Here is a 72,089-nt window from a genome sequence, read left to right as displayed (position 1 = left end):
TTCTGAGTATTGCCATTCCTAAGCACTTGCTCATATCAATGGATTATTTGTGATACTTACCCTGACGTCAACATTCTTCTTTTCCTCATCCATTGGGGATTTAAAATCCAGCTGTAACTATAGTTTCTTCTGTAATTAAACATGTGTCTAAATGTGGTGGCAAACCACATTCTCTTTAAAAAGTAAACTGCTCAAATTACTTCACGCTTCTTACAGCACAAATTTGTACACTAGCAGTTGCTGCTTCTCTAAGTGGCTTATATTCATCTGAGTGCTTTATAAAATTCATAGGTGGATCAAATTGAGACTTGCTCAGATGTTATTTTACAGAATTCAATTTACTACATTATTATGCATGTGAATTCCCTTGCCTTGTTAGAACTAATAGATGAAAAATTAGTTTCTGCTGCTTTTAATCCTTTTTTGCCCCCAACCATTCTGAAAGACATCTGCCATCTTACTTATATTATGGCTTCCTCAGTCAGCTAAGTATAAATGATCATGACTGTGAGATCGCTAAGGATCACCATTGCTAATTTTATTACTAATTAAATTACATTGACTTTTCTGAAATGTAGACATTTGGAAGTAACACAGATTGATTAATGTAGTAAGAGAGTACTGAAGGAGGGGAGTGGGTGGAAATAACTGCAGTGATCTTGCTGTCAGCTCACTAGGGAAGCTCTCTGTTTAGTGAGAGTACTCCTCTTTAAAAATATGCAGCTTTTGTAGAAAATGAACCCTTAGAATTGTTTGTATAGTTACACAAACAATTTAAATTATTACTAATGAAAGCTGAACTCCCACACTGACCTGAAAGATTACCTATTGTATGTGGAGTCTGTCTGAAAAGAACTTTGAGGGAGATGAAGTAGAAGTCAAACACTAAAGTAAACTTAATTAAGGTACAATAAAGTCCAGTATTTACTTTCTGTGATTGAAAGAGATGAAATTATCTAAATATATTTAATTAGTTGTGAAAGGTCAGGGTCCTTACATGATAATTTGAGACTTATTCTCTTTTTTCTCGTCAGGGAACTTGGAGATATTGCTCAATATAAGTTATATATTTATTTAATGTAGTTGTTGAACTACAGAATGTTTATAATTGGCAGCAAATTTAGAAGGAGAATATGTTTAATTTGCCATCCTAAAAGAACTTTCAAATAGTTATTAATTTGTATTTCGTTTTTGTGTATGTGAACAAAATATGATCATTTCTTCCCAACTGTTTCGGTTTGTTTTCAGTATTTTGTAAATGCAAAATTGCAAGTACCATTTCTTTATCTCGTGGACTTAGTATATAATAACTACACTGTTTGAAGGAGGTGTTGGATGTGTATTTTGAGGGAGTGCTTTTCAGGAGGTTGGTTTTTTTTCATTTCAGTTTACATCAGCTAATAATATGTTTCCTGATTCAAACTTTCTACCAAATACAGCTGGTAGAAATTTGCTTCAAATCATGCTTCTCTTTACACTTGGAGACACTGGCTTGGTGTTCAAACAGTTTTTGCTTCCTTAGTCTCCATTCCTCCTTCAGAAACAGGAAAACAAATGCACTTTTGTCAGAGTAATAGAAATTGTTTTTAATAGAAGTAGCAACAAATGACAGATTATGTCTTTTACATCTTTCATTTAATGGTAGGCAAGTGAATAACTGAGAAGTTATAAAGTTCTCTATACTGCATTTTAAAGCTTCTTTTTCTCCCCCTGAGACTCTCCATTCTGGATGTGCAGTGTCTAGTGTCTTGAAGCTTGATGGCTCATCAGCCACATATGCAACGTGTCTTATATTAAACAACAAAACAAAATCCAGCATTAAGAAAAATACAACAAAAAACAACAAACTTATATGGAAAAGATTGTTAGTAAAGTTTAGTAAATTTTTCTGCAGTAGGTTATAAGAATTACTCAGGATTTATGAGATATTCCACTCCAATCCTGTCATTCACATCCAAGATGGCACATTTTTTTCTAAAAGTCAATTCTATTTTAGCTTGGTCTTAACGTGTTGGAGGAGGTAATCATTATTCACCAAGAAGGAATGACTGAAGGAGCATGAATTGGGGAAGAAATGTTTACTCTTTTTCTTGAAATTTTAACAGCTGTTTGGAAGAATTTTTTTCCATTTTAATGAGAGAAAGATGTATCTCGCTTACCAGTTATTTTAAAAATTCTGCCCTTCACTTTTTCTCCTTTTCCAAACTGTCATTGATCAGCTATCCTTACATCACAGGGTGTTGTTTTAATCAGTGAGAACACTCTTGAGAACCTGGAATATCACTGGGCAACGAGTTCCATCCCAAAGCTACGTACTCAGTGAGACTACATTTAAGGAAGATCATAAGACAAGATTCAAATGGGAAAATCTTCCAAGGTCACAAAAATGAATCTCTATCTCTCTTGAGTTGAAAACATGTAAAAACTGGTTCTAGCTGCAATATACATATTGATGACTGCGCAAAAAGTGTGCCAGCTATTTATAACATACTGTAAATGACTTAGACTGTCTCTGGACAATGTCTTTCCTAATAAATAATGTACAATAATATTATCAATCTTAGTTGGTTCTTTCTCCTTTTCCCTAGTTTCCTTCTCTTTGAACTGAACTTCTGAACTTGTTTGATTTTTTCAGCTACAATGGCAGTAGCAGAAATTTCAAGACCTGTTTTTACAATGTTATCAAAATAAGCATTGAGGTACAAGGTATGAGTCACTATGAGATACTGAAGTAATCACTGTGCTATAAACTTAGCATGTGGGAGCAGTAGAGATTATGAATGTATGTGAAACATCAGTTGAAGCTTTTATGACACTCAAAACATCTCATCTTGTGTGTGTTCTTTGATGTTTGCTAGTGGGTGAGTTCACACTAAGGTCTTGCTATGATTCTTTTAAAATTGAACACAAATCTGACAGAAAACTGCTCTTTGTTCACACTGCTTATGGAAGTACTTGTTTAACAGTATGCTTCCTTCATGATTAGTTGGCTTAATACTCTCATAAAACCTTTATACCGTATGTCTGTTCTGGAAGCTTAAGGACTTAAACCTCCTATTCCATTCTGGAGGCTACAATCAGGTACAGATTTTCTAAGGATTCAGCTGGGACTGAGCTCTCATGCATACTTTTTTGTCAGTACAGTTATAATTGTATAAATGTGGAGCATTGCCTTTAGTCTTCTTTCTGACTTGCTCTGAAAATTTTTTATCCAAATTGCATTTACAGTTCCTGTGTAATTACTGCACTGATCCCACAGGAAGTTCTGTGAATAGTATGAGTGCAAAGGAGAATATTGTCCATTAACAGGACAACTGTAATTGAAGTAATGTAAATTATTCCAATACATAGCTCTTCTACAGGCAACTGTAGATTTTTTATGTTCAAGCTGATCGGTGCATCTTTTCCTTTCTTCAGATTATAAAAAGACTTTTAGCTATTTCTTCTGCCATGTTCTCATTGCAGGATTTCAAAGAAAAGAGAAAATGTTAAAAGTGCTTTTGATCAGTAAATTATAGTCAAAGATCTAGGAAAGAGGCCTGGAAGAGATCTTCTGAATTGGAAAACAGTCATTTATTGCATAGTAATTATGTCATACAACATGTGAGTAAAGTTGTCTTTCAAAATTATTTTGGTTTGTTGCTGCCATCAATCGATAGGAACTTAAAAATAAGTCTCCTGAGGTTTGTAAAGCTTTAAAACAAACTTCAGAATGTCCTTATTAGTAGACTAATTTATTCAGGTTCTGCAGTTCAGTCCTGTAAGTCTGCAGGTTTACTGATAATAAATCTGTTTAATTTCTTTCGGAAAAGCAAACTGAATTTTTGAGAAACAATCTCTTCATAGTATGCCTTCTCAGCCCTCTAATTGTCTTTCTAGCCTGTTCTTCCTAATTTTATACTTTGGGTAAGAGGTAGTAAATCTTCCTAAACCTTTTGTAGTATTCACAAGAAAAAAGTGGTGTTTGATGGCTAAGAATGAGTAGATCTATGTTACAAGGATCTTAGCTCTCAACATGGTAGAATGACAAGTTTCAGTTCTGCCAAGATGCAACTATCATTACATTTTTTGCAAATTTAAATAATTGATATACTATTCATGACAAAATATTTTCTAATTAAGTAATGTTAAAAAAGCTTAACATGAGCCAGCAGTGTGCCCTTACAGTTTGGAAAGCAAATGGTATCCTGGACTCCATCAGAAGAGGGGTGGCCAGCAGAGACAGGGAGATGATTGTCCCCCTCTACTCTGCTCTTGTGAGGCCCCATCTGGAATACTGTGTCCAGGCCTGGCGCCCCCAGTACAAGAAAGACAGAGAGCTGTTGGCGAGGGTCCAGAGGAGAGTCACAAAGATGATCAGGGGGCTGGAGCACCTTCCCTACAAAGAAAGGCTGAGGGAGCTGGGCTTGTTCAGGCTGTGGGGTGACTTAATTGCAGCCCTTCAGTACTTAAAGGCAGCCTATAAACAGGAGGGGAATCAGCTCTTTGAAAGGGTAGATAACAGCAGGACAAGGGGAAATGATTTTAAGTTTAAGTGAGGGAGGGAAGATTTAGGTTGGATGTCAGGGGCAAATTCTTTACTGTGAGAGTGGTGAGGTGCTAGAACAGGCTGCCCAGAGAGGTTGTGGATGCTCTGTCCCTAGAGGTGTTCAAGGCCAGACTGGATGGGGCCCTGGGCAGCCAGGTCTAATATTAAATGTGGAGGTTGGTGGCCCTGCATGTGGTGGGTGGGGGGGGTTGAAGATTTGTGATCCTTGAGGTCCCTTCCAACCCTGGCCATTATGTGATTCTGTGATATTCCTGTGACTACTATGTATGCTGGGTTATGCCCTTAAGCATTACTTGTCTCTCTGTTAGTATAATGTGAGAGTGTTGCAAATTTCCTATAATGCTTTATCAGAAAGATATAATGAAACTTACTTAAAAGAACTAACAATAGAATAAAGCTGTATTTTATGTGCATAAATGCAAAGCAGTGAAAAAGGAAAATCAGAGAAATCTTGGACTGTTAGATTCTACTACTTAAACAGAAGTCAGACAAGTTAAATATTATTGTTTCTTTTGCAATTTAGTGATTACTGCTTTTTTTTTCCTGCTTCATTTTGTGTCTTCCTTCATACACACAGGAGCAAGACGGCAGTGAGTTTCACACTACGAAGAGGAATTTTGATGCATCTCCCTCAAAGATCCTATCCAGTACAGATGAACACTGAGTGAAAAAAGAAAGTGAAAGATCACAGAGAAGTTCTTAGAGAACAGCTGTGAAGTCCTGAATTAAGATAGAGAAGAAGCACTTTTAAAGTTCATAATACACTGCAGCTTTGTTGTTAGGGTGTTGAACCTCCAGATACCTTCTGTGGCTTTCTCTGAATCCACAAAGAATGCTTTATAATCAGTAATGTGTGCTATAAGGAGCTTTCAAGTGGACCTATGTGGTAGGTAGAGGATTCCTGTTGAATCACTCGATAGGAAATCTGCCAGAGATTACCCCTCTTGTAACAGGAGCAGTGAACTGGAACATGTACAGCTATTTGCAGTGAAGTAAAAACCTGTTAGCTGATGCTGTAGGTCTGGCTGTAACCTTTGGACTCCTGCCATCATCAGAATATAAACTCATCACACTCTTGACTACATTGCAGCTTCTGGATACACATAGACAACCTTGTTTTATTATGGAGCTGAAAAACCTATCTTTAGCAGCCTAGTTTACCATCCTTTGGAAGTTTGCTTGTTTTAATGAATAGGTATATTTCTAACATCAGTAGCAGTTTTGTTTAAGTAAATAGATATAGAGCTGTTCATCTTTATTTTCTTATTTAATAGCTGGGATTTTTCTATTGCACTTCAGTTTCTTGTTACTGCCTATAGACTTCTTGAGAACAAGGCCTTTTTATTCCTTAGTGTTTGCTAAGAAATTTTCAGTAGTTTTAAGCATTTAGAAACTCCAGAGAGATAAGTATATGAAGCTAAATTTGAGCAGTCTTTGAGTACATCATGAATAGCTTCTTGATATAAATTCCCTAAAGTGTGAGGGTAAAGGTTACATAAAATTTTACTGAGGAAAACCTTTATTGTTCAGGGAACTATGAAATCTTACTTGCTATTCTTATGTTGTGAGCATGCTTCCATACCCTGTGGCTTTCCAGTTTGCTTGGGTAGGCTCTAAATCAAGAAATCTATTAAAATATTAAAAATTATGAATTATGAATTGATGTTCATTTCAGTACGATAAAAGAACTTTCTGCTATTTATCTACATTAAGATGCAATCAAAGCTTAAAACTTTTCAATGCTTTGGTGTCATTTAACCCTGAAATAAGTCCCATTTGACAAAGAAGTCACAATGTCCATGACTTTTGGGAAATGTAATATTTTGCTATGATTGCTAATCTTTGGCAGCTTATCGCTCTCTCTGGCAAAAGTATCCCAGTATCCTTTCTGTATAACAAACAGCACAAAGCCTTCACGCTGAAATGCCAATCAGCTCATTGCTCTTGGGCCTGCATAAGTTTGAATGGCAAGTAAATGTATTGCTTTGTTTTTGTATTTAAAACTTTAATGTGAACTGAAATAATAAAAAATATTTGGTATGTTCTAATGTGATGAACAAATCTTTCAAATTTTTTCTAAACCTAGCAAATACTGTATCAGATTTTTTTTTTTTTACCTTTATCCAGAAGAGTTGGTTTATTTTTTACAGAACTAGTTTTATTTGCTCATTCCTGTTCTTGCATAGAATTGCAGTCACTTTTTCATGCACTTACCTACATACTATTTTTTTCATCCTTGTACTGAACACGTTGTTTGTCTAATAGTCTGGGCAGGATGAACTGGGAGAAAGCAGAGGACAAAGGTCACCAACTATGGAGGGTCTCATAATGTCTCTTTCTTCAGTAATTTTCATTTAGCTTGGTTTTCTTTATTTTCTTATGTGTCTTTTGTACCTTCAGACAGATGGCAGCGATCGTGGTATTTTTACTCTTTCATTCTATCTCTCTTCTTTGAATGTCATTATGGAAGTTTGTCCATTTTCTCAAAGGACTTTCCATATTGAGATGTAGTTTATCTGTTACTTTCCTGCTTAGAGTCTTGAATTTTTATGTAGATGTGTGCTATGATGTCTGACGATCTAGGGGCTGTTGACACCTACCATTTCTTCATTTCTTATTCATGCTATTTCTTCTAGTATTGTCATGCACATATCTCTAGTTATACATAATTTATATCTTTCTTAATTTTTTTTCCCTCACAGGTATCTACAGACAAATGCATTTTTTATGATTAGAAAATCTAGATATGAAAAATATTGACTTGATTGATCTCAGTATAGCTGTTCTTATGCTAAGCAATCTGGACTTTTTCACTGTGAAAGGATTTTCTGTGCCACTTGGTTATATATTTTGAGACTGGTTCTCCATGAGATATATAACAAAATAAAGATCAATGAATCTCAATCTTTTCTCTGTGATAGCTGGGAATGCAAAAAGGTGCCTCTCAAAACCTTCCTTGTTTACTTAATTTCACATGGTGGTATCAAATATGGCTGTCCATGGACTTAAAAATCATTATGGTAATAACTTTCAATAGGATTGCTTTTTCTTTCTAAATTGTAGACTCTATCAAAAGCTGCTGTGCAAGTATTTGAGGACTGACTAGGTTCTAATAGTTCATTTTGTATGAAGTTTTTTCATAGCAGTATCTCATTTTACAATTGTGAGTAGTAGCCCAAAAGGTTATGTTATTTTGTCAACAAAACTTGATGGAAGATCACTTATTTTTATGAAAACAGATTTTAAATTATCATTGCTAAAAAGTTTCTGCTCATTGACAGGATTCAAAACCATTTCAGTGCTGACAAAGAATTTGGCACAGAGCTAGAACTAAATGCCAATTAGTGGTGGTAGCATGCTGAAAGTGTTCCTTGGTAGGTCTTCTTGGGCAGAAGAGGATAGAGAGAACAAATCTATTGTGCTTTTCATCCCAATGTCTGGATAAAATTGTCAGCTTAGAAGTTCATCCAGTTGCATTTATGTACTCTGCACAAAGAAATGTGATCATTGTGTAATCATAATGCCATTGTGGCTGTCTATCCTCAAAATAATTATGATCAAATGTGCAGTTTCGGTGCACAAGAGGAGATGTGGAGTTCACAGAGCCTTTTAATACTTTCCAAACTGGTGGAAAGCACAAGAAAACATGCTAAAATTATCATCAGAGATGCCCAAAAGTATAGATGACTGATTCTGGTCACCATCTCTTTTGACTTTCAAATGTAAAGAGGAAGCAAGAGAATGCCCATATGAGAAAAGTAGAAAGTACTCAAGAAGAAACATTGTCCAAGACTAAGTGGTCTACATTAATAACAACTTAACTCACAGACTGTGTAATGCTTTACATTTTGCATTAATTGGTGTTTATCTGCCTACCTATTAATCACATCTATCAAGTCTGACTATCTTTGTTCTGGAATTGCTATTTGTGTTAATGGGGAATCAAAACACCTACTGTCTGGAAGCATACAAAAATAACACCAATATTAAGGCTGTGTGGTTGAGTTTCAGGCTCTGTGCAAAGACCTTTTCATGTAGATGTATGTGCAGGCTCAATTTATCTAAACACAAAGGCCATTTATATTTTCTTTTAAAGCTCTTACCATTCCATTGGCTAAACATTTCATACTCAATCTTGTAATGGAACTTTTAAGCTACCTTTAATCTCTGTGGAGGAAGTATGTACAACCATGATCTTCTTTATCACTGTGTCTATTAGTGCAGCCAAACTAGCATCTTAAGTTGCAAACTATGCAACAGATGTGAGAGTTTACTGTGAGGGACTTTTGTCCCTTTTCCTTTAAGTGGTGGACAGAGCTAGTTATTGTTCCTCAGAGATAAAGGGGATTCTTTCTAACTTGCAAAGGCACTATGGTAATAACTGCTTCAGAACCCATTCCTAATCTTCTCAGTATGTCCAGAAGAATAAATTCCAATTCCTCTGCTTGCAATATCTAATGCAAATAAGAAATTCAACGAAGACTAGTTCTGGGGTCTAACTATCCAGGTGAATAGCTTTATGCAAAAAGTCACTGGGCTCTGGGATGCCTAGAAGGAGCCTGCAGTGTGTGCTGGCAGCAATAAAGACCAGGAGCATACAGTTTCAGACTAGGTACAAGAGAATCCAATCCATGAGTCGATTGAAAAGAGAGTTTTACAGTGTCTGTCCTTGTAGGATTTCAGGACTAAAGGTTGGGAAACAGGGTTTGAGCTCAGAATTGACTCTGCTTTGGTCTGAAGGTCGAACTAGAGACCTGTGGTCTTTTTAAATTTGAATTATACTGTGATCCTTCCAATTCAATAAAACATTTCATGAAAAAACAACCCTCTTTCAGTTCTGGTGAGTTGTATGCAGTTCTTTTTGGTAATTATTTCAAATTCTGTCATTTTAACTTAAATGTCTAACTATTTGAATATTTCAATATGGATAAATATTTCTTGTTCTGCCAGATTTAATGATAATCCTTTGGAATAGCAAAAGTGAAGGGAACTTAAGTTACATCACAGTCTTGGCATTGTGTAAATAGGATTGGATCTATAGAGTGAAGAAGGCGTTCTTGAGAATCTGACATCATTCAAGACTAATTTCAGGAGTTCTAATTTGGCCAGTTTGGTGTGATCCTATGGATCGAATGTCTTTCAGTGCTTTTAGCATGTTAGATGAGCTTTTGGTTCAGTTTCATCTGAAAGGAATGCAGTCTAAGTGCTTAGCAACTACACTGCAGTGTGGACAGAAATGTTGTGAGGACAATGAACAAGTTCCTTTCAAAAGTATCCTCCTGATCAGAGCTAAAGTGTTAATATGTAATTAGTCATAGTTCTTTCTACCTGCACAGGAGATAAATGTGCAATATGTTTTGATCACTCAGTTCAGCAGATAGTAAAATAGACTGATTCTGTTTCAGGAATATCTTGTGAGAAACCAGAATTTCAAGTAAAAACCGATTAAGTAATGTCATACGGTACTAGGAATGTTAATATTCAATAGTTGACATGTCCTAGCAGATTACATTAGTGCTTAAGAGGTACAGTAGACTTAAGAGGTACAGTAAGCTTCTTAAAGGAATGCAATCCAATAGTAAGAAACATGAATAGATTTGTTGCATCTCTGTTCTGGAATTCCAGCATAACCCGCAAAATCAGAGCTCATAGGATTTACGCTGGCTTCTGCCACTGTAAGCCTTGGTGCCAACTATGATATAAATCTGGTGGGAAAGATGTCCTCAGTGGATTGCCTTTACTACTTGAAGTTAAATTCCTTCAGAGAATAAGGAATTACATTGGTATCTAGCATTTGTTCAGTTAAATAGTGCACATCCACTGTTCCTACTTGTGCAATGTAGGTAGCACTTAAGGTCAAATAGTAAATATTTCTGGTACAAAAAAGGAGATAAAATCTTCAATGCAGTGAATGCCACATAATTCCACACAAGATTTAGAAGATCTTATTAGATTAAAATATTTAAAAGGAATCCCCTTTCCACAATGAAGTATCCCTTAATTCAGTCAGCATAATAATTTTCTAAGAAATCCAAATGAAAAGTCATTCCCAGTCACTGTAGAGAAATTACACCTTAGTTTTGAAAGATCAATGCAAATTTCTTCATGTTGCCATTTAGTTTTAATCAGAGCATACTCATATCAAAAATGTTAATTAGAATGTAGATTTCTACTCAAACTTGCTTAGAAGGAAAATACATCAATAAAAATAATGGCATGGATAAATGAACAGGTCAATTAAAAAAGCCATTTTATTTAAATGATGAGTATTCTGAAAGCATCTTTGCTGAAGGCAAAGCATTTAATATATTTAAATTTACCTTCCAGGCCCAGAAGAAAACTGTACTCTGGAGAAAATGAAGATGTCTGAAATATATTTAGGTGTGATGAAATAAACACGTTGGACATGTTGCAGTGTGTAAGGGTTTTTGATGATGTCCATCTAATCTGAGATACTTTACTATGGTGCAGTGAAAGTATTCATGACATGAAGGGAAGTGGCACAGGCTTCTGACTTCAGTGGATTTATATCACGTACGGATCTGATGCAGATGCTAGCATGCTTTGAATATCTTTAAGAAACAAGGTACTTGAAGCAGGTAAGAAATCATCAATCTAGGAAACTACTTCATTTATGTGATGATCAATGTTTGTATGGGAACTTCTGAATCATGTCCTGAATCTCTGATTGACCACCTGATGCAAGCAATGAGTCAGCCACAGGAGCACAGGTGAAGGCAATTCACCTGTGCTACCGGAAAGGATAGAGCCTGGCTGCTCCTCTCCTAGACCTATTTAAGAGCTGATGCTAGTGGGGAAGGACCTCTTCCTAGAGATCACTCCTTGTGGAGAGTATTGTCAGCCTATAACATTGGTAAGTATTTTTTATTTGTTATCTTCCTGTTGCAGTAATCTTAGCCTAGCTTTCCTGGATATTTCTTAACTATAACATCTGTATGTTCATTGATTATACACTGCTCTTACACTGTGAATCTGTGTCTTTATTTTGTACCTGGCTGACATGCAAGGTGGTGCTTCCTCAGTTTTCTGCTTGTGCATCCCTTTGATGTAACTGTTGTGCTGATGCAATTTCCTGTGGTATGAATCGGATTAGGGGACTGATCCTGATAGAAATACAGAAGGAAACAGTGGGCCTTTTTTTCCTTTATTTTCTACTTAGTTGGATAATGTCCTAATCTGACAATGGATCTGCTTGTGCTCTTCAGTGTTCTGCACCAGTGGGATAGTGTGCTATGGCCCAGAAGTTATTGGAGGTAGGGATTTGAAGCATGATAGTGCCTCAGATGTGTAATATGCTGATGTTAAACATCACTTTAAGAATAAACTGTGATTTATTTTTTTTCCTCTCACATATATTTTATGAATAATTTCTTCTATTACTGTCACTATTGTTTACTAGCACACTTAAAACACAGTTGTTTAACCTAAGTAACTTAAGTAGTACATAAACACTTGTACCTGGTATAAAGGATCTTTGAGGTATTCTCTTTCAATAAGAATGGTTATGTCCCGCCAGTTGTATTCAGAAGATATGTGTCAGTCATAAACTAAGGAAGTTTATATTCATGAAGCTGGTAGCACTGTGGGTTCTTATTTTTGTCTAGCTTTTTCCATTCTTGTATCATATGGCTACTTATATCCATTCAGTACTTCAGAATATTTTTGTTACTGTCATCTGATAAATACAACTTTTTCAAGAAGTGCTCTGAGGAGTACAGATGAGTACTTGAAAGAAGGAATATGAGTGTATTGTTAGTTACTTTTATCATGACTTCTATCAAAGGGATAACTCCCTTGTGTTTTTCCTGGCCTCTCGTGGCTCATCATCTTGGAGCTTCTAAATAATACAGAGTTATGTGCTGAAACTACTTTTGCATTAAAGCACTGAGGCAAACAACATAATTGATTTTAGTCTTGATACATTTCTGAACAGAGCTACATGACTTGGTTGCCCGCTGTAGCATGAGATTGGGTCTGAATACTGGAGAAATATTTTCTGGTCCTGTGAACAAAGAGGAAACCTTGTAAAGTATTTGATGGAAGAGAGACAGGGATATGTGCTCTGCAGACAAGAGTCACCTCTCACAAACAGAGTGATGGCAGATAAAGGCATTACGCTTCTTAATTTTATTGAAATTATTGTTTCTGAGAATCTCAGTTTCTGGCATCAAAGAAAAAAAAGACTTTTTCCTAATTCTGGGTTGTTTTTATAATATATTAATTTCTGGATAAATCTTGAGGTAATTGTCTTTGAACTGTCATGGCAATATTTTACTATAGTTGAGTTTCTGTTCACAGACTGATATGTCAAAGATTAATTCCAACTTTATTTTAAAAATCAAGGAGTCATTTATAGAGGAGTTAATATGTAGATGATACATCAGTGAATGGTTTTCTCTTTCACATCTAAGAAAACCGTAGCCTTAAGCACTCATAAAAATAGGTGAGCTACATTCTGATAATCTGTTAGTTCTCTGCTCAGTGGTTCATGGTACTTCTCTACATAAATGTGTGTGCTCAGGTCAGTGCAAATTCCCTTGATATTTTTGGAAACATCAGGTGTAAGAGCTATTATCTGCAAGAGGTGCTGGTGATGACATGACCGAGTAAACTGTTGTACTTATCAATTAGATCATTCAGATCAGAATTTCACAAACATTTGCAGAGAACAGTTAACAGATTATAAATGTTTTTGCAGATTCCAAAAGCTTTTGTAAGTCACTCCTCTTAATGACATTATTAGTTTGTGGACTTGTTTTCTTCAATGAATTATGATTGCTTGGGGAATGCAAATGTCTAATACTGCTACTTAGGTCTTTCCTTAGGCTTAGGTAACAATAGTGCCAGTGAAATTTTTTTTGAGTAAGAAAGTTATAGAATCATAAAATCACCAAGGTTGGAAAAGGCCTACAAGATCACCTAGTCCAGAGTGTCCACCAATCACTGATATTTCCCCGCTAAACTGCGTATCAGTACAACATGTAGACAGTTCTTGAACACTTTTAGGGATGGTGACTTCACCAGCTCCCTAGGAAGACTGTTCCAATGCCTGACCATGATGTCAGATAAGAAATTTTTCCTAACATCCGACTTGGACCTCTCCTGGCACAGCTTAAGACTTTTCCCTCTAGTACTATTGCTAGGAGAAGTGACCCCACCTCGCCACAATCCCCTTTCATATGGTTATAGAGAACATAAAAGTCTCCCCTGAGCCTCCACTTCTCCAGACTAAGTAACCCCAGCTTCCTCATAAGGCCTGTGCTCCAGACTCCTCACTAGTTTCATTGCCCTTCTCTGGGCATGCTCCTGGTCCTTGATGTCTTTCTTGTAGTAGGGAGCCCAAAACTGAACACAATGCTTGAGGTGTGGCCTCATCAAAGCTGAGTACAGGGGGATGATCAACACCCTACCCCTGCTGGCTGCACAGTTTCTAATATAAACCAGGATGCCATTGGCCTTCTTGGCCACCTGCTGAGCTGAGCATTGACCGACACCAGCACGTCAATTTCTTCCACACAGCTTTCCAGCCATTCTATCCAAATCCCATAGTGTTGCTGGGGTTATCATGGCAGAAGTGCAAAATCTAGCACTTAATCTTACTGAACTTATTCCATTAAAAGACCTAGCCGATTCGTTGAGTAGTTAGTTCAGATGTTCAGAGGATAGCAAATACAGACTGACTCACTCTTACTCTTGAGCATCTCATAGCTGTAGAAGGTCAAGACAATCACTTGTGATGTGTGTAGACCATTTAATATTAAATGGCTTTTCCCCGGGCGTAGTGTTATTTGGTTTGAAAATAAATTTATCCAAATTTCATGATATGCTACTAAATGGGAAGAACAAAGCATGTGCAGTTACAGGGGGAGGGAGAACTTGGCTTCTCATCATTTTGAGGATGGATACAATGTATGTAATTTTGTTCAATATGGTAGTTGCATAACAAAAACATTCTAGACAAAAAAAAAACAACAATCGCTGTATTTAGGTACCATACCTGCTTCCTGTCAAACTGAAATTCATTGAGTCCTGTTCTCATTCAAATTTCTGAAATTCATGCTTTTTTCAAAGAGAATTGATTCAGATGTGAAGAAAATAACACACACCAGAATCTTTTTTGAAGTTCTGGCAAAACTGGAAAAAATTCTTTTAAAGTCTAATAATGTTTTGCTAGAATAATATGTTATCTTTCTGATCAAAATGATGCCAACAACAAAATGTGCTTAAAGAATTGGATTTTACTGGAATGTTCTTATTTCATACTTTATAATGTGGGTTATTAAACCATATAATGTATCAGATATTTCACACTACTAATCATTTGCATTGCCTCGATAAGAAAGAGTTCATGACTATGAATAAAAATTGCATCAAAATTATTGTGGTCTCATAAATTAGTCTACAAAGGTAATGAAAGAAGTAGCGGAGAGGTTTTCTATGAAAGTAGTTAAACACAGAGGTATTGAATGTAGCTTGGATGGCTCTTTTCTTCCCATCAATATCTTTCAGGGAAATTTTCATGGAATTGTATTGTAGCTTTAAGCTGCAGTAAGGCAGCTGATAATTTCATCCAGACACTGGAAAGCTAATTCAGTGCTTAAAAAAAAACATTCCTATTGTTGTGGCTTGCATCATGTAATTATTTGAAAACTTGTTATTTGTCTTTTCAATGCAATTAACTTCTGTTTTCACACTAATCACCTAATCTTGTGGTGATTCTAGTCTAGAGGTGGTGTATAATGCAACATGCTGTTAAGACTTCCTCAGGTGGATTAGGCTAAAAAAAAAAAAAAGCAGTAACATCTTCTGCTTAACAGGCATTTAGAGTGGTGGAGGGAGAAGGGTAGAGGTGTCTTGAGAGTCTTTGCAGTGTAGTAATCAAGGAGCACAATAAAATGAATGGATTTTGAAGTAGGTGCTCTACTGAAATTGTATAGGATTCCCTCCTCATTTTTAGATCTGCAGCACTGGGGGAAGCTTATGATCTTCATCATTGGAGTCAGTATGATTTTAAAATGGGGGTCTTGCATACATGTGGCATATTGTCAAGTCAGGCAACATCTTTTTGTGGAAGAAATCATTGTTGAAGTCTTACTCCTGCACTCCCCTTCTCCCAGGAAAACAATGTTTAGGTGGGGAAGGATGGGCTAGTAAGGTCAAGGTACCTGTATGGGAGTATGTTTTGATATGAGACTTTTGTACATGTAGTCTTCTGTAACAACATTTCAGCTGGTTCAGCTATTTTATCGTCTTCATACCTTTATCTAGTTTTATAGGCTCTGTCACACACCTCATAGGAAAGAAAATAAAAATGGAGTAAGTTGCATCCAAGGGCTTCAACTCACTTCACGTTTTGCTGCACATTTGTGATGTACGTATCAGTGTATTATCTAAGCAGGTATTTAGATAGGATTATCCAGCCAGAATTTTTGGAAATCCAGTTAGCATGACATCTAGACACATATTCTGTCTCAGTAAATGTAAATTTGTATTGCGGCTTATTCAATTAATGACTCATTTTTAAAGCTTTTTGAAGTCTAAATCAGTGTATCAATAACAAATATATTGTTGACTGTGTTGCATTAGCAGTTACACAGAAGGCAGAACAGACTACATCCAGAACGTTGCTAAAATCACACAATAGATATTTATACAGATATTGAAGCAGTTTAGGTACAAAGACCTCTGAGTACTCAGTTTCTCTGGGAGGATACATAATTATTTCACTACAATGGAAATGTATGAGGTTTAATGTTTTTAATGTGTATTTTTATTAATATAATGGAATATGTAAAGATAGGTGTCATTTATTATTTCTTTTATGAAAGCTAATCATTTGGTTGAGCTGTTGCATACTGCCTACTTATTGTGAAACTGGAAGGGGATGTATTATGCATTAAAGGCACAACAAAACAAAATCAAAGAATAGCTGAATTGAGCATATGATATGCCTAGTGAGATAAAGGCAGTTTATGCTGACTGTAACTTACATTTTGACTGGTGCAGATACAGAATTCAAGTACTTAACAAGAGTTAAGCTTCTCTAGAAGCATATGCTTTTCTAGATTTCTCTGTGAATATGTTTGTACACAGAGCAAATATGCAGAACATGCATGCTTTTTTCTTTTGTGGATGTCCTCCTAATATGAAGATAAAAATCAAGCCATATTTAAAGTATTTTCATCTTCCACCATAGTCTTTTAAGAAACAAAGAAATAATTTAGATGCACAAATAATAATAAAAAAGTTAGATTTTTTTCCATATGTTGAAGAAAGAATGAAAAAAATGCGACATCCAAATGTATGGGAATATGTTGAATCACAGCCTGAACCTCTGATCATCTGAGGTAAGCACTGAGTCAGCCTCAGGAGCACAAGTTAAGGTAACTCACCTGTGTGACTGGAAGGGGTGAAGCCTAGCTTCACCTCTCCTAGACCCCATTTAAGGGCTGACTGCTACTGAGGAAGGTTCTCTTCCTGGAGATTGCTCCCTTTAGAATTTGCCTGTGAGCCCAGGATATGGGTGAGCACTTTCATTTATTTTTTATTATCCCTTTCCATTGTTATAATCTTTCTAGCTATATGATCTGTAGATACCAGCCTAACCACACCACTCTGTATTTGTTGATTATACACTGAGTTACAGCCTTTCCCTAGGACTTTATACTTCTTGGGTTAAAACTGACTGAATAACATCTGACTAAATAGCACTTGTCTGGTAGTAATACCAGTGATATAAAAAGTGAGTTTCAATAGAGAAAGTGTTGTCTTATTGCAGTATTGGTGTAGGGAACCTGCTTTGGCAGGGGGGTTGGACTCGAGGGTCTCTGGAGGTCCCTTCCAACCCCTACAATTCTGTGATTCTGTAACAAGTATCTTTATGCTCACACTGCTGTAAAGGTTTCACCAATGTTATACATGTTTCACATGTTACCAATGTATTTTCTATGAAAAATTGAGTGACACAACAAAAGACAAAAGAAAGCTTTATTCCCACTCTTTTAAAGCAAACTACAGATTGTACCAATACTAAGAGGAGGAGAGGGCTTTAAGGTCATGTAGTCAAAAATGGAACAAGATGGGGAGATGCTACGGTGAGTTTGGCTTGAAGATTTGTATCACTTCCTATTGAAAGTCTTGAAACTCATTCCTCCACTGAAATAGTATTAAAATGCTTTTTTTCTGCTACTGTTTTAAGGCTAGACATTTCTGGATATGACTTTTAAGATAATGCAGTAACTATTCTGCATTCCAATTTTTGTCTTAAATTGTTGTTTCTCTCCATATTCCAGCTATGCTCTGGGAAGAAAATGTCACAAACCAAAGTGTTTCTTTTGGATTTTGTACAAATACACTTGGGTTTTTTTGTGTTTAGTTACTCTATTTACTTCTAAAACTACTTGCTCCTGGGTGCCCTTAGGATGCATTCTTGAGATTTGGTGAGAATTCCCTTCCTGCTTTCTTTGGATTTAGTAATATCTGCTTCAGGCAAATGTAACATTGAAGGATCTGAATCTTTTTCTTTCAACTGAATGTCGCTACTGTATGATTGGTACCAGCTCAAATGTCTGTGAACTAGATGCTTGTAAAGGAATAGTAACTGAAGGCCATGCTAAGGTGGCTCGAGTTCATACAAATCTCTTTGTCTTTGAAGTAAAGTTTATGAAGTGCTCAACAGAAGCTGACTCTATGTCAGCAAACTGGTACTGGGTGGTGTTTTGATTATATGGCTGTTTCTTCAAATCATTTATCCAATGATAAATGGGCTGTCTGTTCTTTACCAGATATGTTCATTATCTTGATCTGATGAGATTTTTACTGTGACAAGTGCTGTCAGCAAGCCCCAATTTCTGGACTGTACCATGAGCTTGAGTGAAGGAAGATCTGCTTGTCCTTGACCAGACTGAGCTTGGGGTGTCATAAACTGCCAGTTATGTAAATTACTACATTTGATGCTTTGAACAGTTGAGAAAATGAGTAAGAGCATGAAAAAGCACAGGAAGAATGTGATCTATCTCCTTTCTAGGCTTTTACAGTCTGGGTGCTTGGAGATAAGTTCATCTTGTGTTTGGTCTCAAGAAGATAGTAAAAGTTTTGGTAACATAGGAAACTTCACCAGTTTCTCCCTGCGGCTTTCAGTCATGACTCTTTCAAAGTCGATCCCTAATGTTCCCAGTATGCTTCAAATGCTTAAGCTGTTCTCTGAGACTGTGATAATTTAGGGAAAGTCAGTTAAATTCCTGTGGTCTCCAGAACGTCAGTGTCTTTTACATAACCAAGCAAACAAGCAAGATAGAAACAGCTGTTTCTATTCACTCAATTATGAAAAGCATGTGAATATTACTTCAAATTCTTTTTTCAGAATTTATTTTCATTTGAGAAGTCTCTAGAAAAGTTTGCTTTCTCTTTTTTAATTTTTCACAAATTTGTCTACCAGGCAATGTCTAAGTATGTATTATGCAGTTCAGTGTTGTCTAAAAATACCAAAGCTCTTTCTGAAGAAATATAACCAAGGGGACGATTGTTTATTTGCATGAATACTCATTAGGACAGTGCATTTCTCCTTCTGAGCAGATGATGATAATGTTGGAATTAAACTAGAAGTATGCAAAACTCATTACAGGCTTGTTAACACATCTCTTCTGTTGCATTGAAGTGTAAGAAGTTCATGTGCCAGTATCCCAATTACATATATATACATATTTTTGCAGAAGATATAAATTTTTTCAGACTTCCAGTTAGCATGCACAGCTAAGGTTTATTCTGTGGAGAGAATTAAATTATCTCCTGTGAGGATGACAATTTGATTTTTTTTTTTTCCTTTCTCTTTTTCTCACTCCTTTTTCTTTTTTTTTTTTTTTTTTTTAACTAGAGGGTATATGAGAACTTTGCTAGAGCTACTCTTGATTTTATGTTTTCTGCAGTTTAGATGAAAAATGACATAAGGTACACAGATGTGATTTAGTCTTCTCTTTACTCTTGGCACAGGGGACTGCTGTTGATGTGCCAGCAGTGTCAGGTCTGTCCAACTGGCTAATGATTTAGTATTCTATCCACTTTTATGAAAATGTAAGATTAACGAATGCAGAAATCGATATATTTTGGGCACCTAGATCTCCTTTTCTAAAAAGGTATGACCATTTTAATGAATATCCTAAAAGAATATGAGAAAATCCTTAGGAGCATTAGCCTCTGAAGCTTTTTAACAGCTGCATAAAATACCAGAACATTTCTATAACTAATGACTAAAAGAAAGATAAAAACAATTCAGACAACACTTATGGAACCCATGAGACCTTATCTATAGCTTGCCCAAGGTTATTTGCTCTGAAACTTATATTTATAGCTATGATGGGTCCCAGGTTGGCAAATCTGTTTGCTAGAACTTTTAATTCTGTAGCACAAGCAAATTTATATCTTTTCTCTGTGGGACAGAAGCTGTTGACAAAGACTTTTTTTGTGCATGCGTCCAAAGTGCATACAGGGGAAAAAAGAAACAGTAATTTTTGATCACTGAGATGCCAAAGTAGGAGAAGGAATTAATTTGATTTTGTGGTGTTTTATTTTACTTTTTTATATAGGAAAAAAAGAATATTAAGGAATTAAAGAAGTGATTAAGAGTTTAAGAAACATTTAGCATTCCATGGGAAAACTACTGGAAAATCTGTCTTGCCCCTCATCCCAAATGAGTTTTATTTTGGGGTATTTAAGGATTGTTGAGTTGTCAAGTTGCCTCTTCCTCCTACACACACTCCTACTTCAAATTTTCTCAATACTTTATATCTTTTGATAAGGGAAATGGGCAAATAAGAAGAAAGATCAAGTGTCTGTAAGCACATTAAAAAGTACTTTTTTGAGAGAGCAGATCATAGAATCATAGTATTGCTCAGATTGGAAAAGACAAAGTCCATCCACAACCTAACCATACTACCCTAACAACCCTCTGCTAAATCATGTCCATGAGCACCACATCCAAACACTTTTTAAATGCATGCAGGGATGGTGCCTTAATCACCTCCCTGTTCCAGTGCTTAACAATGCTTTCTATAAAAAAAATTTCCTGACATCCAACCTAGACTTACCCTGGTGCAACTAAAGTCTGTTTCTCCATGTCCTGTCACCTGTAACCAGTGAGAACAACCCATCTCTTGCTTTCCAATGGACGATTAAATTGGATTACACTCCCAAGAGGCAATTTCTTGGAACTACAAAAGTAGATGCTTAAAAACAAGTTGCAAAGTTTCTCTTCACTCTCACAGTTCTGTCTTTTCACAGGCACCATTGTCATTAAATTTGCACTCTATAATCGGTTACAAGGGAGTTCCAGCTAGTTCTATTGGAAGGCCCAACACAGTTTGAGTGCTGAAATAACTTACCATCAAAGTGAATGCTTCCCTTCTGATCTTCTGCTTCAACTTGAACAATTTGTTTCCAGATCTTTCCTCCCTTGTACATCGTGGAATATCTTGCTATTTATTCCAGGACTAGATTTTGTTAGATTAAACAAGGCAAGGTCATCTTGGTCTCCTTTTTGAACAGCTTACTATGACACTTTGGTATTTGTGAGACAATTTTCCATTTAAATAACTTAGGGAATTTTTTTTTTTCAGGAAAGAAAATATGGTTAAAAAAATACATTGCACATTCCATGATTCAACATGGAATCAACAGATTTATTTGCAAATGTGAAAATTCAGCTTCAGAGATAAGAGCATTGTTTATTTTACATCAAAGCACTAAGAATAACGGTGATGAATGCTTACTAAGTTAATACTTGTAAGGGTGGTATTCCTAGAGGTTTTTGCTGAAGCTTGGCAGAAGAGATCAAAATTGATACTTGAGAATGTCATTATGTGTCTCAAAGCATTAGATTTAATTTTTGATTTCTTCATATTACATGTCAATAATGAGAAATTATACAGCTGAATAACATGATTAAATTATTTTTTTGAGAAGAATTAATTTGATAAACTTTTGCAATATAATGGGGCTTCTCTCTGTGTATACTCCCTCTACACTGGTCTTACTGTCCCTTTTTTCTTTATAAAGAGGGTGTTGTTCATTAATTTCTCCCAAAATTTGTTTCTAAAAATTGCATTTTCTGGTCTGCTTTGTTGGCTGGATTTTCCACCTCGTAATATTGCAGCTGTGCACAGTTTGTTTCCTTGCTGAAATCTGAGGTTTTCTTGACAGCCCTTAGGATCTTTAAACCTGTCATTTTTAAATGTATTGCTGTCTATTTCAGCTCTGCATCTGGCAGATTGCCAGAGCAGACGGGGTCACATTTTGAAGTGAAAAATCTTAGAAGACTCAGCATTGTAACTCAAGCCTTTATTTCAAAACTAAGTGACTAAACCTACAGCAGCCCCTCTTCCTCAATATGTTATTCCCAGTAGTCAACCCTATTTTCAAGGCAGACTCATCTTCTTGAAAGATACTGTGAGGAGGATCCTGGGCTGAGGCAGTTAAGTCCCAAGAAGACATTTGGAAGCAAATAGCTCACTCAGAGTTACAGTTGCACTCTAAAAAGTATTCTGGTGCTATAGAATTATAAGATTGTGCTTGTGTGAAAGACAGGAGGAAATATGAATTTCCTTTACTACCTCTCCCTGATTCCCAAGTCACAGAGTAGAAGAGTGAGGACAATAACTGGCAGTTCTGCTTATGTATCTATTTTATTTTTTTTCTGCTCCAAGTAGTGTGAAACCTAGTAAAACCTTTTATTCTGCTTATGAAAGCAGAGCAATCATACAGCTGCAGAGCATCACTAAACATTGTATCATTATGTCCTGCCACGTTATTACTCAAACAGGCATGTAGTGATAAAGTAAAGCAAACAAAGAAAAATAACCATATGTTCTGCTTTCTTTCCTCAAATCCTGAGTTGCTGATGAATGCCGTTTTCATAACTACTTCCATGCCTGATTGCACAAAAGAGAGGAAATATGTGAACACATAATTTCTTCATCTTTTCATTAGTTTCTTTGCAACTATCAGTTCCAAAATATATTTAAGAAAAAAATCAGAAATGGATCCCAACAGTTTCTGTGATATTATTTAACTTTCTGCTCATGTTCATGAGCCTTCTCCTCTGGCTGGTGCCTTTTTCTCTGTCCTGCAAAGTATGAGGAGAATGCCAACAAGATGTCTGAAAGCCATTCCTAGACAGCTGAGACAAGTCTGAACACTAATGTTGATAATTTCAAAATGTGAAGCTTAAAATGCTTGATAGAAACTCAAATGATCAGATTAAAATAGAAGAAAACTAGATTTGGATCTCTTTCTTTGTGTTCGTTACTTTCTGAAGTCTCTTGTCTCAGAACAGCAATATTGCCAGTATTTTGTGTTTGAGTTTCTTCTGTCTCTTCCCACTTGTAGATCATTATCTATGGTTGTTCAACACTGCAATTTCAGATTCTTGAAAAAATTAATGCAGTCATTATTCATTACAAAATTTGTCCATCTTTGAATCCAGCAAATTATTATGCTTTGTTCATTTATCACATCACTTTTTTCAGTCCAGATCTGTGTGCCCTTCAACTAACCTTTTCTGCTTGCCAGGTCCCTAAGAGAGGTGACACTCAGAAGTGCCTGTACACTTTACTCAATGAGTTTTGGGTACAACAAAAAAAAAAAAGGAGAAAAGAGAAGATCCTCATTTTTTTTTTTTTCCCCAAGCAGGAAAGAAAGAAGAACAGAGATCAAAAGATATTTGTGCATAGAATGTCTAAGGAAGCAGGGATAGGCTAATGTAGCAGCAATTTTTGTAAGCAGCAAGGAGATTATATCCTGACTAACTACCTGAAAATGTTATATTGAAAGCATTCCCATTTTATGCACCTCTGCTCTCTGTGTGATCCTGATTGATCCTGAGCTTAAGATAAGACTACAAGACTGTGATATGAATGAATAAAAATGATATTCTTCCCCCTGAGAGAACTCTGAAATACTTCAATGCAGTGCTATAGAAAAACAGGATATCAGTCTTCAAAGATCTTTTTCTTTCCCAAAACAGATGCTTTTGTATGGACAATTATTATTATTTTTTTTGGAAATATGATTTCCCATATGCCAGTATTACATTTTTCCTATGTGAACAGATGACCCTTCTGTGAATGGAAAAAACATAGCTGATGAAGTTAGCAGTGTTTATTTTTCAAGACTGGAAATTACTTGTAAACACTATATTCATTTGTTTTCTTTCTCTTATTGCAAAAATGTGGTTTCTGGAAAGGCTGATGAGGCTTAATACTTCTTTCAGCACATTAATGGGCATTTTTAAGTAAGATGACAGTCTAATTAAATAATTTGATAAGTAGTTAGCATGTAAAAGTCAAATTTCAAATTTTCAGTCTATTTACAGTGTTTGGTATGTAGCTCAATATACTTCATCCCATGAATTTTTGAATAGCTCAGAGTCCAATTATCAATCTTAACTAAGCAGAACAACTGCTTTAGTGACTTTCCATGTGGCAATTTATGTTAATTTATAGATTCACATGCTGTAAGACTAAACCTTTACACGGGAGGTATTGTAACTCATAATGATGCGTGGAATACAGGGCATGCGTTCCAGTCCCAAGGAAAAAGAGTAACAGATTGCTGTGTTAGCAATGAAGAGGAAGTGAGCTTAGTTTTATAAACAAATTAGCTCACCCATGCCTTCATGCCATTAAAATCCCCCATTAGTTAAAATTACAGGTTATGTTTCTATCTCACTCACTTAGAGAAGGGAAATACTCTGGCATGGATAACAGCCTTTGCTGTTTGGAATGCTAATTACTCTGCATATATAGATAAATGCTTATCAGCTGGAGTGCTGAGGCCCCTATCCTTTTACTTGTCTATTAGCAGATGTGTTGGGTGTGTATTTCTTACACCTGTGGCTAGAAGGGTATCAGCATAGAACTTCCTCCTTGTGCTGAGGGAAGGGGTAGGAGCAATGGTTACTTAGGAATGTGCCTGTCTACATAATCTAGTTTACCTTGAAGGCAAGTATGCTGAAAGAAATATCACTGCCGTTATTTTACAAGTGTACTACCTCGGGAAAGCCAGATTCCTTTTTATTCAGGAGGACAGTACATCAATCATCTTTTGTTTTACCTGTCAGTGCTAAATGGTGTTTCAGCCCTGCACAAACTGGAATCTAAAAGCAGTATAAAAATTTCCACTAAGAACTAGTAACCTAGAGAAAGATTTACAGACTAGAGAAAGGAGAGGCAGGAAGATCTCTGCATGCTTCTGTGTATCACTTTCTTAGTAATGAAAAGAAGTCCACCAAAAAAACCCCAAACCACCGCTAGTGGTGGCTTCAAATAAAACAAACATTTTAATTAATCTAGAGGCAGCACTGAATGATATTAAAGAATATACTTATGTTGCTACTTACTATTTCCTTTACCCAAGGGTACAATATCTCTGCTTTTCACAAATCTCTCCCTGCCAGAAAGCAGACACTACATCTCCTTCACTGTTGGGAAAGGATGACACTTTTATTTATTTATTTATTTATTCCTGTTGGTGAAGGAGAGAGCAGGAAGAAATAACGTGGGACTGGATGAGAGGGGGACACTCACTTGCAGGAATATTGCCACTCACTTGCAGGAATATTGCGCCCATGGTATTCGTTGCTGTTCTGGGATAGCAAAGCTGTTCCTCCTCTGGCACAGCCATGTCTGGCAGAGCTGCTGCTCTCAATGTCTCCCTCATTCCCCTTGCTGTCTGCCACACTCTCTGCCTTCTGGCATCCTAGCATATTTGCTCCCTTCTCTCATGGAGCCAGAGAAATAGACTTAGGAACGCTTATTAATTTGATGCTTTTGGTAAAACACTTTTTTTTTTTTTTTTTTTTTTTTTTTTTTTTTAGAATCAAAGCCTTATATCTTTGAAAAATTCTGTCCAAAAATTTTTGCTGATGAAACTTATTGAATTTCCACTAAGTTAAATAAGAACAGAGTTCATCTTCAAGAACATTGCCAATTTAACTTTGATCAGAGGTTCTTCAATACAAAGCAAGGAATGCAGGAGATCCCTGAATTCTGTTCCTTGTGTTTTCTTGTTATCTCACCTGAAGTAGATTGAATTCACTCTACTGCACAGATGTATGAGACCTTTTATATTCAAAATAAACAAACATTTTACTGTTTTACCAAGATGAATGGTGTGACATTCCCTCAAATTAAGCACCACTAGTGTTGCAGGACAGTCGTGCTCTAAATCGTGCCTTTACTTTCAGTGACATCACTGCCAAACAAGTGAAAATATTCAGTATGAGTAAAGGTAGCAGAGTCTGGTATATGTAAGAAGAGTAGTGAAGACTGAAGATGATACAAACTTTTATTAAATTATATTACATGAGGAGAGAAGGCTAAGGGGAGATCTTATTACATCAACAGCTACCTAATGGAAAGGTAGAGAAGATGGGGTCTGGTTTCCCCAGCAGCCACAGCAGAAGGTGAGCAGCAACAGGCACAGCCTGGGGCGCAAGGTATTCCAAGTCCATACAAGAAAAATAATTCACTGAAAAGCTGGTCAAACATGGGCATAGGTTGCCCTGGTTGCTTAAGGCATCTTCATCAAAGCAGTCAAAGCTCAGCTGGGCAGAGACATGATCTAATTGGAATATAATTGAGTGGGACAATGAACTACATGATCTCTAAAGGTCTTTTCTGGCTTGTGTGATTCTGTGGCTGACCACCAGTGTGTATCAAACGGTGCAGAAAATACTGTATGTTGCACAGAATTTTCTAGAGCTTTTTTGATGTTTTTTTTTTGAAGGGAGGGTAAGAATTAGATGCTTAATGCATAGCCAGAGAACATGTCCTTTATTCAGTAGGATTTTCCAGTTAAAACTGTGTACGGTATTTCAAGGACTAGTCAGGAGAAAGATGAAAATGTGCTGAGAAGTATGGCAGCAGTTTTTCTATCAAACATCCTTAAGATTAGACTTTGGGAGTATGCAGCTCAGTTCCTAAGTATTCAGTAAGGAAAAAAGAATTCATTATTAAATGTGGTTAGTTTAATTTCCTTTCAAGTATCACATTAGCTAACATGCTAACACTTTGGATGGTTGGTTTTTTTGGTTGTTTGTTCAGTTTGTTTTTTAGTTCAGGTTATACAGAAATTTAGCTCGAAAAACTGTGGAACAGCACAGCCTCCTGAAACCTGGCATACAGGATCTCTCTTCGTGAAGTCCAATAACAAAAAAAAATGAGCTGCTGTCACTTAACTAAATTAAAGATTCCTTACTGCGTCATCTTAAAAGCAAAGTTCAATTACATAAGTACTGAATATTAGGTGCCTTCTATTTTTGGAAGGAATACAGCAGAAAATTCAGGAAAAACTGTTGATTGACAAGATTGTATGCTAACTAATAATTGGTAATTCTTTCTTGAGGACCTTGGTTTGATACCTTCTAAATACATAAAATATTATAAGAAGTAGATTGTTAGAGAAGAATAGAATTTTCCCCACACTGAAATTGTTACTTTTATCAAAATCTATGTTTAGTTGATAAATGGATGTTTCACATTTAAGTTGGAATATCAGAATTAAGATTTTAGTGGAACTTGGTAAGAAAATTCCTTATTAGTCAATGGAAATATCCTGCCACTTCGTAGGTTATAGAATATTCTTTATTAATAAGTGTATTTTGTTAATTCTTCCTCATGTTGAGTTCTTTTTCTTCAGGATTTCATCAGATAGAAGAGACAGGTAACTATGCTACAGAGACCAAACCACAGTTTATGTAGGACAAATTACTTATTGGCTGACATCAGTCATATGTCCACTGAACTCAATAAAAATGTAACTTCTGAAGGAAGATATTGCTGTTGGGAAGGGAAGGTTATACCTAAAAAAAAATTATAAGAACTCGATCATTCCTCATACCTTAGAAGATATAAAAATTGGCATTCTTGTCTTCTGTTTTATGGCTATATCAATCTCTTTTCCATTTCAAAATATTTTGGATTAGATGTTTGTTTAATTTTTGGTGTATATAGAATTTTAAACACTGGGAAGATTTGGCTTTGGCTGAGAATTTCCCGTAGGATTAGCATATATATTTAAGTAGGAAAGGACTTTGTATCCATGCTTAACATACAAGAATCTTAAAAAAAATGCTCACTTTATTATAATAAAGTATCTTGTTGCTCATTCAAATGAGTAAATTAATGTTATATATACATATATTTGTATTTTCATAATACATCTTACCCAGGCATTTTAGCGAAGGTGCATGTTTTTCAAATCTCAACATTGCTAAAAAGAGAGATTAACTTGTTCTTATTCTGCTGTATTTGTTGAAAGAACTAATTAAAATTAATAGAATCTTGATCTTCTGAACTGTGCTAAGTTCAACAACAACAACAACAAAAAAACACAAATTCTTTGACTTGTTATTTGAATTCTTTACTTATATTTTCCTTTATGATGTTTCATTTTCCTTTTATGTCTTGTTGCATTGGAATATGTTGATGTGAACAATTTAAAACAAAATGACATGTCAAACAGAATTTTCATCCGAAAACAGTATTTTGGAAACTCGTGCTTTTAATTAGATAATTGTGGAGATTTTGTCCCGTAACATATATCAAAAATATACGTCTTAGTGTAGGTATCCTACTGAGATCTACTTTTTATCCTCAGAAATAACAATTCTTAGGCCTGGGAAGGCAGTGAAGACAAACTTGGATAGACTGGAAAGTTTGAAATCGTTACCTGAAAACGTGCCTTCAGGGGCAACACTTCTGATAACAAAAGCCCGAATCAGAAGTTATTAACGAAGAGAGAGAAAATTAGTGATCACATGAATGACTGAAGATTGATCTTGTAAATGAAGAATAACAGAAGACTGACTCTTGCTTTCCTAGTGGAATAGCATCTGAATGGCCTAGTTTGCAACTCCAGAATGGGGCATTCTCAGAGACTTCTGTAGAGCAGCAGGCTAAAATCCTGTTTTAGCAATTTCCAGAGTGCTTCCCACTTCCAAGTCATGTTTGAGAGACAGACAAATACAGCCTGAATGCACGGGTGAGAAAATTGTATAGAGATGTATAAATTGTGCGAAATGAGAACAACATATGGAATAGTGGGAAACTGCCAGAAAAGCATGTGTTGCATCCTACCAGTGTTGCACATTAATGCATGTACTGTTACTCTCTTACAACGACTGAAATTATTTTTCATTCTCAAGGAACTGCTGTGTTGTGGGTTTTTTTTTTTTTTTTGGAACTACATTTGACTTTGCAAATGAAAAAAAAAAAAATTAATGGCTTGCCCATGAATGAAAATTAAAAAGCTTTTAAAACATTTTTTCCTCTTCTAATGTAAATTATTTTCAACACTTGGAAACTGCCCCATGTTGACATATCTGAATGTTTTCAGATATAGTATTAGAAAATGTTCTAAAATCTAAGGAATTTCAATGCATGTTTTTCAAATAGTTTCCTGCATAGGTCTGTCAGTTAATCCACAGGCAGAATAAATTACGGATTTCTTGAAATGCTTAACTGCATAGCAATTACTTTCAATATTATTGACAGTATAGACCACCTTTCTGAAGAGAAACCAAATTCAAAATCAACTAAATAATATTTGAGTCTGAACACTTTTTTCAATAATTGCTTTTCCATAGATATATCAATTTCAGCTTAAAATTCTGTATTGTTATGTTTCAGTCTTGAAAATAGCTTGATTGCATGGAGATTGAAGGAAGATATTAACAGATTATCAGATACTGTATACCATCAGTAGTCTCTGATAAGATACACTATAAATTGTACTGGAGGGTTTCGTAAGCACTTCTATATGTAGCTTATTTTTTGGCCACATGGTCTGAGAAAAACCACCATCATGAATGGTAGATTAATGTTGTTAATGTTTAAAGTGAAGAAATTAAGAAAAAATACATTTAAAAGAAATTGGAAATACCTTCACAGACAGATTATTTGTGCTGGGCACCCCTGGCAAAGGGTATCTCAAAAGAAACTGTATATGGGTTTGAAAACTAGACATTTTCCCTTACATCTGACATAAATATTACTTTCTAAAAATTAAGCTTCTATGTTTGTCCTGTGCACAGTTAAACATAGGCCTTAAAAACATTTTTAAATAGAAGACTGTTCCTTCTTAACTCCATATTTGTTTCTTCCTTTATAAGTTTTCTTTTTACTAAATAAAGCACACTTATTCAGTGTTTTCTTATAAGCTGAGTGCCTCTCTCTTTTGGCATTTAAACCATTATGCTATACATTTTCAGAGTCTTCATTAGCACAGAATTGACAGAAGTAGTTCTCTTGTTCTTAAACATGTTGTTCTTGATAGTACGTAACACAATAGCTTTAGCATTTTGCAGCTTGTACTTATGATCCACAATTCTCCTAGGTCCTTTTTCTGACAAGTTTCTGCTTAGCCAATAATTTTCTTTGCCTATTTTATTTTCCCTTCTGAAATCCATGACTTCCACTTGGATTTTCATATTGCTTGTTGTTCAATTTCTAGTTTGTCAAGGTCATTCTGAACCTTTTCATCAAAATATTTGCAGTCTTATCTACACTGCTGTGTGTCAATTTTGCTATACGCATTTTCTGTTTTCTCATATGGTTATCCCATTATTCAAAGCCAACATATTCCAGAGTGGACATCTGTTGCAAACCACCTTTAATGCCCTGATAATGTAGCAATTTTATAAGCTCATCTGTTTTGCTTTGAAATTCTTTGATTTGATTTTTTTTTTAATCCATTCTTTATCTGTCTTTTTTTTTTTTTTGTCCCTTTTAGCAGAAGAGAAGGTAAAATATGTTTTTTATTCTCCATTATTCTGTTCAAGATAGCAATTAATTCCCTAGAAATGATGGAATAGGTTGAATGATATTTAGATGAATAAAAAAGTTCCCAAACATTTGTGAAAAGTGATAGGAGAATCATCAGCTTATTTTTCCTTACTATTTAAGTAGTATACTTTTATTTACTTCTGCTAGTGTCTTTGAGCATGTGTCAAATGTTTTCTTTTTGTTTTATATCCCTTGACAATTAAAATTGGTTTTGTGTGTTTGCCTTGCTGATTTCATTCTGTGTTTGTGCCAATTCTTTAATCTGATGTTGAATTACGTCCCTATTCTTCTTTTGCTGCTGATGATCTTTCAGGTTATTTAGCATCTTTTGTACAGTCCATCTGGTCTCTTACTGTTTTATACTTTTCATCCATGTTGGAGTAACTATTCATTTGGTACTGTATTTTCCAATCACCACCAATTATTTTGCATTTATTCATCTTTTAGATATTCTTGTCAAGAATTCTGAATATGTTGAGGCTTGGGGCTTTTTGAAGTCCATTATCCTTATTAAGTTATACATAGGCTTTGGGGTAGTCCTTTGCACAGAAATATTCATATTCTAAGATTGTGATATGACAAATGTGACTTTTTACAGTCTAGCAAATGTAAAAAGTATCTTTTTTTTTTTCTCTCCTGGGAAAAGCATGTTACAGCAAAGAAGTATTACATTTTTAGTCTGAAAACTGAAATCATTCCAGAAAAAGAGAAGTCATTAAAATAGCATACTGTGGTCCGAATCAGTCTTTTATTTTCATGAAAACGCAAAACCTCACACAACTGTACTGAAAGTACTAGGGAATATTTTATTTGCATTTTAGTAAAATACCAGTTATTTAAATTGTCAAATTTATTCCCCAGAGTACCTCTGACAATAAGACTCAATGAAAAAAAAAACAATGATAAAAAAAAAATTTGAGATACCATTCTAATGCATCTGTTTTAAACTGATAATTAAATACAGAATATCAAATTAACTTTTCATATAGATAGAAGATAGATGCAATTTCTCTTCTACATAAGTAGAGTTTCCTATACTCTTCTTTATAGCAGCAATTACTATGGGGAGTGAATTATGAATACACTATAGATTTGGGAGGAATGTGTTCTTGATTCCTAATGAATTAGTAACATGATTTTTAAGATACGTGGTTCACCTAAAATAATCTGTTGTGTTTAAGTACACTTGTATAGTGTAAATCTGTTGAACTCAACAAGAGTTTTGTGTTTGTTTTAAATTAGAGCAGATGACATATTCAGGATGTGATAGTAGGAAACAACATTCGAATCCCTTTTTGTCAACTTTTTTTTGTTATTATTAAACTCCTTCTTAGCAGTGCTTGTTGTTCAGTTACGTAAACACTTAAGTATATACTGTGTGGTGAGAGAATAGACTGAGTTCAAAGGAAGAAATAAACTGTCCCTTCTGAGAAAATAGGATTCACTACCATAGCACATGCTGCAAAATGTAGCCATCAGAAAATTTCAGATTAACTCATGGATTGCAACTTTCTTCTCTTCTTAAGTATGCAATCTGTTTTCATGGAAACCACAAGATACAGCAGTGAGAAATGAGAGCTTTGTGAAACTATATTTATAATCTGGTGTAAAATATAATACAACCATCTACTTTCTGTGCTACATAATTGAATTGCATCATACTGTCTAGAAATGTCCCTGAATGTTTCTTAGTAGAATAGGGAGGTATTTACCCAAATGAAAAAAAAACACTGCTGAATTTTTTCAAGTTCCTTTATGGATTTGGTTTTCTTTATTTTCAAGAAGTACCCTTTTCTACACTTTAATTAAAAAATAAAATTAAAAATCACTGCTTTACTTTGATTTATTTTATTAACAGTATCTTCTCACAATTGCATTCAGTGAGAAGTGTTCAAGTAGAGCTTTGGACTGCTAATGTTTCCTTGAATTTTCTTGTGTAAAGAAGTATAATAGTTTTAGCAAAATTTTTGGACTTCAGTTTGGACATGAAGTTAATAGAATCAAGAGTTATAGAAAAGCTTGGGTTGGAAGGAATCATCTTTCTAACCTGCTGCTGTGGGCAGGGCTGCCCCCACCAGCTCAGGCTGCACAGGGGGGCCAGGTTGAGTGCCTCCAGGGATGGGGCACCACAGCTTGTCTGGGCAGCTGTGCCAGCATCTCACTGCCCTCTGAGGAAACAGTGCCCTCTTAACATCAAACCTATATCTCTCTTATTTTAAAACTTCTCCTATCAATATCAGACTCTAAAATACTGATTTATTTGTATCAGTTCCCATTATGATCTGACAATGTAAATTATTATGGATTTGTCTTGCAAAAAGGCTGGACAAACCTCTTCCTTAAGAATTCCAGGAACAGGAAGTCTCTGTACAAATTGTCACCAATTGTGGACAGTGGGGAAAACAGGTCAGTCTTCCATTTACTTTCAAATCCCTTATAAACATGGCAATTGTTTTGTGTATATCTCCCAAAGAGGAGATGGAGACTTTTCCATGCTGCACGAGTCACATAATCTCCTATGATCTCTCTACCTTGCCTTGTAATTTTTATTTTTATACAGAAACATAGACTCTTGTCTTGTGTCTAATTTTATTCTTTTTTTCTTCTTCTTAATTTCCATTAAAATGAATCTTTTGATGATAATACGTAGTAAGGTTCGTAATGGTAGACTCCTTATTAAAATAAAATAATTCCTATAAGATTTTGCCACACTAAGGGAATTCGTGTTACATATTAACTTAATATTGTATATTATGTATTTTATACTTTATTTTATATATATTTTATACTTTTTTTAAAACACTGCTGTTCAGTGCCAATCTTAATAGAAGTTGTAACTGGTAAAAGTAGAGGGAAAAAATGTAACTATTATATGACAGTTCAGTTTTTCAGAAAACACTGAGCCACATGATAGATGTTAAAAATAACGGATTTATTTTTACAGTGGTTCTTTACATCATTGGTGCTTTTTGATGTAATAATTATTTAAGAAGGAAACCTCAAGCAATAAAATGTGTTGAGTGGAGCATTTGTTTGTATAATGATATTCATTTACTTGTTTTAAAGCAATCTTTTCTGATTATGATTTTTGAATGATGAAGGACAAATTGTTTTCCTGTTGATGTTTCTGCGTATAAGTCACCAAAGTTACTATTGAATTCAAGGGTTGGGAGTGAGGCCTTAACATGCTGAAGTCAATGATAAGCATCAGATTATGTCAGTGACATGAGAACTCTGCTCTGTAGTTCTATACTGCTTTATTAATACAATAAGTATGTTGTTCAACCAAGCATGAATGCAAAAAACAGTTTTTATTTTCTGTTTGTTTACTTCAGTATGTTCCTAAATACTATATACTTGCATTATTGTAGACAATTTGCCATAGTCCTCCAAGGACAAAATTAATATTACAAAAAAAATTGTGCTGATTATGTCATACAAGCAAGCTGCTCAGAATATTAATATTAACTGAATCTTGAAATATCACAGTTCTGAGTTGAATCACTTTTGACTTTGAGTCGAGATTTTCCTTTATCTGTATCTGACAACCTCTGAAGGATTTCAGTCAATGCCAGATTGAAAGCTAAGAGCAAGTATATTTAGTACACCTGGAAAATTAGATCTACTACTGCTGCATATAAAAATTACATACTTTGAGTGGTTCCTAGAGCATTAATCTTGAAACTCAGAAAATAGTTATCACTTCTAGTTAATGTCTATTTTTATTATTTACTTAGGAAGAATGCTTAATCAAGTGTTACGTATTTTTTTAAAAATGTATAAGATAAATTTATCCAAAAGGATGCTGGATTACAGATATGAAAACCTTTATATGGGCATCCTTCCCCCTCTTTTTTTTTTTTTTTTTTTTTTTTTTTTGAGGGAGGAGGGTGATTCAGTAATGTAGTTGATCAAGGAAGTGAATACGCCTATGCACTCATCTGACTTTATTATACGAAGCAAGACTAAAGCTGACATCAGCAAAACACAGAATTTGTCTCATAGGAAATTCATATTGATTCAAAATGAATATGTTTTATGATTGCATACTTTCACACATTTTGCAGTGTTGAAATCAGCTAAAACTCCTAGTTTAATTTTTGTCTCCCAATAATAACTTATAGTTCAAGAAGTTGTGCCTGCTACTCATATGATTCTGTAGGGCATGTTTGTTAAGAAGATGACACCAGCAAAGATGAGTTGGGTCCACAGTGTATTATTGCATTACGCACAGAGGAACTTACTGTTAGAGATGAAGGAATGATTTTATTTTAAAATGGAACAAAGTACTCCACAAAATTGAAATTCTTAGTGTATAAAATATTATGAAGAATCAGAACAAGATTCTTTTGATTTTGGTCTTCTGATGAGGAGGAGGAGGAGGAGAGAGGGAATCTCAGGCAAGAATGAGATGATTATAAACAGCATAGTAAAAAAGTAAAAATTGCTGTGTTCGTGCTGTCTGGTAATCAGCATGACACAATCATTTTAAGAAATGTGGTTATATTCATAAAGATCATCTTCCATCCAATTAGTTACAAAGAGTAAAATTAAAAAACAAGGAATAGCTTCTAGAAACAAAAAAAGCTTCAGGATTTCTAAAATTATCCTCACTTTGTTGTAAAAGAACAGAGAAGGATTCAAAGAAAAGTGACAGAATAAGTTTTGTACATAAAGATGGACAATGGCACATGATGCAGCACATGATCTCTAAGTCCCAGCTTCTTTAGCTTCTTGCCTCATTGAAGTAGTAATGTTGAGAGAAAATACTGTATGGCATTGTCAAGTGTCTTACACGTTAACTAGCAAACAATCTTCATCTTGAACTACTTACTAAGAAGTTATTTGTTGCAAGAATGTGGTTGTATAGTGAAGAGGAATCCTATTGTATGGGGAGTAAAAGGAGCCTAACAAACCAATATGGTCAAATGTTTAGATTTGTCTGTCTTTCAGCAGGATAAAGCAAGCTATTCATTTAGTCTGTTGTTTGTGATTCATTTTCCACTCCTCCCCTGCTCAGTTTGCACATTAAGGTTAAAAAAAAAAAAGTATATTCATTCACTGCAGTCATGAATGTCTTTGATGTGAAAGCTTCACTGCCTCAGATAAGAAATGGTGATTTTTTTTGTTACTTTTTTCGTTTGCTTCCTGTGTCTTGCTGCATTTAGCCTTTCTAATTTCAATGAAATGTTCCTCCTTTGTGCTCATCTATGTTCTTTATGTCACTGTTATTCTTTTCTTTCTCTGTTATTCTGATGTCACTGCTAGTGCTCCTTGTATTGCTGATCCACAGCTAGTAGAGGTCACTAATGTTAGATCTCTATACATAGAAATTTGTTCTGTGGAAGCTTTGAGTTTTCTGAATGCTTCTCCTTCTTTTCCATTTAAAATAATGAAAAAAAAGAAATGGGAAGGTGAAGAGTAATGTTCATTACCCTTCCCCACTCCCAGAATATCTAGTAGACTTTGTTATCAAGGCACTCAGTACTGACATCAGGGACCTATGTGAGACCTACGGATCCAGAGTTTGCTTTAGATTTCTTCTACCTAAACTGTAACGGGGATTTGAAATGCTATGTGTGCTATGTGTCACGTTCTAAATTCACACTCTAAGTAAACAGCCATTCTATAATGAATGACTCTTTTATGGAGAGCTGTTCTACTTCATAAAACATAATCATTTATGGAATGGAAAAAAAAAGGGGGGGGGGGGAGTATAAATCTGATTTTGGACTTTTTCATACCCATTTTTTGTGGGGATAACTCAGTGTCTCTTCTATATATTTGGTTAGTGTCTTATCAATAGTGTAAAGGGGATGTTACCTGCAGCTGCATTGAATTGGAAGCTGCAGGTGAATTTCTGCACCATGCAACATGCACTGTGCCTGTTTGCTCACCTAGCCTGTTTGTACCAGTACTCATGTCTACTACTGATATCTGATTTTAATAAGAACAATGTATCTTTCTGAAATTAGATAGTACATCCTTAGAAATTCTATGTGAATGAATTAGTATTTCCTAATAAAAGACTTAATCAGCACAGTTTATCAGCTGAAATTCTTAGCACGTAGGAACACATGGCTATCTGTTTACCTCAGTATGCTTTTAATCTTACATTATAAATCTATGAGAAAGCACACATCAGCATGCCAGACTCTAACTTAAGTTAACCTTTAAAAATGATCTTAAAGACTGCTCTAGTGTTATTTATGGAGGTTGGTGGCCATGCCTGCAGTGGGGGAGGAGGGTTGGAACTTGGTGATCTGTTAGGTCCCTTTCAACTCAAGCCATTCTGATATTCCATGATGATTCTATGAATGTCTCTTGCAGTGCTTGGTATTCTTGTACGTTATCCTTAAAATTGAGAAGAGAGAAAGGTCTTCTTCAGCCTGACTGAGCAACTGACAAATTTACTGAACCTGACATATTAAGAAGGCATAAATGTTCATCAAACAGTATTTCCTGGAAGCCCAAACTCTGATATATCTTAAATATCCAATTTCCTCTAGTTATTAACAAGACACAATTCTTTTTCACGCAAATTGTCCCAAACCCACAGGACAGAAGTATTGCTATGCCAGTTTTGTTGTAGGAAAGTATCATTCAGCAGTGGTTCAGTGTGTTTATAATATGACAAATCCAAATGATTCAAAGAGTCAAAAATGGAATGCCCCAAATTTATAAATTTGTGTGAAATCTATAATTTGACCAATTGACATTACTTAATAAGAAAATATATATATATATATATTTTTTTGGAAAATGTAGACTTGCTTGAATTGTATATATGTATATATGAAGGTACTTGGAATGGCCAATGCTAATTTTATCTAAGTAGGATATTCCTTTAAATCTTGTGTCATCAACACCAAAATCTCTGATAATGTGGAAACCTGTTATGTCAGATGCAAAAGAATATTAAGATCTCTCAAGTTTGAGATCACAATCCTGCTGATTTTTGAGTAAATAATATTTGTTTGGGCTTTATTAATTATCTGGAGTTTCAAATTTCTTAGGATAACCAACAATGATAATTATGAACTGAAACAAAAACAATTTTCAGAGAATTCTAAATTCTCTATTTGGGTCTGCTCAGGCTACTCTTCCGTACATACTAGAGGAGTATCTGAAATTTAAAAAAGGCCAACTGAAAGTTTTTGAACCACATGCAACCTAACTGCTGGTAAATTGCAAAACCTTTATTTATTAATAGAAATCAGCAAACTACATTATCAGACTAGGAAAGATGTCTTGTGGTGAAGTTGCAGCCATAATACAATGCAGTTCTTGATTAGGTGGGTTAACATATTTTGTAATGAACAAAATATTTCTTTTCTAGTTGATACATCTATTTTCTTCACGAAGAGAACAAAGGCATGAAGATATATGGCTTTAAAAAAGCGTGTTGTTGGAATAAATGTCTCCAGTGACACCTCATTACATCAGTAGAATGGGAAAGGCTAATTCTTTAATACTTACTAAGGTAAGTCCACTATAACATACTTCACCCTTAAGATGTTAACTTGGGCATATTTATCTACTGCAGTTGCAGCAGAAGATGGCAGTCTTTATTCAGCATAAAGCACCTAGACTAAATATTTTTATTTTAAGGAGCAGTAAGTATTCTCAGCTACTAAGAAAACCTATATGCAAATAGGAATATAGTAAATCTTTAGTAAGCATGTCATTTCTGAATTAACAGCTATGTAATAAAACAGAAACCATGTTTTGCATTGTTAAAGCACAAATGAATGAGATTATGCAGCACTAATGACTGCATCACTGAACTAGGTTATCTTATGTTTTGTCCTATATATGTATACATATGTATTTGTTAACAAAAAAATATTTAGCAGGTAAAAAGGTTATTGATTGTCCTTCCAGTTCAGAAATGTGGAAAACTCCTGATGGAATGATATTTTTTGCATGTGTACAACTAGATGATTAAAATATCAAATTAGGACATTTCCTTCCTAAGCAGAAAATAAATGAACATGAACAGCTCCAGATGTTTGTTCCACACAATTCAAATATATCTAAAAGTGGAAGATCTAACTCATTCTTAAATTTGGATCAAATGCTTGGAGGATTAGTGTTTGTAGTCTTTTCCACTATTATTCTAGACCTAATGATGGACAGTTATCAAACACAATTTCCTTCCTGTGCTCCTTCAATCTGTCTTCTAATATTTGAACTGTATTAGTCATAACCCTAATTGAAGCGATTTTCTACCATTAGTGCAGTTACAGGAAGCAAATATGTTTCACTGGATAAATTATTTTGCTTCCTAAGGTAGGCCTTCTAATTCCGTCATTTTTCAAATAGTTCTCAGTATGACAAGAAAGAACTTTCTGTATTTAATTCCTTTGCATAAACAGAGACTATGGTAGATTAGGGTTAAAATGAATACAGATACAGGATCCATCACTTGCCTAAAGTACTTCTGTCTCTTGGTCTGTCTTGAGAAAGTTACTTTATAGTTTTGGTGCCAGCCAACAGTCATAAATAATTATGCACTTATTTTCAACTATTGAAATTGGTAAGGTTCACTGAAGTCCCATTTTGAAGTTTGGCCAGTTCCTGAGTGCCCACTGAGGTCATTTAACTTTCAGTTTTTATATGCAATATGTATCTTCCCCAAGTCTTCTGTGATGATTTTTTCCTGAAAATTTTTATCACATCCCTAAAATATATATATATTATTACAAAAGGAGGAATTATGTGATAGGCTTTTGGGATATATAAGTGGAAAAGTGTTAGCTTATATAGATAGACTTCCAAAACAAAATTCCAAGGGTCTATAAGATGCCACTAAAGTTTGAGATAGGTGGAATTTGATGGTACCATAATGCCAAACTGAAATAATTCTAAATGTCCTGAGGATTGATTTTTTTTTTTTTTTTTTATCTCTGATGATTAGATTTTAATCAGTGTGATTTTTTTTTTTTTTTTGAGAGTAAATACAGTATTTTTACTGAGAGTTAAACTGGAGAGTTCAGTTTATTTCTTGGCTGTCTTTTTTCTCTTTTATCAGTAGATTTTCCCTTTTATTTCATTAAAAATGGAAAGAAGAGGGTTTCAGTAATACAGAGGAGGAGCTGGGGAGAGGTCTTTTTCTATCCAGGCAATGGTGTTCAATGGTGTTTCCTCACCAATACTTCTTCCTTCTTTTCTTTGTTGCATGTTTCCTCATGAGTGTTTTTTAAAAAATGCCAATATGACTAAATGTAGCTATAGAGCTGCATCAAAAAAGATAATTCCGCACTCCTTATGAGGAATTCTGGTGGTGATTTTTCTGGTTTTTCCTTTTCTTTTTTTTTCCCACCCTTGTCTTTTTTTTTTTTTTCTTCCCATTTACAGTGTGAACTCTTCAATACAATACATTTTCTTTCTATTGAGCTCTTAGCGAAAAGCTCTGGTTGAAGCTCTGTTGCTTTACATGGTTGCACTCAGCTCAACAAATAATTGTTTTTAAACTCCCATCAACAGAATTATGTAGCACACAGGAAATGAAAGGTCAGCTTCAAATCTGATGTGGATAGTTGCACAGAAAGAAAAGTTAATGAAAACATTTTTTTTATTAGAACTACATTTCAGAATTTGACTCTCTGCTCAGATTTTAGAAAGGGCCCAGGCTGCGTTAGATTTATAGCTTCTCATTAAGGATACCATCACTCTTGGATCTGTACTGTCAATGCTGAAGGGGTTGGAAACCCCACTGCTTTCTAGTCCTTGCAGAAAACTTCAGGATATGAGCTGTTGTAATTACTTTGGCAAGTAGGGCTATTGAGACTTGGAAGGTCAAAGTCCAGAAATTTAAGAAATACATTGAAATAATAATTTCCCCACTCCCAGAAAACACCATCTCATTTCATGCTGAGTCTTGCATTTTGTTTCAGTATCCTTTACTATGGCTTTACATTGCAAATGCTGATACTCTAAGAGAGTATATTACTACAGAGATAACCATAGAACAGAAAATGTCATTTGAAGAAATTCAGGCTAGCTCAAAGAAAGTGTGAATCTAGAAACAAAACAGCTGTGTTTGCATTGTGCCATGCTTAAAAGCTGTGTACTACTTAGACTTATGAGTTAAGTAGTATTGGCCTGGCAATTCCTGAAGCTCAGTATGCATGAGTACTATAAAGATATCACTGCAAAACTAATTGGCTCTACTGAGAGAAAACTATACAGGTAGAGCATGATCAGTCAAGTAAGAGATATGCTTGACTGATCATTCATGAAGGCTGCAATTTTATTTTGATGGATGTGTCATTTTCTCTGAGATATCAGAACTCCACTTGCCAAGTTCATAATCAGTGTTATAATGGACAGAGTTACATGAAGCTGTAAAAAGAACTGCAGTGTCTGGCAACCTTGTTTGAGCTGAGGAACACACATTTTGATGCCTAAGCTCAACTCCATAATCCACAGGAATAATCAGCAGTTTCCACTGTCATTCAGTAGCTCCCAGTCTCTTCTGTTCTGCTGTATTTTTGGATGAATAAAGAAAATGCATGACATTCGGGATATCTTCCAACAGCATAAATACATAAAAGCAGTGATGGTACTGTAGATAGGTTGCTTAATATAAGCTAAATGCATAATCTTCTGCTTGTCATGGCTCATCACATCACCCATGGACACATCACCCACTCATGGACAATTCTTATTTGTAACGCTGTAGGATTAGGTCCTCTGATGCTTCAAATCAAAATATTTTACCAGCATCCCTAGACTTTTTCCTATTTATGCCAGTAGCATGAATAGTAACTTATATTTCCTTTGTCTGATAATGTAAAAGGTGTTCACTCTCTCCAATTTTAATGTTCTTAGGATTCCAGTAAATAATATTTTGGATTATTATCTAAGATGATTTAATCAAATTCATTTTTTTGAAATAAAATTATGTCCTACTTTTAAAAATTAATTTACTTAGCTCCATTTTTTTGTTGCTTATAGGCACATCAGAAATCTGAATGGCCATAATATATGAGAAAAAATGGTGGTAGGAAGAACTTTTATTTTCTGTAGTAGATAAGTAATTAGTAATTCTGCCGATACTGGCTCCTGGCAGGTAGAAGATAAGTAATCATAGAATCATAGAATCCTTAGAGTTGGAAGTGACCTCTGAAGGCCATCTAGTCTCACAATGAACAGGGACACCTTCTTTAGTTATTACTGGTTCCCTGACTGAGAGTTAAAGGATACCACTGTGCCATTCATTCAGAACATAGCACGGATCATTTCCTACTGCTGGACTTGACTGTGTAATGTTTTACTTTCTTTCAACCCTCCCAGTATCGCATCTCAGCTACTTCCCTTTGTGTTCAAGACATAATTTACTGACTTTTGTTCAGTTTCTGGACTGCTTATTTTTAAGATACTCCATCGTCACTTTTTTAATTTTCAGACAAATACTTCTTTTTTTTATCCTCTTGCCTGTTCCTTTTCTCCCTAATTTTTGAAAATAGCCTATGAAACCACAACAACAATTGTCTTTGAGCTTAATCTTTGGGTCTTTTGTGTCTGTAATTCATTACACACAAATCCTTCCTAACTGCATGACCAACACTGTATTGCTGTTTACTTTATTGCTTTCTGTCATCTCTATCAGCCTGCCTCTTATTTTATGCTTTGGAAAAACAGACTGCCTTCTCATTTTATTATTGTATCATCTCTGAACTGGAAAGGATGTTTTTCTCTATGGTGTTGTCTCCAATTTTATTGTTGTGTATTGTGTAAGCATTTTAGAATAATTAGTGGGGTTAAAACAACATCTTCAGATAAAATGGTGGGGAGGTTGTTCATTTCACCAATTAATTTTCTGATAAATATATGCAGATATCAATATCAAGTAAAGGTCAGGGTTCTACACCTTTGGAATATTAATGCTTGGCAAGATTTTATTTGCTTGTATTTTAGCAATATATTTTATTTGGAAAAAATAACATATCCGGATGATGTCAAAATTGTAATTTAGTGAAATGGGAAATAGATGAAAAGAAAACACTCAAAGTTATTATTATTACTTCAGACACAAGTTAGTTCCGAATACTATTTATTCTTTCTGTCGACGATTTAATTCACAACAGTTCACTGCTGATGAATTGTAGATTTTAATGTAAAAAGACTTGTCTGTAAGAAAACTAATCTTAAATAAATTCTGTAAGCTAAAGAAACTGAGTTGTGTAACAATTAGCTAATGGAAATGAATGACAATATACTTAATCTTTCTTATACTTTTTATATTCAGTTTGGCAGAAGTTTTATTATATTCCTTTCACACAGCTGGACTGGTTTTCTATCTTGTACTGCCAAGTATCAGTGATGCTTAACCGTTGTTGACATTTGTGAAGCTCCCTTGAATGATTGTTGACAAAAAACCTTTGCAGTACACGTTAAAAGAATACTCAGGGGAATTACAATAGTGTAAATCCTACTTCAAGCCTAATCAAAATGTTCTGTATATTTGATGTTTTAAGCATTTACATTATCCAATGACTTATGGGAATGCTTGCTCAATGTTGCATCTTGTTTCCTCTTAATTTCACCATAAAAAAAAAAAAAAAACCAAAACCAAAAACAAAACATTTTTTCCTGTTAGCTTTTAATCTTGTCATTTTGCCATTAATGTCAGTTTTAAGATGCCACTGTTTACTTATTAGTTGGAGAGAATAGTTGTAGACAAATACCACACTCTGCAAAGCCTTTGAGCTTTTCTAAGTAGGTGCCTGATACAATGGATGGATACCATTGGATTGATTTATTGTCTTGTCCAAATTCCTGTTGGCGGACATTGAAGTTGCAAGAAAATCCTTGGCACTGAGCATTCTTGCATGAACAATATATCTTTGTAGAAAGTCTGTTCTCCACTTCATGGAGGTGGGTATTTAAGAGCCCATTCCTTATTTATGTCTAAAAATGGGACACAGACTTCTGTGAAAAAATATATCAGAAATTGAGAAAAACTTTCATTCTAAAGAAATAATGTATTGCTACAACTTTCTTGTAGGCAGGAACAATGTCTTCAACAACAAGTAGGTATAATTCAGGGATTTGACAGATTTTATCCAAGAGTATTTTATTCAGTGTGTGGTGTAGGGCACAAATGAATTCCCTCCAACAAAGACTGACTAAGTTTCACAGGGGCAGCTCAAAGTCTTTTCTGCAACAAGATAAATTCCCAGAAGGGGCCACAGTTCAAATGACAATGTTCAGCCCCAGAATTATAGATGCCAGGAGGAGAGCTGCCAGCATGTGGTAAAAACATACAAAATTCGAGGATATTTGTCAGCTCTTCTCAGTCAGGGAATTCTCATTAAACTTTTTAGTTGTTTCTTTGTCCCTGCTCTGTTCCTAGAAGTTAGTAATATTGATGAAGACTGTCTCCAACAGAGAAAAACATAAGTAAGTCTGTATGCATAAAAAATGCACAGAAAAAAGTGAAGATCACCCACTGACTGAAACAAGCAGGGATTTTGCCGTTATATCAACAAAACACGAAATTTAGTGAATAAATACCAACTTCAAGATGAAGACTTATATGACATTAAGCTGTGCCCTAAAAATTTGCTTGCATGGTAGCAAAGCTGTGAATTAAATGCTGACATTACACATAAAATGTTGGACTACTGAAAGACATTTTGAGCTAATGATGATTTTGAAAGACCTCTTGCAGAGAAACTTTTCTGATTAAATGAAGCACCTTGACCACATCTGCACTGGACAAAATTTGAGTAGTTGGATAATTGAGTATGTTGGTTTACAACATGGGAAAGAAATATATGAACTGATTTTGAATCTTTTTACTGTCCATTATCTGTTACTGTCTCTGATATATTTTTATATCTTTCCTGATGAGTTACAATTAACATTCAGCACTTCGTTTTCAAGCGTAGTTTACCATTTAATTCCTTATATTGGTTCAAGGGTAGTGTGAATTGTTGTTCAAAATGCAACCCTCTATACAAATAATCTACTTTAATTTATTCTTGATATAAGAAACAAGAAGCCTTGAGCCCTTAATGTGACCAGAACATTTATATGTCATTGTAAAAGGAAAATTATAATTCTGTTTGTTTGAAGGAGATTATGAAAGAAAGTTGAAATCAGCCCCGTGATCAGTGAATTAGCTGGCATTTAATCTACTTTTAATTAATGATTTTTGATTGCTATAAAAGAGAAATTTATATTATTTTCTTTGTCTAAATGAGTAGTGGTTCTACTTAATGATAAAATATAAAATATAAGCCCAGAAGGCCAGCTATGTCCTGGGCTACATTAAAAGAGGAATGACTAGCAGGGAGAGGGAGGGAATTGTTCCCCCTCTAGTCTGCACTCATGAGGCCTCATCTGAAGTCCAGGACTGGGGCCCCCAGCTCAAGAAAGTTGTGGAGCTGTTGGAGATGGTCCAGAGGAGGCCATGGAGATGATCAGAAGACTAGAGTACCACTTCTATAAAGACAGGCTAAGAGAACTGTATTTGTTCAACTTGGAGAAAGGAAAACTTTAGGGAGACCTCATTGCGGCCTTTCAATTCCTAAAGAGAGCTTATCAGCCAGAGGGAGACTTATTTTTTCCTTAGTTTCCTTAGTGATAAGAAAGGGTGAAAAACTTTAATTTTAAAGAGGGGAGATTTAAATTAAATTTTAAGAGGAAATTCTTTACTCAGAGGGCGGTGTGGTATTGGCACAGAGAAGCCTTCGTGCCCCATCCCTGGAGGTGCTCAAGGCCAGGTTGGATGGGGCCCTGGGCAGCCCTGCCTATTGCAGCGGGTTGGGTCTAAGGGGGCTTTGTGTTTCCTTTCAACCTAAGGCATTCTGTGATTCTATGATCCTTATTGCTAAATCAATCAATTAGGTAACTACTCATTAGTCAGTTGTCTATGCTTGTTAACTAGTATATTTGCAGAATTCCACATCTGCTTATAAGTTTTTAAGAACTGTACTTTTATTTTCAGCAACTTTCAAACTGCGGCGGGTATGCACTTGCAAAGGAATAGATCCTGACCTTGGAGCTGACTAAGGACAGAATTAAAAAACATGTTTTTTGTTTGTTTGGCTTGGTTTTTGTACAAGTCAGAATGATTCATAAACAGCATGAAAAAAGTCTGTATTCAAGAGGGAATTAAATGATGATTGTAGAGCCTTGTATTTTCTCTTGGACAGTCATGTTATGGTATAGCTAAACTGAATCAGGCAGGTGTGGGAATATCCCTGGTGAGAAGGGGGATAAGTGAGGAAATACAGTGCTGTAGTTGACCTTCAGTGAAGTTTTAAATAGCAGTGGAGATTAGACAGATGTGTTCAGTGTGGTCATGAAAGAGGTCACTTAGGAGGAAACTGGAAGAAGCCGTGTCATTGTCAGCAAACGCTAAGACATTCACCTTCACAATGGTAAAGTGCTGTGAGTGAAAATGTAAGTATACATGTGTGAATCTCAGGAGAAATTGTGGCACGAAGGAAGTATATTATGAGGAATTTATGTGAATGCAAGAGCTGACTGGAGATGGGTATAAAAAGGTAATTTCTCTGAATCCGATAAATGCTTTGTTTTGGTTAAGAACTGAGATGGAGTATTAAGTAAGCAGCAGATAGTAGTCTGGACTGGATTGTTTATACCCTAGGAAGTTATTCTTAGCAGATATTAGCAAACAGATATTAACAGGTTGAAACATGGTTGCACCATGCACTTATGGAAACATTTAAACTGAACAAACATTTCTAAATAACTAAATCCATATATGCATACACTTAATTAGAGGATTGGGAGGGAGAAAACATCTTTGGTTTGAGGACGCAAAACATCCTCAAAGACTCAATTAAGATCATTTTGACCTTTACACACCATTTGAGAGCAGTTTTTCAGTAGCTATGTCAAAACACTCAAAATTCCATTCTGATACACATTTATTGTCTCAGAACCCTGATGTTTCCTTTGGTTTATGTGCTACTGAGATCCTTTACTCTTCTGAGGTGAAAATACCTGCAACTTTATTACTCGAAGGAAGGGACCCTAAATGTTTCAAGTCTCAGTCTGTATCAATATGTGGCTTTATGAGGTTCTTTTTTATGAGAAAAAATAATCCATGATACATATGGACGTTTCATTAACCTGGAGGAAACTTGAAAGACAGATGATGTTATGTACTAAAGCTTGCAAGTCAGCTCATGAATTTTAACTCATTGAAGATAAAGGTATGAGGAGTTAAGACAGAGGTAAAGGAAAAAAATCATAGTACTCCATCTGTTTTTATTAGGAGAGCCCCACATATTCAGCACTAAAAATGTCTGCTACAGCAAAAGCAGTCCATGTGGGTCTTTTAATACTGAGGAGCATAGTCTTTTGTACACAAATGTTCTCCAGGAGAAGAGTGTGGGCTGGGTGTTTGCAATATGGTTAATAGAGCTTTAAACACAAAGGTCACTAACTTCCTTGACAGCCTGCCTGAGTCAGCTTCACATTTAGGCTATGACAGACAAGTGAGAGGAAGATAAAGTGAACTGCTTTCTTCAGAGGATGATTGAATCTACATATATTCCTCACTTTTTGCTTGTCTGAACTGAGACTGTGAATTTATGTTTTCAGAAAGACTCATTACAATAACAACAAAAAAGGTATTTAAATCTCAATCTGAAAATACAGGATTTGGAAAATATATACACAGATATGTAATTCTAATCCTAGTGTCAAATAGAGAAAAAATGAAAAATGAAAAAAAGAATAAGTGAATTTGAACATGAGAGATCTTCTTTACTTACAGAAATTTTGAAAATGGATGTTAAATGACTATCAATGGCAGTATACCTGACTTTTACCAAAACTTTCTATGCTTTACATTTTTCAAGTCTGTACTCTATTGTTTCTTAGCTGGGCAGTTCCCATTTTTCCTTTGACTTCTGTTGCTTTATGAACCTTTTTTTCGCCCATTTTTCATCAGTTAATAATCCGAACATCCAGAAAAAAAAAAAAAAGAAAAAAAAAAAGGAAATTATTAAAGCATTTTAGTCACACACAATAACACTTCATGATATAGAGAGACTTTGCACTTAATTGTCACCTTACACAGTGGCATAAGACTAAAGTTTAGCCAATTAAGAATAGCTTTCATTCCTCATACAAAGAGGGAAAAAGAATGAAAAAAATCACTGTGATGAGTATATCAATAAATTAGATTAACATCTGTATGAATCATGAGTGTCAGTCACAATTGTTTTAATGTTATTAATATCCAGTGGGTCACTTTTCTGTCAGGGCTGCAGTAAAAAAAGGAAAAGCATCAAACAATCTTTCTACTTTCAATACACATCATTTCCATAGAATCTGTCCATTACTAAGTCAATAAATCTATAAATGTAATACGAAGAAGAATTAATGGGGGAATATAATTATTTTACTGGTAATATGCACAGTAAATATACTTCCTGAATTTTGTTGTGATTTTTCTACTTTTTTTTCTCAACTTTGACTGGTGAGCTCTCTCAGGATGGACTAATGGTCCATCAAAACTTCAGTGTCTCCAGTTTCCATTATGTATACTTCAGTTTAAGACATTATTGATTCTTTTCACAGGGATTTATTTTTTAGATAATAATTATAAAGCCAAATTCTGACCTTACGTTTTGATGTTCAGAGAAACCCTTTAAAGACACTGAAGATGACTAATGTCATGATAATCAAGAGCAGAGATTGATCCACAAAGAGTAGTCTATCAGAGATACAATCATACTGACTGAAATAATTTCCAAAGCTGTCAGGTACTGATAGCTTAAGGGATGTTTTAGTTGTTGTCCTCAGTATCAGTCAGTATATGTAACTCCTAAAATAATGAGTTATTTTAAATAACAGTATTCCTAGGTAGTACATGAAATGAGAAGTTAAGGCGTGAGATTGAATTGCTTGGTCCAAGTGGCGTTTCTTTTTTTTATAGTGCACTACAGTCTTGATCCAGGCCTGAAGCTGTCAAATGCTGTCACAGCACAAAAATAATGAATTGTCATTTAGCACTTAACTTACTGGCTCAGCCTTGGACATATTAGATTAAAGCACAAATTGAAACATCTGCCTCTGTCTAATATTAAAATTGTAGGACAAATACTGTGATACTTCACAGACCGTTTTTGGGGGGTAAAGGTTTTGAGGTTTGCTGATGGGTATTTATTTTAGTTTGTGAAATTCAAAGTTAAGGATCTTCTCTATGCCACACAACCTTTAAGTCTCTGAACTTTGTGCTAGGAGTGGCTAAGTAAATGTGAATAATCTGGATGATTAGCTGATTATTTTATATTGGGACTTGGACTCTATTAAAGGTATGTGAAAATACTTCAGCATTCACTCTTTCCTTCAAAGTTTAATAATGACAGTAATCACATAATTAGGAGTACTTACCTATGAATTATCACCCACTATTGCAATTAAAGATATTTTATTATAATGGCTTGCCTTGTTGCATTAATTGCTTAAAAACAGTGTTTTTTTACACTGTAACTGTCGGCGTATTTTTCCTGACCATCACGTTTTATGTTGTTCTCAAAAAAATAATTTCTGAAAAGAGAAAAGCGTGTGTCAAATTAGTTGATGTATCATAAGAGAACCACTGTCCTCATGCAATGTTAGAATACATACACAAATGCAGTAGCTTGTGAATTTTATAGGTTGTTAGGAAATCCACTAAAAACAATCCAAGAATCCCATTCAGTGTTTGTTAAAGTCTCAGTTCAGTGTGACATTTAAGAACATACTGAAATATATCTCTCATCAGGAAAGAACTAAAGAACATGCTTAAATTCATGTTTGTATGGACAGCTGGAACAGAGACTAAGCATTTATGTCATAACAAGATGAGGTGCATGGAATGAATGTCATTGATTTCAATTGGCTTTGTGTTAGGTCCTAAATACATAAGGGACTATTTTTATTTTTTATTTATTTTTATTTTTATTTTTTTAATTATTTTTGTTGTTGTTGTTAAACGAGCCCTGTTCCTAATGACAGGCATCTTTTTGGAATCATGAAGTTTGCAAGAATTAAATAAATTCAACTTTTTGAAAGAATCTAGCTGGAATAGTTATGGAATTGTCATTTGTAACTTTTCCTGCACCAACACTTCTGTAGCCATTTGTGGTGTTTCTTCACTCCAATCGGCTTGAAAACAGAAGACACGGCTGGATGTAAGTAAATGCTTTGCTTCAGTCTGCAGTGGTGTTCAGGCTCCCATGTCTGCCAGGACCCTGAACTTGTAGGTATGGGTGAGAGGAGCAGTTTCTGTCCCACTGTAACAGTGGAACAAGTCTGAGACCTCCTCCTGAAACTGAATGTATATAAGCCCATGGGGACGGAGATGGATCCAACGGTCACAGGGTTCTGAAAGAGATGGATGATGTGGTTGCCAAGCTGCTCTCGATGATATTTGAAAAATCACAGCTGTCCAGTGAAATCAACAGTGACTGGAAAAAGGGAAAGATTACTCCCATTTTTAAGAAAGGGAGAAAGGACAACCCAGGGAATTACAGACTGGTGATCTTTTCCTCTCTGCCTGTGAAGATCATGGAGCAGATCCTCCTCATTACCGTGTTAAGGCATATATAAGATGAAGAGGTGATCTGAGGCAGCCAGCATGACTTCACCAAGAGCAGATCTTGCCTGACCAGTCTGGTGGCCTTCAATGATTGGTTGACAGGGGAAATATATATATCACAATCATCTTGTTACAGCAATGGTTGTTTAAAGAACTCTCCTTGAATTCAAGATGTATCTATAGGTCATGCTCATAGACCTATTTGATCTATCTACCCTTAGTCAATCACATTTTAAATACATACTATTTGTCTAGGCTGTGTCTTAACAACTATTGGAGGGACATAAGTAATTCCAGAGAATTCCAGCTTTTTGAAATTAAGTCTCTGAACTCATTATGCCTGCAAAAGTAGTCATTTCAGTTGATAACAAGATATGTACATGAAATCATACATATCAATAACTCAGCATATTAACAGATCTTCAGTATGTTATTGGAAGTGATCATTTCCCACTTACTTTAGTCTAGTTAGTATAAGTAGCAATTACAGAGAAGCTAAAGTGGCTGTGACTTCACTCTGAGCACTGTAAATCCGTAAGACAATATTTGGATTATAAAGGCATGCATCCATTTAAGAGAATTTTATTACTATTCATTCAAGAAGAAATTACCTTGCAAACACAATTGCTCTTTATTACTCTGGATTCAGCCTTTGGCCTTGATAAAAATGTTGGTGAGGAATGTTTATTAACAGTGGCATTATTTCTTTCCTAACACAGAAAGAAAAAAATAGTGTCTTAGTTATTTTCTTGCAGCAATGTGCTAAAACATATGTAATCAGGAGCTTATTCAGTTTTTCAAATTTTTATAAATTTCTCTGGAGAAAAAAAAGTACAATTTCCACCACATCTCATTTACATAATGTATGTAAAACACCAATTTTCAGTGCAGAAAAAAAGAACAAGTGTTTCAAAATCTAATTTACATAATACATGCAAATGTAGTAGTTCTGCTGTTAAACTGGTTCAGCAAAATATTGTGGTATATCAACATTTAAAATCGACAATTCCCAAATCTTAGGAAGAAAGCTTGTAGATTTGTAATGTTCATTGTCACTATTTCTATCTCTTTCTCCACCGGTCTTTATTGTCAGGTTAAACAGTCCTTTCTTCTTGGCTTTTTTATGAAAGATGAATGGCATTTTAAGTAAAAACTAATCAGTGAGCTACGAGGTATTTATTCTCCATTTTTAACTCAAATTGGAAGATAATTTCATTACAATACAGTGTAAAATCCCTATTGCCACAAGTCTACAATAAGGTCAAACCTAGAGGAAAAGTTCCTCTCCTTCTACCTCTTTGTGAGATCTCAGTCCAACACTGAGCACGCCTGATCATCAGTCAGCAGTACAGCTTGGTATCTGCACAATGAGCTGAGAGAATCATTGACAGGGGCTTTCCCATCTTTGAAGAAAGAATTGCTTTGATAGAGGTGTCCCATGCATCTTATGTACCAAGCACAGCAACAAGTTCCATCTTTTTCTATCCATTATGGAAAACAAGAAATCCTTCCTACTTTTATATTTTTCATCTAGAATTCAAACAGAATGAAGTGGGATTATAAATGTTCATCTGTGTTCCAGCAGAGAGAGTGGTTTCCAGCATGTGGGTCATTCTGTAAGATAGTGACATATTTTGATGTCCATCTACATCTATGCTAATACGTAGATGCTGTTGCATGCTTTTTTTGTTCCTTTGGCTATAAAAAGTATTTATTTTATAAAATTACATGTGGGTAAAAAATTAACCTGTTCAGAATTGTACTGTTTTTAGTAAACATTTTGTAATGAGGTACATCTTTGATTATATGACAATCACTTGAATGTACAGTTGGTCTGAAGTATTTTTGATGGTAAATTTTTAAATTATTCATTTTGATACTTTCAAATAAGAAGTATCATTACTATTCCTTAAAAAAATCCTCCCAGTTGCATTCAAGTGGAAAAAATTCCGGTAGAAAAGTGAAAAAAAGTGCTGCCTAGCACAATTTTATGTTTGATGCCTTCCATGTCTCACGGCCTATTTAACAACCACATGATCCAGATTACGTGGTACAGATTCAATTTGTGTTGTAGTGTTGTACAAAGCTGCTACTGTGGATTTAACTATCAAAGACCATTACTAGCCGTATCTTCTAAATGAGTCTCCTAGGCTTTACAATGACTTTATAATTGTAGAATAAACTCAGAAATGATGAGTTCACCTATTTTATGATCACTTTCCTTAGAACATCAGCTTAGTGGAGACTGAGAAGGCAGGAATGCAATTTTCCAGCCACTCTGTAAGGGAATTTTTCTTGAGCTTTCAAGTAAGGTGATACTGAGCTGTAAACAGGCTAGTTCAGCATCTGTGCTTCCCTGTTATACACCATATAAATGCATTTGTTCATCACTTCTCAAAATTGCCGTAATGGGAAATAAATAAAATAATTGGAAAATGTTGTTGGAATTTAAGTCTATTTTGATATAGGTAAATTGTATGTTAGGTAAATTGTCCTTTTATGGTTATTTTTTTTCTGCAAACTTCAGCCTTTCAAACATCACCTGTAGGTCAGCGAAGACCAAATGCCAGAACGAAAATGAAGGCATTTACTGTGAATAAAAAAAAAAAGTCAAATGGATAAGAAAGCTGATTCAAGCTGACAATTCAAAAAGACTGCCTTTGAAAATAGTCTTGCTCTGGCAAAATGCTGCAAGCTTATTTTTAAGAATTTGGACAGTGTTGGCAGCCAGAGTAGCAGAATCTCTTGTATCAATGAGATGATAACTGCAGATTCTCTGTCATCTAGTGTTCATGTGCCTTGTTTTCAACTTTAAGTTTTCTGAAAGCTTTAGTGCAACTCCACTAGAGATAGATAAGACTTTTTGCAGGCCATGTATTTGAAGAACCAGGGATCTACAACACTATGTTGGCAGATGAGTAAGAATAATTTTATTATATGACTACTGTAGTTCTTCAGATCACCTGCTGCACTTAAGCAGTTTTTGTTTACTTGGTTGAGTATGCTGAAAGCTATCATATTTTGAACATGTGATTTCACTGAAAGAAGGAAAATTTTGTATTACTATTGGTCCTAGAAAAGATTTTTCCTCCTGTATTCATGTATGAATCATCAGACTCCTCCTACATTTCCATAGCTTGGAGCAGAAAATAGTGTTATGGTTTAAGACTGTTTATTCCGTAATCAATAACTTCTTTTTACCTTGAGGAATATCTTTGAAAAAATGGTTTAATTTAATAAGTTGGTTGCAGATTGGTTGTTGATTTATTACGAAAAGTAAGAGGGAATTTGCATGGATAGAATAATAACATTCTAAAATTGCAGTATCAGAACTGTAGATGTGTACTTTATTGAGAAACACTCTGGTGAAAAATCATTTTATCTTTTCCAGGATCACTTTTTATTAAGTTAGTGTGGGTCACCTCTGATTTAGAAAGTTACCAGGAGAGGTCTTAATTTTTTTACATGCTTTGATGCTGCAGGAATGCCGTGAAAAAAAAAGGGAAATGTATACATCACTCCTAGTTATCACAAATCAAATGGTAACGTTCAAATATAGACTGAATATGAGCATAAACTAACAGTGATCTTTTTTTTTTTTTAAATTATTGTATTTATTAATGATTTCTTTACAATATGTAAGAAGTAAGAATTTTCAGAAATAATTTTTTTTTTTTCCTCTTTTTTTTCCTCCTAGCAGTGGAATGGCTCAGTACAGCGGCAAATAACTTGTAAGGCTTTGAGATCTTATTATTGGAGATTAAGTCTATGTAGACTATGATTAAAAAAAAAAAAAAAAAAAAAAAGCATTACCTGAACTCCAATAACTTCCTAAAAAATATAGGAAAGATAAATTTTTATTCATAGTTAAAGATGAACCACTGAAGACTGAAAAGGGAAAGGTGCCTATATGATTTTATTTTACAATTTTACTGTATTCCAACTTGAGTATCTTAAGTCACTTAATAATCTGAAGTTACTTAATGAAAGTGTCCTAACTGTTAGCTCAAGGTGGCACACTTATATGCTTTATCAAGCCTTAATGTTTTTTTTGTATCAATCCAACTTATCATATTGATAGCTTACTGGAGTAATGCAAACAATATCAAGCTCAACTTACGATGAAAGTGAGGAATAGTGTACTGTATGCGTTGTGTTAATGAGCAAACGTAATAAAACAGATCAGAGGGAAAGAATTTTGAATTTGATTGTACTAAATTATGATTTATCACTGAATTATTTTTTCCCAATTTATTTCTCCCCCTCTATTCCCACAACTGGTGGATATTTTATCAGTGCAATTGATGTTCATCAACTTTTGAGAAAAGTTTTCTGAAAAATTGAAAATCACATAAAATGCAGTCCAAATAAAATATCTGACATTTTCCCCTTAGTGACTTGTTTTGAAAAGCTTTTTTTTTTTTTTTTTTTTTTTTTGTAATACAAAATATAAAGAAAGAAAAGAAGAATGATTTTCTTTTCAATGCGTATTCTTATTTTCTTTGTTTGTTTAATCTTATCTATTTTTTTTATTGATTTGGTTTAAAATGGAGATTTTTACATAGTTTCTAAATTTTGTTCTTTCATTATTTCTAGTCTATGAATTATTAAAAAAAGAAAACAAAGAGCTTTTCTCATCTTTCTGAACTAGTTTGGTTTATTTGAGATGCAGAATACCATCAACAGTAATTTGAGAAGAACTAAAATATCTTGCTTTAACAGAAATTCTATTATGCTAAATGTCATAGGGTTACCTGCTAGATATTGTTTGCTTGTCTCAGAGTAAATCTGCTCTTCAGTAGTAATTCTCCTTGTGATATTGGTTTTGAACAAAGTAAGCTTTGCTGCAAAGGAGGATTTAGCAGATGGGGGCTGTTAGAGATTTCATTCTTTTCTTTGGTTTCAATTTATGCTATAGATTTTTTTTTCTAATGAGCATCTGTTTGACTAACTTTTCTGTAAGTAAGGATTACATCTAAACTATTATTTTAGATGTGTATAGGGAAATTAAAAAAGGAACAGTAGTCTGATTCTGTATGTTGGATACACAGGGTTGCTTTCAGGTTCAGTCTACCAGACTACAAATTTCATTATGAGAGACTCAGTGCTTATTGTCAGTAGAGGACAGTAACATGGGGAAACAATATATATATATATATTATTTTAATTCAAAACTTTAGTTTCAAACTTGAGTTTCATAACTGGGGAAGTTCTACTGTCTATGTGTGTGCAGTTAAATAGAACCAGATGTGTCTTTAGGGATACCGTGCAGGCATATACAAGATAACAATTCCAAGTAAGAAAGAGGATGTGGCTACATGTGGGGTGATGTTTCCAAGGCCAATGCTCAGCCAGGTATAGTGTTCTGCTGTTCTTCTTTCCTCACCTGGACATTGTTGCGATGTTGCTTTTATTTTTTTTTATTATTTTTTATTTTTTTTAATATTTGGGACAATGTAACAGAGAACTCTAAATATGTTCTGCCATGAGTCTCTGTGGGGTACTAACCCTTGGTATGGGTAACTGGGGTGATTGTGAAATTAGTGCCGAGAACAGACGGGGCAAGTGTGATTTAAGAAAGGTTCTGAAGAAGAAAGGAAACTACTTGAGATATAAGTCAGGATTGCATCGTGTAAGGACAACAATTTCGATTGGTTTCCCCACATTTTATTGTGCACTTTGAGTATTTCTTCTTTGTTTGAAGGGTGGCACAGGAAGACAGTAATTACGAAAGTGAAGGATGTGCTGGAAAACTTTATTTTTTTCAATACAATGAATCTGTGCAAACACAAGATGTTTTTTGTTTGTTAACTTTAAAATATTGTAACGGATTGATACAGGAAAAATCAGTTTGCATATTGAGGTTTCCAGAGTACATGCTATTGCATTTGCAAAAGGTTTCTGATTTCATTACTGCTTATAGCAGTAGGAGTTGGACACACAATAAACATAGTTTGTCACAGTTCTCCATCTCTCACTGAGCTTTTGTTCTGCTTCATGAATTTTAAACCTGCCAGAATCTTTAAAAAATTTCAACAGCAAGAAAAAATGTTATCTGCTATATTAAAAAATATTATCTTTATGAGGTAGTAAAAAATATATAACTGATTCTTCCTCAGCTGTGCTGTTTCATCTCTCTTCTGTTTTGTATATGTGAAAAGATTAATAAAATAAAATTTTTCATTTTAGAGATCGCACTTTCTTTGAAAGTAGCATATATAAAATTCCAGGTCTATGTTCACATTCTTGTTTGCATCTGCCTTTCTATATCCACACCTTTTTTTTTTTTTTTTTTTTTTTTTTTTTTTACTGAAGTTGTTCTAACATGTCAGTAATGTTTCATAGGGCCTACAGCATTGTCAGCATTGTATATCTTTTGGAAATGTTGTAAATCTGGGCAATCAATACATTCTTGGCTTATGAAATCAACATCTAGTAACAAGAAGAAAGACCTTGCCACTAAAATCAATAAATATATATACTGAAAAGCTTTTCCTGTGAAAAGTTTGTGCTGATCTTATGGCATAGGTGAGACCTTGTTGATCACAGGTTCATCTAAAACTTTTTTTTTTTGAAGCAAATGCTGCACGATGCCTCTCCTGTGAGTCTCACTCCCAGTCAGTCTTGTTAGACGCAAAGCCTTTCTAATGAAATGCCTACAAAGAGAACATCACAAGGGTTCAGCACTTGTAAGCTCTCAGATGTATGAGGTTATGGAGAACTGCATTTGTTGTGTGGTTTATATAAAGAGTAGTTCACAAAGACTAATTACTGTTGCTTTCTTTTTTTTTATTTTTTACTGCCAAGATTTTTGTTAGATTTCCAAGTTTCAGTGTATTAGAAAGGTATCCCCTTAGCTGTAAAACATGGAACAGACTTAATCACAGGGTCCACCCTCAGGTGCAGTAGCATTTGGCAGAACTGATCTGCAAAAGTGTTTGACTTGGGACAAAGCCCTGTAGCTAGATGGGGAAGAAGGTGCTGATCAGTGCCTGCTCTGCAGAAGAGAGTGAGAAGGTAGTGCTGAGATAGAATGTGTCCCCATCGGTTAGCAGAGAATTGTTGTGTGGGACAAATCACCTTTTCAGCAAACAGGCTGCTGTTGCTGAACATCACTGAGCTGAGATGGACTCAGAAAGGAAAGGACAGAAAGATGATGGAGAAATGGCACAATCTATAGAAAAAGATCTGTGGGTTTCTTAAAACAAAGAAAAAATGTGAAAAGTTTGCAGTGGAAAAGAAGTTATTCCAAGCATTACGGAATTGCTGAAAAATGTTTGTCTTTAGGGACAATGTTGTGTATGTTGCAGAAAATTATGAGATACATCTTACATATTCTTTGTAATGCTTTCCATATTTCCAGTGTTCACTGCACAAGGTCACTATTTCACTAATCCAGTTTGTCTTTGAAATGTATTCTATCATGTTATAGAATGTATAGGATGTATAGGACATGGTTTGTTAATTGAAGACAAAATCTTGATGTGCATTTGGATAGGGATACGTGAGCAAATGCGAAGCAAATTTAAGTTCCTTCTGATCATGTAAATGAGCTACAGAGTTTGTATAATATAGGTGAATATGAGGTGCAAAAGCAGTCTCTTAGTACTTCCTCTTCTGTGTGAGTTCTCAACAGAAGAATTTTGATGGTGCAAATAAAGCTATGCTGTAGCATTTCTTTCCCAAATTTGAAAAATATTTATCTCAGATGTGATAACTCCTGATAATATGGGGTCCTATAAGGTTTTGACTGACCCTTCTAAAACCCTCCTACATATAACTATTTAATAACTAAGAATAGGCTGGAGAAATTAATTGTCCCACCAGAATTAATTCAGTAATATTTTTCTACGAGTTTGGCAGAACATGTGAGGCATCAGAGGGTCTGGGCAGCAGATTTTTTTCATGTTGTATGTTTTATTATTTTTTTTTTTGTTGTTGAGGTTGCTCTATGCAAGAAAGAAAGATCTAGATCTTTGAATGGCAGGAACAATAGTATCGGTAGTCATGTAGTACATCAGTAATATCATGTTAGGTGAATGGCAACTTCACAATAGTTGGAAAGTGTTTGACAAATGGTTTTCAGTGAATAATTTTATTTTCCAATGTCATTAGGAATTTGTCCTGAGTCTAGTGTAAAAGCAATATATATATATATATATATGCATATTTGTTTTAATTATTTTTAGAAGAGATTATTCTAAGGGGTGATTACACAACTCTGAAATATGATTTTGTTGTTTGATGTTTTCTCACAAGAAGAATTTATATCTGAAGCTACTATCTGTAAGTTATACCTATGTGAAGAAAACACAGTCTTGTTAAGAATGTAATTCAGGTCATACCTTGTCACTGAAACACAACTGAAGCTAATATTTATCTGTCAGTGTCAAGGGAAGGAAAACCCTGTTGTTTACTGATCTTCAAAAAACAGATCTGTTTTAAAGCCAAAACAGAGTGAAAACTTAAGAGATGGCAAAAAAAAAAAAAAAAAAAAAAAAAAAAGGACCTTTCAGTTTACCTGTAGATCTGAATATGTTTTTAAGTCTGAACATTTTTTGAAGGCACCTGAAATTACATATTTATAATTTTGAAAGTGTTCAAGACATTTAACTACAAAGTGAAAAGACTTAGTGAAAACAACTATTCCTATTATCATGAAAAGCATTTGCTTGTTTTGTTTTCCAAAGTTTTGTCACTTGTAGAAGTGATTATGCACATTATGGTTGCCATTATCATTTTGAAGCATGAATAAATGTCATGTTACACTTCTAGATCACAGACAAGTTATGCCCTTAAGATGTAAGGTGTTCTTGTTCATGCTTTGCAGTTTGTCTTATATATCTGATCATCCCACTGCTAGAGAATAGTGTTGAGTTATTGCTGCCATTTATATTATATTTAAGAATTAGACTTGCACAGATTCATTTCTTTTTCATGACATTTTATCTTCCAGACTTGTGCAAATAAATCATGGAACATCTTTTCCCAGCATAAGGTCACTGCAAGTGATTTTTATCTTGTTTTTTTAAATATTAAACAGCAGTAGTCTTCATCTCTTCTGATTTCTTGACACAGCATAGTGAAACATCTGTTGTTTAAAGCTTTGAAGAGTAGTTGATAAGTGCTGGTTTGTTGAAATACACTTTTTACCAACTGAGGACTTATCCTGCTTGGGAAATACTCTGACCCAACATTTATAAAAATATCATAAACTTTGGATAAGGACATTAATTCACTCCATTAAATTCCTGATTTCATTTCGTCCAATGCTACATATTTAATTTTTTTTTTTCATGTGAACTTACAAAATAATCTATTCATTCACTCTTTGCCGTAATCCAGGATATTCATCCTTTCTGCTTCTTGGTCGATTCACCTGTTGAGCAGCTGAGTGGAGGAAAGTTATGGTGAAAGATGCCACAGCCCTTCAGCCTGAGAATTTTTCCATTGATGCTCTCAAACTAGTCCTTTCCCATGATGACTTAGTCTTAATATTCTAAGTATAGTAAACATAACTGCACAGCTTACTTGGGATTATATAACATGTCTAGGATGTTGTGGTTTTTATTTTTTCTGACCAGTGTTTTTTTTTTTTTTTTTTTTTTTTTAAATATGACTTCTCTGTCTTTTGTCTCAGCAAAAGGAGAGACTATGACCTTTGATGATGTGTTTTTTAAAGTACAGAGTACTTTCATCACTTTCCATATGTCTGTTTGCCTTTCAGTTCAGGAATAAAGAAAACTCAACACTGTCAACTGCTGGAAACGATGGAAAAGAATTGAGATCCCTGAAACAACAAAAAGATATGCTCAGCAGAAATAAGTGACCTGATGCTACTAAAAAATTGCTGATGTCATTCTTTTGATTACTATCTAGCTTCATGTACCATTAAACAAGGACTTCTTTAATTCTTTTGTAGAAATACCATTTCCTTACTATATTATATAGATATTCTAGATAAATTCCACTTTTAAATTTATTTATAGCTATTATGACATAAGGTTCTGTTTCATTTGCATGTTTCAGTTGTGCTAGCCTTATGTGCAGTTTCAGATTAGTTATGATACATGCCTAGATTCCATCTCTAAAATGTTTCTGTTCAGCAGCATCCGTTCTGCACTTTTCCCTCCCAGACTCCTATTCATTTCTTCCCTCATGAAGAAGAAATTCCACATTTTGCATTCCTATTCCTTTCTTCTGCATTATGCTACATCAGCTTTTTGTAACTTGTAACACTTGAAATTCTACAAAATAATCTGTACTCATTTGAGGTCAACTATAAATCATCATAAAAAAAAAATCTTTTCCTTTTGTGGTTTCAAGTGCAATATCAACTTTGAGACTGTATTTTCAATATAAACATTTCTAAATATATCTTTAGATGGCTCATTTAGAAGTCATTGCTTATGACATGCTCTTTTTGGTGGGGTTTTCTATTATCTTTATGGCACTCAAAGTATATTATTTTATAGTAGATAATTCAGATTTTTCTACTAAAATCTATTGTGCAGGAATGGGATGCCAATATTATTATGTCAAAAGGTCATTAGAAAGCAATGAACATGCAAATCTAATTTCATCTTGAAAACATCTGACCTGGGGCAGGAAAAAAGGCATAACACTTTGATACTGACTAAATCAAAGATGTTTCCATATACAAGAGGTTCCCAAAATACAAAGAATTTCTTTAGTGATGGCTTGTCATTAACATAGGAATGAATATGATTTACAACCACATTTCCTTTATTTCTCTCATCTATTTCTGTGCATGTCTACTCACTCACTGACAACATTAAAGCCTGCTGGGGGCTGACTGTGACTTAATGTTACCAAATACTTGAAAGAAACAATAGGCTAAGGTAAACTCATCTTTCTCCTGCCAGCTTAATTTCTACCTATCTGCTATTGTTTTGTTAATTTTACTCCTACTGCAAGACTGTTGAGCCACCTCTGCACTCATGGTTCTCCATTTCCTATTTGTAGCACTCTGTTTCTAACTGATTTTTGCTCTCCTCTCCATTATAGAATAAAGGTCTAAGGATGAACTGCACATTAAAAAATGATTTCTAAAGGATCTCATCCCCATACAATTTTTGAAGGCAACCTTAAAAGCCTATTAAGAGCAACCAGAACATTTTTTTCATTGGACACAAAAACATTTCCGGCATCCTTTAATTACTTGCTAACAGGGTATTTACAAAGGGTCAAATGATTTACATATAAATTAAAGCAGAAGATATTTCTTCTGATGCGAGAGGTAAAAACAATTTTAGAAACTCAGGGAAAATAAAGGCTGGTACTAAAAAATCTGTAGCCTTGGGCTAATAGACATCTTTTGAATTTAAACAATTATTGATTTATTTCAGCCATCAATGGAAGCACAGCAGTAGACAACAGTTTTGATTCACTTGTGATCTGTGACACAGATAATTGTCATATCAAGTTTCTGTCAGGTTCATAGAATATAACTGAATTCTTTGTTTGAAAGATATTCAGTTTGAAGATTAGAGGGAATGCCTGTTTGAATAACTACATCTATAACTGTAAGGGAATCAGCCCCGAGGTCCTGTCACAGAAAAGGAATAACAGCATCTTCATGAAACTGTTTTGAAGCAATAGAGAAACTTCCCTGAAGTGCATTTTTGCTATCCAAAGATAAAGTAAAATGTTAATGTTCAAAATGCTAATTTGTTATCTTGACTTTCTTGGCTGGAAATTCTTGGCTCTAGACATGATTTACTACAAATTGGTTTACTGTATCATTTGTTTAAAAATCCTGAAATAAAAAAGAATAGAAATTGCAAGTAGTAGATTTATAAGTAAAGAATTAACTGTATATCACATAATTCCTGCAGAGCATCTGTTGAGTTAATTTGGCATAGCGCTAGGTAACAGTCGAAGTAAACTAACTGTCACCAGTTCAGACTTCTACAAAATGATCCCCTTGCCTCTTTCTGGATAAAGCTTTACGTGACGACCCTTCCCCCAGCCAACCCAGGTACTATTTTTTCCCCCACTTCATGATAATTTCAGAATTTGGGAAGTTTAATTTAACACTAAATCTTTTTGTTTGTAAACCTTTATTTTAAAAAAAGAAAAATTACATTGGTTTTGAAAATCTGTTTTACATGTCATTCTCAAAAATCATATCTGATTATCATACCATATTGTAGTTAGAATTATAATAAAAGTTCTGTGTGTTATTGGTAGGACTACTTATGGGTAGCTTTGATTGTGAAAGCATATATTTGTACCTCTACTGACTTCAGTTGGGTAACATTAACTACACATACAGTCATTTCTCATTTATATTTGGTAAATCTTGAGAAAACTATAGATGAGTTATACCATGCAAACTTTGGCTTCTAAGAAAATAAATTCTGTTCCCATGGAAAAATGCAGAGGAAATTTCCACAGCAGACACCCTTTACATTCCTTTCTCCCTCTCTGAATTTTTTTTCACTTATGGGAAACCATGTGGTTTGGAATATATAGACCTCCAAGAATAAAGGCCTGAGTACCACTCAAGGTCCATGAAAGAGGTTATAGGACTCCTAGGCATTTAAGATAGATGAATACTTAAGAAAGTTATGTAATACTTGCACTTTTCAGTTTACCCATGTTAGGAAATCTTGTTGTAAACAAAAAATAAATAGTTTCTAAGGAAAATGAAGAGTGAAAAGACTGTGTGTCTCCATTAGGAGAGTTTAAAGACTTACTGAAATTATTCTTTAATGTTAAAAAAGAACACTCAGGAGACAAGCAGGTCTTCACTCTTTTTAATACTTACACTAATCATTGTGCAACTGGCATTTGGGATTAAATTCCTCTTAAAGTAAGTGAATAGCCCAATATCTAATTGGCTAGAGCTGTACACATTTAGGTTTATTTTTAGAATCCAAGTGAAAAATAAGACATTTCAGATACATTAGAACCCTTAACAAGATTACATGAACTCACTAAAATCATCTCAAAAACTGTGAATTACATGGTACATTGAATTGCAAATTATCTCTATAACTCATCCCTCATTCAACTTCCCTGATGTCAGCGAATCTGCAGTGCTCACAGAGGATAGCGCAGTATAACCCCTTTGCAATAATATGTTCAGAACTCGGGGGTTCTTCTTTGTGTCTAAAGAATCCTTAAGCAGGCTACTGATCCTCTACATCAGATAATGTGGTGGTTGACATTGAAGATTTTTGAGGCATGGGACAGGAAAGCAAGAAATCTCATTAAATTATCACTGTTTTATTTCCTTCTCTATGAGCTTCTCTCTTACACAATCTGAAGGTCTGCACTGTCTGACCTGTATCTTTCTACAGCACTTCCTAGGACTGCGCAATCACTCTGGTTCCCCTTTCTTTAGAATTATGTATGAATTGATCTCTTTCACACACTGTTCTTTACTGATTTTATATTTCACTGTATCAGTATTTTAGTTTTCATTTATTTTCAAGAGAGCGTCTATCAGCTGAAATGGAAGTGAGGTCAAGAATTTAAGTGTTTTGGGTTTTTTGAGCTGTCAGAAATGAAAATCATACATGACGGTATGTGGAGTTAACTCTGACATTTTATCACAGATAAGATAATGAGATGATGGGCTGTTTACAGCAGTATGATTGACCTGTCAGTATTTCAATAAAATCTTTCCTATAAAAATGCTGACTGATGATACTAGCTCTCTTTGTTCTTGTCACAAACTACAGAACCAGCTGACAGCATCATATTAGGGCTTCATGAAACTATTTAAGGAGAAGAATACAAAAATTGTTGCTAATTCAGGATCATAATTAAAAAAAATACAGTTCAAGTTGTTCATAAAAGGGAAAGCTGGAAGAGAGTAAACACTGGAAAACACACCTATGTCTGGACAGGAGAAGTCAATTGTAAGAACTGCTTGAATGACAGGGCGATGGCTTTTATTTGATAATGTGTTATGTATGTGGCAGACAAACAGAAATAGCCAGGCAATGGGAAAAAGCAACAGAAGACTCATTTATCTTGTCCTAGTTAAAAAATATGATCAAAGCCTGAGGCAAACCAAAGCCTCCTCACTGTGGTAGTGCCTGGAAATTCCTTCTAGCAGCCTGAGAGGGCTGGGATCTCCTGCAGAAGCCTGAAAAAAGAGACCATTTTACAGTTCACCTGGACCTTTCAGACTATTTTTTGAATGTTTTAAACAACAACAAAATTGTTTCTGTTTTCATGCTGCAAAAATCATAGAATTGGGGCTTTCTTGTCAAGAAGATAAAATGACACGATAGCATACATGGTCTAGTAGGGAGATTTGCTGTTAACCTTCAGGTTTTGCGTTACTGTTTAGCAAGATGGAACAAAGCAAAGCACTCAAAGAATGGCTTGATGTCCAGGTGGAAACTCATAATGAGAGGTATCCCTCACTGTTCAGTACTGGGATTGGCACCATTTATCATTTTTGTCAGTGACAGTGGATTGAATGAACCCTCAACAAGTTTGTGGATGACATCAAAACATGTGCGCAGTAGAGAAAGGAACGCCATGCAGAGAGACCGTGACAGGCTTGAGATGTGTCCATGTAAACCTCATGAAGTTCAATGATGACAAGAGCAAGGACCTGCAGCTGAGTTCGCTCAATCCCAAACATGATTACAGGCTATGTGATGAGTGGATAGAAAGCAGCTGTTTGGAGACGAACTTGGGGGTACTGGTGACAAAAGCCTGAATCTGAACCAGCAATGTCTGTTTGCAGAATAGAAAGCCAAGTGTATCCTGGGCGATATTAAAAGAATAGTGAAGCAGCTTCTTTTGCTTTGCTCTCCCTCTACCTTTGTGAGACTCTGCTTGTAGTATTGTGTTCAGCTGTGGGGCCACCAGCAAAAGAGAGACATCCACCTGTTATAGTGGGTCCTGATGAGACCTACAGAAATGATGGGGATGGACTCTTATCAGAGAATGTAGAGTCAGGTCTTAAACTAAAAGAGGGTAGTTTTAGTTTAGATGTTATGAGGAAATTCTTTACTACACATGTGGTGAGACATGGGAACCTATTGCCCAGAGAAGCTGTGGATGCCCTATCCCCGGAAGTGTTCAAGACAAGACTCGATGAGGCTTTTGGGAACCTCTAGTAGGAATCTCTAGTAGGAGATGTCCATGTCCACAGTGGGGGGGGGGAGGGGGAAGGGGCGAGAGGAACTTGAAGATCTTTAAGGTCCCTTCCAATCCACACTATACTTTGATTCTATGAAAATATGAAAATGATTTCAGGCCTTTCAGAGGTCTACTAGTTCTCTAACCAGCATAATCAAGTTTCACTATAGGAATTAAAGAAAGGGAGGATTCTAAAAAGCATGAGGAATCTGAGTATTTCCTTATTCAATCATTGTTCTTCTTCTAAAGGGGAGCATACATTTGAAGAAGACCTGCCAAACCACAATTAAAAGGAACTAAAATGAACTTTATGCACTAAAATAAAGTTTTTAAGTGGCTTCTTTCTAAAATGCAGAGGACAAAAGTCTGTTACCACTGCTCAATAGGTATAAATAGTACCTTATCTCTGTAATTTATCTGTTCTAGAGGAGAAAAGAAATAACTCTTGTGTCAACATTAACCAGGAGTTATTCTGTTTTTTTGTTTTGTTTTGTTTTGTTTTTTTTTTTGCTCTGGGGTGAAGACAAATGTCATCACAGAGATCAGTAACCACATAATGTACAAAGGAAATCAAATGGTATTGATGTGGATATATGTTATTTTATTGAGTTACTGATGACCTTTAAGTGGGGATGTTAGTATTGTGGGAATCATGTTTTCTTCATCAACTTCTCTATTTACTTGTTTGCTTGTTTGTTAAGTAGCATTTGGGCTTTCTGACAATTATTTTAGTATTATTTGCTATAAAGCATATTTTTCCTCAGGGACCCTAAAAAAGTCACCAAATATTTATCAAGAATTTAACTGCATAGCATCAGGATTTTCAGTATTCAATGTTATCTCAGTTGAAGAAATTGTTTCCATTTAGAAAAGGACATTTAAGCACAAGCATACTGGATCCCACTGTACATGATATTTGGATCTGAACTTATTATAAGAATAAATAAATGGTAAATTATTTTTCTCTTTGCCTCTCCTTCAAAATGATTTGGTCTTGTCCGCAATACTTGAACATTATAAATAATTTGCAAGCCATGGTCTTTCCACCGTAATATGTAAATAAACTATAATAAAATTTGTAGTTGCTTGCTACTATGCTTGAATAACACTAAAACTTAATTACTTCTTTCCAGTAAATTTTCATAAATTGCATTTAAGGGAAGTACAGCACATCTGAAATTCAAGCTGATAAACCACTGCAAAGTCATTATAAAATAATATGAATTTGTGATAGTGAATAGAAATTGGTTAAGCTGTCAGTCACAATTAATGGAGTTCCCTTCAAATCAGTTTAAGTTTGTTTAGCTTAAAATGTTAGCAGTCTAAGTTTATTTTAGCTTCTTAGGCAAAAAGAAAGTAGATCTGAAGGAAGTCTGTTTTCTCTTATGTTGTAAGTTACAGATAATAATAGAATAAAGTTATTCAGAACAAAGAATATTTACCAAATATTGAAATTCTCTAAATTGAAACTAAGAAAATATTATTTATGTTGTGAGTGGGAAGGAAATCAGAACTGTGCTATACAACAGACCATCAATTCTGAAAAAAAAAGGGGCAGAATTTAAAGAGCTCATCATGTGATTGTGAAAGACCCTTATATTCGAAATGTGGGAGATACTGACTTTGAGAGTTGAATCTAAGTTTAAACAAGAACAAGCAGTTTTTTTTTTCTAGTGTTATACGAACATAGATTTTGCTCTCTGCTTAATTTAAAACTGTGAAAAGGATTGAAAGCTATAAAATCCCAGTAAAGTCAAAGAAGAAAGGAAAACAAACTCAATTATAGAGATGATTAATTATGTAGACCCAAGAGTTCCTCAAAGAAATGACAGCAAGAATGTAATCAAAATTATTTTAGTGCAGAACAAGGAGAGAATGTGAATTAAGTGAATAAGAAATCAATTTAAAGAGACCAAGAGCTCTGTATTAAGTTAAGATGTAAGAAGAAACTATTAGAAAACAGAAATTGGGTCAGATGACAAAGAATGAACGTAAAGAATAAAAGCAATAAAAAAGTAGAAACAAAATCTGAAAGCTCAAACTGAAATGTACCTAATAAAATATATCAGGCAAGCCAAGAAATGTTTATGTTAACACCGAGACGAGGATTAAGGAGCTGCTTTGCTGCTTAGCTACAAGGAAAAGCTGACACGGGAAGCTCTAAAATGTCTCATGCCTTTTGGATCAGCTCTTCTATAAATAGATAAATAAAAACAACTGAATTCTTGCAGAAGTCCAAATCTTACCCTGAAATGGAAGAAAATCAGGTTTACAGTAATGAAATGTTTTCGGATTGGCTGGGCCTGAAAACTTCATCCTAAGGTTGTTAAGGAACAGATTGAAGAAATCTGCAACAGCTATTAACATGACACTGGACAAATGAGAGAGAGCACAAAAAAAGAAAAATGGAGAATGTAATTTGTGTCTTTAAAAAGGGAGTGGATGATATATAGTTTATCTTTCAGTTACTGGGAAAATTCTATCCCCCCTCACAATTCTTGGAAATGAAGTAATTGTACATACTTGAAAGGTGATGAGAAGATTTTTAACAAGCACACAGAAGGTTATATTCAATATAATAATAATATATTATTATTATATATTATCCCAATAAATTCAAGTTTCCTTTCTGTCAGGATAAGGACTGGCCTGTTTAAGAGAGAAACAGTAGCTGACAAGTATATCTGCACTAGTGTGAATTTAGTTTTTACTATTTGAAATGATACATTCATAATAGAGGAAGGGAAATAGATGAAATTATCATGGTAAAACGAGTAAGAAAATCTTACTTCAGAGAGAAGTTATCAGTAACTCATTCCAGAAGAAAGTACTGTGTAAAATTTCTCAGAAACATATCCTCAGTCTGATTTTGCTCAGTATTTTCAGTAGTTACCACTTACCAGTTCTGTAAATGATTCAAAGTTCAAAGATTGCAAATACTTTAGAAGACACAAAGTTTGAAATAACAATGATAAATTACAGACAGGAAAAAAACATGGAAAAATGCAATGTGGTAGAAGATAACACATTTAATGAGTTAACTGTTAATGTTCAAAAAAAAAGACTGTCTTTTGGAATATATGAAAAGGAGTGTTATCTGTGTACATGCAAAATATATATGCAAATCTTTCCATCCAGAATACTGATTTTGAGTTCCTAACTTAAAGATACATGGACTAATTGAAGAACCTCTGGAGAAGAAAAGGCAGAATGAGCAAAGTTACAGAACATATGGCCAATGAAGGATAGGAAGTTTTAAAGAGAAAGGAGAGAACTGTTCTCTCACAGCCATCTTCAAATACCAAGGCTGCTGTAAAAAAAATGAGAAAAAATTGTATGTTTTCATTGCTAATGGAGGATGGTAAAACAAGTAGTTCTTTGAAAAGCAACAAGACCTAAAGAGGGCTTCAAGAAAAACTTTCTAAGCAGATAAATTCTGAAACAGAAAGAAGTTATGTTTTAAAGACAGATATGCCAGGTAAACCTTTCAGGATTAATAAAAATTGTTATGATTTCTCTTTAGCACAAGGATGGACGGCACCTGTAGGTTAATTCTAACCTCATTTTTTTCTTACTTTCTATTTCCTGGAGAGAGAAGAGAAAGATCAACAGCTTGTGTCAATTGTGTTTAGTGAGACAAAAGAGCAAAGGAACACTTCTCAAATATCATCCAGATTGTGGCTGTAGCTCAGTGCCAGATAGTGTTGAAATGGATATTTTTCCATGGCTGGATTTTTGTTTATTAATCATCTAACATAACAAACAGAACCGTAGATTCATTACAGTAGGAAAACCCACTAAGACCATCTAGTGCAATCACTACCATTCCACTAAGCCATGTCACTCATTACAGAATCATGGAATCAAACAATATAAATCTGGTCTTCATTACTCTTTTCTGATTCTTCCTTAAACTGAAATAATAAAGGCTTTGTTCAACTTGTTCACCTGATAGATATTACCAATGCTGGCTCTGTATCAACACTGTTCCTCAGATTTCATTAGGACTAGCAATTTACAGTAGTATGAGTGGTATAAAAATCAGGCCTTGTGGTGCTCAGTATCGTTTATTTTTGCAAAGGCAAATGAGCACTTTCCTGAGCCATTACTAAATATTAGTCAAGATAAACACTTTAGTCATTCAAAGAGTGATTAAGCGTATTTATTTATCATTTGAAATTTGGCAAGTGCTTGCTAATGACGTTTTCCAGGTTTAGCAATATTGGCACGATCTTTTCATTTATTTATATGGAGACTCGTCTTTGTTTGTTTGCATTTCTGGTTTTAAAAGTGTAACAACATTTTGGCCCTGAAAATTTTCCTCTAGAATGTTCAATAAGCTTGTGTGTAAAGTAATGTTCAGTAAGCTTGTGTGTGTGCTTTCTGTGTGCAAATCCTATATTTATTTAATTCATATGTAAACCATATGCAAATACACTGTTATCAAGGTAGTCATATGGAAAATTTCAAAAGAGTTTCTAGTATTAAAGTTCAGAATCGTAAAAGAGGATTAGCACATTTGATTGTTAACTGCACATTCTTAAAAAACAGTGTAATCTTCTTATTTTTAATACTTACATCTTCATTTTCTATATTTTAACTATATTTTCCTTTTCCTGTTTACAACAGTATAGTATTCTTTTTTCATGACACTGTTTACAATCTGGAAAACAGTGGAAAGACAATAAACACATTGAAAGGAAGATCTAGTAAAAGAAATGAAATCTGGAAGCAAAACAAAGGCTGCAGTGATTTGGAAACCTTTGACAATTATATCTAACCATCAGAATCATAGGTAGAGAAATGAATAATGTGGTGAATAAGAAATTATGTCTTTTTTTTTCCTCTGAATTTTAAAATAAACTGAATACCTGGCCACAGAAATACTAGAAAACAAGCAATTTTTGGCAGTATTTCAGAGGCCAGGGGAAACTTTATTGTAATTTTTTATGATAAAATGACTGACTTATATATTTATTCATCTCCTTCATCTGCCAGAATTTTCCTTTTCATTGGTTATTTACATACTGAGAACATAAGCTATGTTCAACAGTCAGTTAAGTATAAATAAATGCATTGAGTAGGAGTGGCACCCAAACTATCCTTTTATTGTGTAAAGTTAAGTGTTTCACTCAGTGTCAGTAGTTGATTATATGTTTTGAAAACACATCATATTTAGTAATATATAATTTCATGTTGTACCAAAGACTGAATACCAAGCAACTTCAAAATAAATTTGATATAAAGCTTATGTACAGTTCTTGGAATTCTTCCAGACTTCAGAGTGCAGAATGCCAGACATAAGTTAAACCACCCTCATCCAAGCACACATTCTCTCCCCTTTGGGTACTTTTCCCCCTAAAAAGTCCAACTAAGCAACCATGCAAACAAACAAACAAACAAACAAACAAACAAAACAACCCAAAGCAATCCTATATTTCTCAATGTACATCTGTCCATGACTTGATTCGGAACAGAGTGGGTGGAATTTGATAGCATTTGTGGAATAAGCTACAGGAGTGTCTTCAAAGGTTTTTAGATGTCAGCTGAAGGAATTTCTATGCACACCAATTTGCATTGAGGCAGATAATGTTACTGGTAGCATCATACAATTATAATGCGGTTCTCTACTGTCATGGCACTTGCATTGCCACATGGCATCAAGGACCACACCCATTGATGATTTTCAAGTGCATGGTTGGAACAGATATCACTGTGCAACACTGGGAATGTTGCGATAACCACTATGCAAAAGAAGGAGGAAAACAAATCTACAATTAAAAAAAAAAAAAAATCTGCAAAAGAATGTATGGCGAGCAGTGTTTATCTGATGTTTATTTGTAAATAACTGGAGACTGAATTACAGGACGTTTTTACAGTCAAGGAACCAGATTATTTTTAATCAATCACTTAATATCAGATCTGAATATGCCTCTTTTATATCTCTATGAAAGAATGTTGGAGATTAGTGTTATCACATTAGTGTTGTTTTTTTTTTCCTCCCCTTTCATCCTGCTTTCTTGACAATTCCTTTTTTTTTCAATCTGAACAAGAATAAAAATAATTTTTTCCTACTGTATATTCCTAAATTGATCTCAACAACAGCCATGTATACTGATATACTATCACTGGGTGTGAATTAGATGGGAAAGTGCTACACATATTATGTGCTTACTGCATATCTTATTAATATACTCTACTGCTTTCGGTATGGTAAGTGCTGGTGGGTCTAACATTTACCTGCATCCCATCTGTTGTTTGATTTGTTTTCATAACAACGTGATTGGAAAAACAGTCCATGCATGAATATTTCTCTAGGGGTTCTGATTTCTCTTTTTAACATGTTTTATTTACATACACCACAACCTATATTTTCATAACTTAAATAGCAATATTTATATCTTTGCACACTTTATTTTTATGATAGTTGGTAAGTGAAGGTGATTGCATCAATATGATCCCCCTTTCTTTACTTAAAATATATAATGGGTTTCAGAAATCCTCTTCACTGCACTGCATATGTCTAATTTAAATTTATCATCTTTTCATTTAAAACTGTTACCCTTTGCTTTATCACCATACTACTTGGTAAAGTGTCTCCTCCCACATTTCTTAAAGATCTCCTTTAGGTATTGGAAGGCTGCTATAAGGTCTCCTCAGAGCTTTCTCTTTTCTAGGCTAAACAACACCAACTCTCTTAGTATGCCTTCATAGAGGAGGTGCTTAGGCCCTCTGATCATCCTCATGGCTCTCCCCTGCAACCACTTTAATGAGTGAATGTCACCCTTGTGCTGGTGGCCCCACAGCTGAACACAGTACTCCAGGTGGGATCTCATATGAGTAGAGAAAGAGAATCACCTTTCCTAAGCAGCTGTTCATGCTTTTTTTTCATACAGCCAATGATAAATTTGACTTTCTGGGCTGCAAGTACACACTGCTGGTCATGTTGAGCTTCTCATCAACCAAAATCCCA

The 72,089-nt window shown here is 34.7% G+C and overlaps 1 long non-coding RNA gene across 1 annotated transcript; it reads left to right on the top strand.

Annotated features, from left to right (window-relative positions):
• Window positions 1–11,364: 11,364 nt before the first annotated feature.
• Window positions 11,365–60,400, top strand: LOC125703562 (uncharacterized). Its single transcript, XR_007380887.1, has 3 exons — window positions 11,365–11,423; window positions 37,745–37,888; window positions 59,712–60,400. It is a non-coding gene; the product is annotated as an uncharacterized LOC125703562 (long non-coding RNA).
• The last annotated feature ends 11,689 nt before the right edge of the window (window positions 60,401–72,089 follow it).

This window comes from Lagopus muta, chromosome 1, assembly GCF_023343835.1.
Source record: "Lagopus muta isolate bLagMut1 chromosome 1, bLagMut1 primary, whole genome shotgun sequence".
NCBI classification, from domain to species: Eukaryota; Metazoa; Chordata; class Aves; order Galliformes; family Phasianidae; genus Lagopus; species Lagopus muta.
This window is presented reverse-complemented; position numbering and strand designations above follow the sequence as displayed.